We start from the raw sequence: 72,089 nt of genomic DNA on the forward strand, positions 1-72,089 counted from the left end.
GTGAGCAGTGGAGATTCTGCTCTTTTTAAGGCTTTAAAGTTCCCTGCCGTGGATTGAGCCAGTCTGGTCTTCTGACATGGCACAGCTGCCAATCATCACAGTCAGTGCCCTCACTAAGCAAGGCATTTCAGAAGCCGCACGACCCAGCCAGACAAGACACCGAGCAGGGAAAGGCAACAAGTTGCTCAGATCTGCACGGCGTTATTAGGCACAGAGCTGGGAGCCTGCATGCTCTCAGACACAGGCTACTTTTCCCCCTACTCTTCACCTCTGCCTGAAAGGGAATATATCAACAAAGGGAAACTTTAGCAAGAGTTTAATCAAAGCTCCAGGCAAAAGGGCCAGAAGCCTGCCCATGTCTGTTGAAAGGCTGAGAAAACTTTAAGGTCTGCTGTCTGGCAGTGCTGGCACTCATTATACCACCTTCTGGACTCGTTGTTGGGCTAAAATGGAAGGTCCATGTCTCCAAAGTGTAGGACTGGGAAGGAGAAGAGGATCAGGCCCAGTGACCTGCACACACCAGCTGTCCTTGCCTGCCCTTGGCTGTGTCGCTCCCCACACGTATCCCAGTTGCTCTGCTTGCGTCTGGCTCTTTGACAGCAGAGACACAGCACATTTCTCCTTTTTTGTCTGCAAAAGCGATCATCAAAGGAAAGGCAGCGTTCCTCCTGACAGGGTATCTGTAAGGATCAAAGGCAGACAGTTGATTTTCTCGAGCTGGCGTTTGAAGCAGAGAAAAAGCAAACAATCCTCGAGCAAAGTCGCTCTGCCTTCCACTCCTACCCCTCAGCTGGGATGAGGGCTGAGATCAGGGAGGTGAAAGGGCTCCTGGTGCTGAGAAGGCTGCTGTCCTGCTCAGCAGCTGCTTGGCACTTCGTATGCATGGCACGAGAGGCAGAACAGCACAGCAGCTGTTCTGAAGGACCCCGTGTCTATTTAGTGGCAAAAAAAAGTAGGTGGCCGGTCTCTGACCAGCCTGCAGAGAACACCATCCCCAGTCACATCTCACACCGTGGGTTCACCTTCACTGCTCGCATGCTCACCCAGGTAGCACCCACAGGAGATACGGAGTGGTTTCTGATGAGGAAGATTTTTACAGAAGGTATTTTTAAAGGCCTCTTCTTCTCCCATCAGGTCTTGGCAGTCCCAGTGGGGAAGGGAGCAAGAGAGGAACGTGGAAAATGGAGAGGCAGGTAGCTTGAGACGTGCTAAAACTGTAAGCAAGTAACTGTGAGGAAATAAAAGCTCTAACTAAACGGAATTGTCTTGCAGGATTTGATGAGTTCTTGTCTGTGAATCTGACCGAATCTATTTAAAAAATCAACTTCCATCCCAGTATATGAATTTCAGAGTTCGTAGGAGCTACTTCAGTGTACACCATTGGTAAACACAGCTCGTTAGGGCTGTAGGACTGGAAATGCCCAAGCACAGAAGTAATTGCACAGCAACTTTCCTTATAATGAGCAAATCAGGCTCCTTGACGAGATCGATGTCTCTGAGACCACTGGTATCATGAAACCTTCCTTGCCAGTAAATTAAAGAAAGCCATACTTACTCTGCTAGACTTGTGGGAAGCTGTAGGATGGGGTTCTTCGTGTATGGTGTGCACTCTGGTATTCCCTGCAGCCTTGCACTGTAAGAACAGTTCACCACAGCACAAAAGTGAGAGGAAAGCCATCACCACACTCAGGTTGTGTGCTCTGCTAAAAAGTAAGCTAATGAAACATAAAGCTGGCAACAATACCTAACCTCCAGACAAGAGTCCTCTGGAAAAAGATGTGATCAGGTAATTAATGGGTGTATCATAGTGTAAATGGGCAAAAGGGCTAATTACATTTGTAAAACCAACCTCCATTCTGCTATTTTCTGATTGCCGAGTTCTTCAATTTGCAGCCTTTGTAACACCAGTTTAATGTAACTTTTTGTGTACAATAAAGAGCTTTCTTATTACTGTGCCTTGTCTAGTCTCTTACTTGCATGCCTGCCTGGATTGAGTCACAGTACAATGAGTCTCTTGCCTCCTGAAGTCATGTAATTATCTCAGGATCTTAAATTAAAAAATAGGGCTCTTGTAAACCTCTCTGCTCTAAAGAAAATATAAGTAGGCGCAGTCAGTATAACCCATGTATTTGTGTCTTTGGAGAGCCTGGAACAACAGTTTTGAGAGACATCAAACGTCTTGTGTATCCTAATAGAAAACTAATTATTCTGGCAACTCTTTCAACACCACCCCATTAGGGAACTCTGTCATCCCAGCGGATATTTATGGGAGTAAGTACTTGGAGAAATCTTGCTGATGACCCTGCTGTTATTACTTCTGCTTCTCCTAAAGATAAATCTCCCCAGTCTTCCTGGGAGAACAAACGAACCCAATGCTCAGAAGCACTCATGATCCTTGCCTTAATCCCCTGGCACACTCTTCTGGGTCTGGATTTCCAGATACCAGCTGCTAATTTATGCCCTGGCTCCTCTGTCCTTGCTGTAAGCTTTGGGGATACGAAGGGACTGAGGAACTACTTGAGCTCCTGCAGTCGGAGTGTGCCTATTTGTAGAAGATGACACAACTAACTGCAGTGTGCTTGGGTAGCTCCTACCTCCAGGATTGTCCTCTGGAGTGTCAAGTGTGCTCAGCAGCACTGAGAGCAGAGAACCGCACAGAGAGAGGCTGCAGATGAGAGACTTCCAGTTATTTTTAAGCCATCTCTGACACACAGGCAGTTCATGTTTATGGAATATAGCGCAGGAGATAGCTTAAAACCAAAATGCTACTCCAGCTATGCATATCCAGGACAAACCTGAAGTGAATGATACCCTCTAACTTCCTTCCAGGGCCGTTTCAGTGGCAATCAGAGCAAACATTTCCTGCAGAAACAGTTCATATGAAATTTATAAGCCTTCCCTTGGGGAGGAAACATCCATTTCCTCTTCTACCTGTCATTCTTCTTCGTTTATTGAATCAATAAGGCATGAAATTTGGCAGGCTTTAAGTAAAAAATTAGCTGTTCATATCAAAGAGAGCCTGGATGGATTAAAAAAAAAAAAAAAAAAAAAAAAAAAAAAAGCTGCTAGAATCTACATCCAGTTAATAGGAATAAAAATAAATAGAAACAGAATCTAAATGTAAATGAACATTACATCACCACTGGCATTTAAGCTCATTTTCAAATACAGAATTAGAAACAGATTTAATTAGCTGAAACTTGCTGTGTGTTCATACACACAGAGCTGCTTTGGGGGGGACACAGGGCTGAACATTTTGTCTCTAAGTCCTGTTCCCCAAACAACGTGTAAGTGGAAATTCTTACTGGCAAGGAGGAAGAGGGATTATGCAGAAGGAGCAAATCCCTACTTTCTGGTCAAAGGGATAGCTGAGAGGTTAAGAGGATTGTAATGAACAAGCTCTTGTTTCCCTCTTCCTTTGTAAGCTGCTGCAAGATGTCAGCCAGTGTGCCCTAAGTGAGCCTCACTGCTTCTGGATGGAGTCTGACCGTCTGCTGTGCAGCACCTTCTGTGCCTCCAGCCACTAAGAGAGGTTTCTCCACCAGCTCTGACAAGGGAGACCCATTACTGCCATGCATTTGCATGATGAAGCTCCATCTGTTGAGGGCAATTTCCCTGAAATTGGTAGCAGGAGGGCAGTGCCCTTTCTGTGGGGCCATCCTTGTGTAATCAAAGGCAGGCAGGGGGTCTGCAGCTGAGACAAAACCCTCCAGCTCCACAGTGAGGTACTCTTCTGTCTGAAGGGGCAGTTGAGTATCACACCACTGTGTCCTACCCTCAGGGATGACAGCTGAGTCCTTGCTTGGCTTGCCTCTCTGCACCCTGAAAGTTCTTGCCTCTTACCTCTGGAGATCACTGTTCAAATACCTGTGTTTCCCTCCTTCCATAAGGGAAGAAATTGCTGGTAGTTGCTCTAAGCTAATATTATCAGTGGGTCACTGCAGCTTTTCCGAGCATCTTTGAGCTCCAAGGGCATTTTTCAAAGATACCCATCCAGTTCTGTGCTCTAACTGCCAACCTGATGAATATAATTTTCCCCTACTCAAAGATGAGCCATTCTGTTCAACTACAAGCATGGGGTCCATCATTTAGATGAAGATGCAGTGATAATATCTGAGTCTGGTTCTTCTGAGCGTGACTGTGTCCCACACTGCCTATTAAAGAGCAAAGTTTAACGTTACTCTCACTCCCACTAATCCTTTTGTGTAATGTCACATTACGTATTCACTTCTACAGCTATTTTTGTAGTTCAAGGTCTTAAAACTTGCATCTTCCAGCTTCAATTTCCTTTGCAACTGCATCACATTCAGCAGTACAGATTTGTTCTTCTTTACTAACACATAAATACACAGAATTAATTTTTTGTCCCACTGAAATTACAACAACTACACATTTCTTTTCTTGGAGACACATTTAGTTAGAGATCTTTCAAGTTCAGGCAGACATGGCATAACAAGGGGGATATAATTTCTCCCTCCAGTCACTGCTACAGTAATAAGGCTGCAGACAGACCCCATACAGGTCCTAGAACTCTGTGAAGTTCTTTTACTAGCCTTTATTCTGCCTGGTTGATTTTATTAGGATGTTAGCACAGAGTCACGCTGTAATCAGCGGGAAGGTCTTGTTTATTGCTAGCTTGTTTGAAGACAAGCAGAGCATACAGTCCCAATGAGGTAGGATCTAATTACTAAGGTTTTAAAGAAAAACCACAGTGATGAGCTGGGGTATAAGGTACGGAAAACCACACGCAAGAAATCAAGACTTTGCTGGCTGTGCTGTTATTCATACAGAATCGCCGTATTTGGTTGAAATACAGGACTAATTTTAACCTATTTTGTATTCTGATCAATTATCTTTGAAAACCTACAGCTTACTGTGATGACTGGAGAATACCTATTTATGAGTTGTTAATCTCTACTGACACAGAGATTTGTTCCTAGCACTCCACAGCTGCTCTTACCAGTCTTCAAACTCACTCCTGAAGTGTGGGAAATGTATTCAATTGTCAGGTTCACCTCAAATGGCAGATGCACATCGAGAGGCTTCCTACATTTACTGTTAAAACAGGTATGTTTCCTCTGGAGAAGAAGTCTGTTTTGTGTTTGCTAGCTTCAGTTCAATTTACTCGGCATCAAGCAGATTAAAGGTGAAAGCGTATAATTTAATTCTAGCAAAGAAAAAGGTTAAACCTTAATTATTAAATAAGAAAGGAGATTATAAAAAAAAATAAAAATAAACAAAAAAAGTAATTTTAGCATCAAATTTCTTTCCCAGCTGACATCTCAAACCCTTGAGGCATGCACCAGCCATACAAACTCAAGGCACAATTTTGCAAACTGAATATACACCATGAAAACTCTCTCTTAGAGTAAGATCATAAAAGTTCATGCACATGGACACCTCTGCAAAGGAGAAACCTGCTTAATTTCTTCTCCCTTCTCTTGTTAAAAATGGCATTCACACCCATTTACCCTGTCAACCTGGTGCATCTTTCCATTTGCTGGGGCAGAACGGCCCCTCCTGTACAGGATGTTTGGGGTGAAGCTTCTCCTAGTTACCATTCAATGGCTTTCTTCTCATTTAGGCTGATTTCTGCTACCTTAAATGGTCTTTTGGCAGACCACTATATTTTGAAGACTGCAATGATAGAAATCATGAAAAGCACAACTCTGCTAACATTGAACAATTCCACTAATCCCACATGACAATTCTGCCAAAATTGCAGCCCAGCAGGATTTTGATTTCTCAGGAAGACTGCAGGATAAAACACGAATAAGATGGAAGACAAAGCAGGTTTTTCTCCCTCCTTTGGTCACTTTTGGGAGCTCACGCCATCACATTCATCTTTCACAGACCTGGACCTCATGGGTCAAAACCCTTTCCTTACAAAAGGAAAAACCTTTTCCTTACAAAACCCTTTCCTTACCTGGGAAACAAGTCAACTTCATCTGAGGGAAAGCAAGTGTCTAACAGAAAAGGGTGACAGGAAATGATTCACTAAATGAGTTCACAGCTCATCTCCAGTGTTTTGTCCAGATGCTTGTCTCCAGCACCCTGTCTTCAGCAACAGAGCACTGACAGATGCTTCAGAAGTTGAAAAATTTGGAATAATCTGCCTAGGCATTAGTCATTTCACTAAGCCCTAACCAGGAATAATCACCGTGTCCTCCCCAGGAGGAGACTCTTCTCCTGGGACACTGGATGCCTTCCTCTGTGATCATCATTGTCTTTCATCACATCTTTTGATTTCGCTGCCTGACTTAACAGCTGTGTCTCTTTATCACTCCACAGAACAATGCTCAGGACACCGAATCGTTTGGACTTATGGATACTGTGCTCCACAGAGAGGAACACTGCATGTCCCTAAATTCAGATCAGCTTCTACAGATCCTGAGAGTTACACCGTGACTGCAGATCAGCAGCAGGTGTGGTTAAACTGGCTGGATTTCTGGGCAGATAGTAGCTGTGCAGCCCAACAGTGAGGCAAAGGTATGTTGGTGATACATCAGGGGATTAATCAATTATTTTTAAAAGGGCAAGCAATAAAATTGATGTCTATATGGATTTTTATCTTACTTTGCTCTTCCTAATGTCACTACCCTGGATCACCTCGAACTGGAAAGTCAAATCTTGCAGAGCTGGAACTATCCACAGAAACACTTGTGATAACAACTGTACAAATCACTACCTGTTTAAAGTTCCTCCAGTATATTTGGGTACAACCTAATTCGTAACACAGTAATATTAATACAAAACTATTGAATCTATAAAGATCTTAAGGAAAAACTCCTTGTTCCCAAGTTCTTACTGGGGAAAGAGGAATAAATCATCTGATTTCAAGAAAGACTCCTGACAGTTGACAAAAGGCAAATCTACGCAGAGCAGACTTCAGAAAAAAAAATGAGAAAGCCAATAAATGTTTCTTCTCTTTCTATGAAGAGAATTCGGAACAACTATATTTAGATTCGTAACCAGAAAACAACACTCAGTTTTCTGAAAAAGAACCGTGTCCATGAAGACTTCGCTTTGGTCTAATGTAATACAGGGTCAGTGCTGTTATCAGTTATCTCTAATTTCCACCTCTCTGAATAGATCTTTTTTCTGCCCAAGAAGTCCATTAGAAGATCAGTCAAACGCTGCTTTCAGCCTGAAATCATTATCTTGTTGCAAAGGACGTGAGACTTCAAAACCAAAGATTTTCTTCCTTTCTTATATACCCACCCACACGCACAAATGCACACAAATGCACAAGCTACTGCTGGTATCGTAGGAAGCTTTTATCAGTGCTGGGCTTCTCACTTGATTTGAGATCATTCAGTCTTTCCTTCCCTTTGTTTCCCTATGAATTGTCATTTCACCACGGAAATGTGTCCTCGTTGCAAAGGAAAGCCATCCAAGGCACAAGATGGAAGGGAGCAAGCAGGGAAAAAGGTAAAACCTCATTATGGCAAACAGCAACATCTGCATTCAGCCTTCAGTGCACAGTGACACGCAGCAATTTCAATCTCAGCTGTGGAGCCTGCATGTTACATATTTAGCAACACAACAGGCACAGACCACCACCGATGCTGCTGCAAGCAGAGCCAACATCACTACAGGCGGGATTGCACAAGTGGGAGCGCACATTTCTGCAGGCACTCTGGCAGGCAGCGTCACGGCAGGCCCGGCAATCTGCAAAGCAGAAGCAGGCAAAAGCACCAGGGACCTCTGCAAACGCTTCCCAGCGCTGATGTCACACAGACACTTAAAAAAGGCTTTGCCAGCTCCTCTAGACACTGAATTTTGGTGCTTGTCTGCCTTGCCTCTGTATTAAGGCACAAAGAAATGCTTTTCCATCCCCCACTGCTCCATGCAATATATCAGTAAGTGCCTTATCTGGCGTTGCGTTCCAGCTGACCGCCGAGCAGGGTGCCTGTGCAGCTGGCCACCCTGCACCGAGAGCCCTGGGGGCAGATTTATAGTGACACGTCTGGTGAGGAGAAGTCCTGAGTCTCCTGAGGGCTGCGTGCCTGTTTGCTTTTAATGATGAATAACTCGTTCAGGGAAAAACGGGGAAGTTGAGAAGATAGATTTTGTAGGAGCAGCACTCTCTGCAGCACTTGGTAACCCGTGAGATGCTTTGGGGTCGGAAACCAGGCTTCTGCAAGCACAGAAGATGATCTGTCAGATGGTTTTCCCTCTGCAAGGTGCTGGTGCTGGATGTGCTCGCTTCCTGAGGAGTTCTACACGAAGACAGGCAGAGTTATAAGGCCTCTTATTAAACACGGTGCCTCTTACTTTGCATCACTGTAGGTAGTAGTAACTTGAAATTCATTACACAGACTACATGGGTGGCCAAGGGATATTTGAGGCGACTGTCCCTTATTCTTACGTACCTTAGGCATTCAAATTATTTTGTTGGGACTAGGACTGGTACCTAAGCTGCTTGGGTTCTAAACAGAATTATTAGAGGTGGGAAGAAGAGGAGAGAGGGGCCCTTGTCTCTCATTTGCCAGAAGCAAGAATGACAGAGGAAAGGGAAGTTAATTTACTATCTGACTGAAAGAAGGATGGCACACTGAAATTTAATTCTGCCTGACATGGCATACATATTTTTAAAAAAGGAGGGGGGGGAAATCAACATTTCATAACATATGCATTCTCTATGATTATCTGTAAAGCATCATAGAGGTGCTTGGCACTTCACTGACAGAAACATTGGCAGGTCTCTGCCTCAAGGCATCTATAATTAGAGCATAGCAAGGGAAGATGATGGATGAGAGTATAGGGGAGGACAGGGATACAACAGTGAAAGATCATGAAGAGCTTTAGATATACTTCTCCAAGTTGGTTTTTGTTGTTGTTGTTGTTGTTATTGTTGCTGTTCTTTTCATTTAAATGTGATATATTAAAAATCTAGGACTGAAAAATAGAAGTTGAGGACTGAGAAATGACTGAACTTCAGAATTTCTGTTCCGCAGACTTTCTTCTGTCCCAGACTGGAAGAGAAAACTGAAGTTTTGAAGTGTCTCATGCAACAAATACATTCAAAACAGGTGATCTGGAAATGGACTCACTGAACTGCCTTACTTTGCTAAGTGCAGGCATTTCATTCTGGCTTTATCGTTTTCAGAAACATCACCAAGAAGGAAAAACCAGTCTCTAACTGTGCCAGGGTGAAACAGCTGTACCCACAGCACAAGGAATTCAATGTCCGAACGTTGGTTTGTTTGCTACAAAGTTTTGGAGAAGTAGATGTCCCTGTGAAGCAGTTTGGTGCAGCTGAATCAACAGTTTCTAGAGGAGAACAGCTTCTTCGGCAGGAATCTTTCAAAGCCCATGCTTCCATCAGGACGGAGAGTCAAGGAGAAAATCCTGGGCGTAGGACCATGCTTTTCGTTAGAGGAAGAATGAAGAAAAAAGGTGACTCCAGAACAAGTACCCCTTCAGGGAGGACAAGAGCATCAGAGAGCTCCACTTTTTTCCAGGATTTGAAGCCATTTTCATAACTGAAGCAACTCTGTTAGCAGATGAGACAGCAAGGAACTGGCCTGTGGGGTCAGGGGGCTGTGAAAGCAGTTCTATGAGTGCCTTGAAGAGCAAGTATTAACGTGGCACTAAGACCTCAGAAACCCCTCTCTGGGCAAGCACAGCAAGGGATGGCACATCGAACATGTCTGTGGCACTGTTATCGCTGTGGTACTGAGGGAAGCCAGATACTAAGCAGGGGAGCTGGCATTTCATCGCCCCCCTTTAAAACATCAGAGGAGCAGAAATTGCTTGGCTTTGCCTTCAGAGGACGTCCCAAAGCCAAAATGTCCAGCAGACTGCAGTTCTGTGCTGCACTTGGGGATGGTCAGCTCATCCTCTGCTACCAAGAAGCTGAGCCAAAATTCAGAGTCCCAGAATGCCTGAATCCAAGAGCTACACGCAGGATACTTGCATCCAATCTTTCACTAAACGCCCTTCCTGATTTTTAAAACTAGCTAGGGGAGTACATTGAATGCTGCTGCCTTCCTCTGCCTACATGTACAGTACGTTCCCACTTCTCAAATGAGCTGGCCTGTCCTTCCCAGTCCAGAGGGACGAGCATGTGTCATCTCCTCTAAACTGGTCATACGGAGTGACATCTGAAACCCTATCTAGTCAGTCCTGGAAGGAAATAAATAAAAAATAAAAATAAAAATAAAAATAAAAATAAAAATAAAAATAAAAATAAAAATAAAAATAAAAATAAAAATAAAAATAAAAATAAAAATAAAAATAAAAATAAAAATAAAAAAGAGAGGGAGCCACCTTTCTTTCAGATTCTGGCTCTTCTGTGGTTACAAAAGAGTAACAGCGATGAACCCACAGGTCCTCTGGGAGCCAAACAGCTCAGCTACTGACTTCCCAGAGGATACCACCAGGCTGGAGGTATTGCCAACTTCTGGTAACCAGCCACATGTAGGAAAACGGAGCAGACCACACATTCCAGACCTTTTCAATTCCCTTAATACAGCTCCGAAGCATGCAGCTTTCCCTCAGACCCGTAACTGGGACTTGGAAGCCTCTGTCTGTGTCTTGCACATCAGTGAGTCACTCTGTATTTCCCTTCTGCCTAAGAAACAATCTGACACTGCAGGAATGGGAAAGGGAAAACAATTTTTGATCTTGCATCTAGATTCTCAGTCGAATATAACCTAGGTTAAGCATTTACTCGATTTGCACTCACTAGGATAACCCCTTGGGTGGTCCAATGTCACTGCTGGGGAGGGGGAAAGTGCCCAGCTCCAGGCAGCAAAGACAACTGCAGTCACACAAATACCTCCAGTAAATCAGTAAAACATACTCTGCTACAGAAAAATCAAACCCTTCCTAAATGAGATGACAATAACTTCCCCTTGGAGAATAAATACATAATAGTTGTGAGGTATTAATGGGAGAGAATTATAATTGTGCAGTAAATGCAAGAAATTATTTGAGAAAATATGTGGAGAAAGCTGAAGCAAGGGTGTGGAGAAAGGGAGGAAGTGTTTTGGGCAATCGTAATGAGCCCGATCTTTTTATAGAGCCGCGCTCATTCTCTCTGCTCAGTGTGCTAACTCTCTTAAACCTCCCCATTTTCCCTGCTTCCCCCCTGCCCTACGGTTGTCACCGCGGAAGTAGTGGCTGCAGAGGATGCAGAGGAAGGGGCTGTTAACAAGAGGACTGGAGAAGAAGCTGGGAAAGTATTTAGCTCTCTGGCTCTGCATAAAGGTAACAACGACCTCCTAAAGCCCAGAAAAAAAGAAAAACTGAATAAAATACATGTTTCATGCAGTGATCTCAAAGCACTCTGTACACAAAGCAGTGTGCTTTCTGCACATCAACACACTCAGCCTCGTGACACCTCTGTAAAGGCAGGCAAGGCAAGCTAGGAGCAAAGCAGCAAACAGCAGACACCAGCCCTGACACTCTCCCCGTGCTGTAATCAGGGACAGCGCCCCGCGCCCAGCACCACGAACGCTAATGGAGTATCCAGAAATCAGGAAAGTGGCAATGAATTACTCTCAGCAGGGTAAACTGCGTGTCTGCAGAGAAAGAATTGTGTTCTGTGCCATTCATGATACAAACAGTATCGAGTCAAAGGTTAGCAGGTGGCTGTTTCCCTCGGAGCTGTAATTAATATTATCTGAGCAATGCAAAGAGATCCAGAGAGTGCCAGGTGTCTCCTCTCAGCAACCATCTGTGAAAAAGCAGGATACTGGTCCTGGTATTAGAAGCTTTTTCCCATGAAGCAGGAAATAGCAAAGTTAGGAGGATAAGGGAAGCAGAGAATTTGAAGGAGCATCAGTTACTCGTGTGATCCCGTAGCACATCTCCAAGTAGGAAAAGTGTCAGCAAAAGTAACCAACAATCAAACCTGACCTTTCAGCATCTGCTGCCATTCTTTCTGTAGATGGCAGACAGTTGCTGCGGGGATGCAGGGAATGGTTCTCGTGCCACCAAAGAAATTTAATCAGCAGACCTGCCGACTGGGAGGTTGGGGTGTACCATTGTCTCGCATAATTTCCACTAGGACTTCTCATCTGTCCAAGGGCTGATGCATAGAAAGCCACCTGCTTCCTTGACAATTCCTTTATTTCACCCTGCTTCTGCCCAAACACACCAGAGCACCCTTTTATATCTGCTCTTGGAAACAGCCCAGCCTCTGCTGCTGTCGCTGACATGAAGCTGAATGCAAACCACCTACCTGCAGACTTCGGTGGCACCTACGTTACACAGAATAAAGGCGCTTCAGACTGTGTAACAGAGGGGACGGGTAGGAGAGCTTTTCACAACGCTTTTTATATTTGCCTACCTTGGGTGTTCTTTCTGCCCTTCTCTGTTGCCTGTATGGAGAGAAGACCTGGTGCTATAGGACAAGCCGAGATCTGCACCAACCAGCGTAGCAGTGGGGCTAAGCCAGAGGCTTCCCCGCACCAGCGGAAAGCCCCCTTTGATGCACTGACAGCAAAACTGCTTTGCAGAGAGACTGGAAGAATGAGAGGCGAGTATGTTACTGTCTCAGATAAAAGTGAACAGATCAAAAAATGAAAATGTTCTGTGGATCTGACACTACCAAGCTGGAGTTCCTGCTTTGCACTGCTTGAGTAAACAAGCTCCGTATAAAAGTCACATTTTGATCCCATGCTGGTTTCCCCTACAACAAAGTGCTTGAAGGTGAACCAAAAGGCTTTTAACTTACCTCTCAACGTGTCTGCATTGTTTGTGTCTTGCTGCTGCTAACATCTAAAACAGTTCAGGGAGCGATTCTCCTTCCCCTGAAAGCGTTCCTTTCAGTTCCACTTATTTGCTCTGTGGATATGAAGACGTAATCCTGCTAATGGCCAGTTTGCAACGAGGCTCAGCGGAATGCTTTTCTTAGGAACCTTGGAACAGGTTTCACAAGATCAAACTTTTACCATCTCTTCCCTCTGAGCAACCACCTGCCACTGGCTTGACATTTCTGCCTCATTCCCTCGCTCCCCAAGGGGCAATGGATTGTATCAAGGGCTGCAGTGGCACCACTTACGGAACATCAGTCCTGTAACATGGGCTCTGCAGCACTCTGCCCAGAACCACTTACTGTCCTCATCCCACCCGATTCCAGGGATTGCAGCAAAGCTGCAGCTAGAGATGCCAAAGGCCACGTTCCTATTGACAGAAGAAAAATGCTTTTCATATGGGATCAAACTTCAAGGCTCAGGGGAGCAAAAATATTGATCTTGTGAACTATCAGCATTCAGAATAACTGTAGTGAGCAGCGCTCAGCAGCTCTTGAGACCATACTCCACAATTAATCAGCAACAGCAGCAACAAGACTTACCAAACTGAGAATATTGTGCTCAGTTGTCTTGGGAATGGAAGACCCAAGTTCTGCAAATTCCATGGCTGGACTGTGACCGTAAGGAACCTGTTCCTCTCCATTTCTCTTCTGAGTTCTGATTCACTGAACTTGAGCCTCACTCCAGACCAATACAGTTTCTTCTACTATTTCCCTGTTGTCAAGTTCAGATGGCAGAAAATAATGCCAAATTGACAGTATTGTAATTTTATTCTGTTTAAAGAAGAAGAAACCTATTTTAAACAAGTCTGATTTCCCTTTCTCTGTGAAGAGCTGGTATTTGGCAGACCCTGTAAGAGGAAACACTAAGTTAATAAAAAAAATAACTTCATACAGCTTCCCTCTATGCAGCTCCTTTCTTCTGTGCTATTTTCTAGAAGCAAATGAGAAAGGAAAAATGTAAATATTGGTTTACCCACTGCTTCTGCACTTTCCTGCAATCTCCTATAGGTTTTCTAGAGCCCAAGCTGTGTATCCATAGGTATGACGTGCTTATCCTGGGTGCGATCCTAAACTTTCTCAGAGCTCAAAATACTCAGCGAGCAATGACAATATTTTTCAAGGAATGAGTGAATAAAGGGAAACAGCAAGGGTCCTCTTTTCTAGATGGGCCTGCTTGATCTATGGCTCCCCCAGCTGCAATCATACTGGTTCACTCAGAGCTTCCAGTTATACCAGTTCAGGTTTATTCTTTCCACATGCTCCTAGCATCCTTTGGGTGCAGTAGGGGAGCTAGGGTGCACCTTTCCTCACAAGTACCACCACAAAGCCAGCAGCAGCCATTCTGACCGACTGCTGCTGCATCACAACGCTGACTTCAGCTCCTTACCCACCACCATCCCGTGCCACGGTGGCTACGCTTGTCCTGCCAGAGCTAGCATGATGCACAAGCCACAAGGCCCTCAGCCAGTTGTTGAAGGAGGTTTGGTCCCATTAAGATCTTTCTGCAAGTGGTCAAACCCAGCATTGTTTAGCACACACGCAAAAAAAAAAAAAAAACAACAAACTGTGTATAATTTATAACAGATGTGCCTTATTAAAGAACCTGAAGCTCTGCAGTGCAGATTCCTAACGTGCCTGCCTCAGTACTTGTTAAAATCGTTAATTATAACTTTATGCAACAACAAATTATGTAGGACAGCTGTGCTAGCAGTATAGTAATTTGTGTCAACCCCCTATGGTCACATTGCAAAAAGTGTTCTAGGAATGCATATGCCAAAAAAAAAAAAAAAGGCACTGATTTTCTACTGGCACGTCTCACGGAAGGTACCATTAGCATGGCCAATGATTGGTATCATTTGGGTAGAACAAAAGGAGCAGCACTTCTGCTGCCTTTCATTCCTGTTGCCAGGGTTCTGCAATCATATCTCAATAATGTCATTTTGCTGGCGCCATCAGCACTGCTGAAAATGCCCCCCCTGACCTCGTAAGGCACCTCGTATTTAGCCATGTTCTTCAAGGGTACAGCAATGAGAGGAAAATACGCATTACTGCTGATCAGATAATGAGACGCTCCCGGATTATGACTGTCACTCCAGGCTTCAGCAGGTGCCACTTCACCACGTGCTTCTTTCTGTAAGCCAGCTGTTGGGAAGCAGAGGGCACGGACCATTATTGGCAAAACGCACGGTATTTCGGCTCGAGCACAAACCCACGTGTGCTGCACAATCAGGCCTGTAGCAGACACTGCTCTTGCTGCAATCAGGACTGCCTGCTCTTCCACAACCTGCCCAAAATATCACAGAGCCACCCTAGAGGAAAGAGAGTTTCCACTGAAAAAGCAAACGGTGTACTCAGCACCACCATGCAGTTTACACGTGCCACGGAGCCTCTCTGCAGTGTACGACCACGTGCACACTGCAGCAGTTAAAATAATCCAGTCTGCACCTACGTAACCAGTTAGATAATTTCACCAAATAGGCATGAGTAGTTTGGCTTTCCTCACACTTCAGCTGTGTAAATTAGGAGGGACTCTGTAGAACAGGCACTGCTGTAAAAACCCTGTGAAAGGAGAACAAAGGACTGGAATTTTTCTTTACCCACCTGCTGACATCAGGAATCCAGAGCAGCTTGCTCCCAGCAGCTCTTCTTCCCAGGCCAGGCCAAGGGAACAGCTCTGGGTCACTGTTGGTATTTCTGTACTCTGACATGAGAGTCCCTCTCACCTTCTGGCCTGCTGCAATGTGTCTTCAGGTCAACCTGGAGACACCCACAAAAAATGGGGTCACCAGGAATGGGCTGCTTTACCCGACACAGCTAATTAGGAATAACATTCCCACATGGATCATCACAGCTGGGCTCTTACTCTCAGGGTACTCATCCGATACACAGCCTCTAAGGAGTTGTGTAATGTCTGCTTTTCTCTTAAGCACAGATGAAACACTTCCCATGACCCGTAACAACTCCATTTCTACACTACAGATCCCAGAGCGACACCTTTAACGTAACACAGGAAGCCAGACAGAAGCGGATGCTGCAAGTTTACTCCTATCTTAGGGCGCCATATGCCATACGGTAATATTTTGGGCTTTTAGCAAAAGTGTTGGTTTTCTCCTTTTTTTGTGTGTGAGAGGAAGTGTCTACCACCCGGTAAGATTACTCCATTGAGCTAGAAGGAAGAGGCCCAAGTATCCCTGGAGGATGATCGTTTTGGTCAAAATTGGGGTATTGCATCGCTTATTCTACTCCCTTGTGATGCAGGGGGCACCCAGCAGCCAGCTCTGCAACCAGCTGGTGGTACAACATGGAAGATGTGCTGGAGGCAGCCTGATGACTTAAATTCCCCCGTACCCATGCCATGTCCCAAGGTGCAGTGTCCCACGGACAGCAGGACCAATTCGGCTGCACTGCAGAGTGAGACAAAAACGCAAACTCCCTGAAATAGATTTCAGGAAATCGCTCGTTGGAAGGGGGAGCGGAGGAAGGTGGTGATCAGCAGACGTGCAGCTCACCATGGACTCGGTGCTCAGCTGTCACTCACCCACTCATGCACTCCTGGGAACTCGAGGGAGACGCTCCCGTCTCTTAGAGATCGCATCCCTCCACATAACGTGCAAACAGGCATCCGGGAAGGAAACTCTTCTGCTTTGGTGGTCCTGCAAAAGCAGAGGGCTCCTCATCCCTAGCCAGCTGCCTCCAAATCTACCCAGCGTCAGGAGGGATTTCTCCTCATGGTTACAAACCTGAATCCTCACCAAAGATCATGCCAGAATTCAACACAAGGGTGTTGAGCAGTCCGTGAAGAGGACCGTGACATCTGATGATTTTTGCTGGACTTTTTTTTTAAAAACATTTGACTATAACCTACATTTATTTATTCATTTATTACTAAATTTAGTTCTATTGAGAGAACTGTATGCTGGTCTAATTCAAAACATTTATCGCTGTAGTACCAGGGATACACAGACTACACTTATGCTACAGTAATTCAAGCTCATCTCTTTGCCTTGCTTATCTTATATAGTACAGATAAGCAATGGATCATTCCTAAACTAAAAGACAAAAGCTCAGTTTTGCTCTTTTGAGGACTTTTTAAGAGGGCTGTTTGAAATGTTCCAGCTTTATTTCTTTAACACCGACTAAAAAGCCCTGAATTCGAAAGACTTTAGTCTCTCTAGTCTAGATCTGGATTCCTTGTTAAAAAGGAGACCTCAATATATTTTCTCATCTTTGAAATATGCATGTGCACAAAGAAGTATGCAGACACTCTCATGTAATGAGATATATACGAAAGTAACACACATTTGTACAGCATATAAAACAGTTACGTTTCAGTTAAAAGTCTGTACAGAATCTTTCAACGTGGTGTAAAGAGGAGGCCCTGTTTTTAATTACACATTCTCTCTACAGCAGTGATCTACTGACACAGAGATCTCAAGTTCCCTTTCATATTTCCCAATTTTTGACTAATAAGCAGGATGGTACATCTCATCACTAAGAAAGCTCTTGCAGCTAGAGTAAATCAAAGTCTGGAGTGAACTAGCACAACATCTGGGTGCAATGATTGTTGCTGTAAAGTTACCAGATCTGGTGGCTCTAAATCCCAGATGTCACACCCTACGGTATTCCTAACATCCCAGCTCCTTGAATCTGAAAGCAAATTTTAGAAGAAATACCGAAACCATGAACTGAGAATATATTAAAGGCTTAGAAATCATCAAAAAGACACAGGCTTATTTTTGAAAATCTAATGAATTTTAAGTGGGCCTTCAGGTTTGTGAAAGGCTGGCAGTGGCAGGCTGCTATGGTGATACAAGGAGGTGAAGTAAGGTTGCAGGGACTAAGTGCTATTTTTCTTTTTGAAGGGCATGACAGGTGGGGTGATGTCATTCTCACGTTATGCAAAGTGCAGGGAAAATAAACCAGTTTCATACTAAATCTCCTGGCCTAGAGCAGAACAAAACAGCACCAACATGAGAACACTAGAGGGAGCAAGGACAAGAAAGCAGATGAAGAAGAATAAAGGTAGGAAAGGAAAACCCACGCCAGTTTGTGAGACAGCCGTGAAGAGGAGAGGGATGGACAGAAAGGTTTTGTGTGTCTTGTGCCTTGAGCACTGTATCAGATCTACTGAGAAAATAAGAAGAGGATGCTCCTTTCTAAACGCGTAGGACAAAGGAACCAGCTGGATTCTCATTTTGCACATACTGTTAAGGATTTGAGTTGTTCAGGTCAAGCCGAGTCCTCATGCACAGCCAGGCAAACCCGCTGCTGGCAGTGGCTCTGCCCAAGTTCAGCTGCTCTTCGGGAAAGGTCAGATCCAATCTCATTCCCCCGGTGCTGCACCTTGAGGGCAACCAGGCATTTAGAAAAGCACAACACATTTCATTGTCTCTCAGGGAGCTGTGCAGAGAACATAGATCCATCCTAACTGGTTCTTCTCTTTCATCTCTGAACACCTTTAAAGCACACATGCTAGTTTGATGCTTTCTCACTAGTTTCCTCCAGTCAAAATACAAACAGCAATGCGCCCCAACCATGCTCCTCTTTAGATCATCAGAATATGTCAGAGTCAACCTTCCCACAATTTAATTCTCTCTCTTTTAAAGTTATTAGGAGTTATTAGCACTTCAGGACTCATTTTACAGCTTCATGCTTTGATCCCCAGCTTTCCCAAGTCAGTTCCCACTGAGCTGCTTCATAACTTGCTTAATAGCTAATTTGTTTGGACATCATTAAAAGCGTTAAGGCTTCAGGCAGTGAGGACATGCCAATTACTGTGCCAAGCGATTTAATTCAGAGGGGCCAGTAGGAAGCAGCAGTTGAAAGTGCTTAAGGCTCGTACCTCTTGCCACTGAGCAACACGGCGAGAGCCCTAGCTGCTGAGGGAGCCTGCTGCTTTGGGTTCAGAGAGGTGTGCTTCTGGGGCGTTCAGGTTGGGTGCTCAGCAGATGCTGAGGCACAAACTGCGCGTGTGAAATACCAGCCCAAGCAGCTCTGCCATGCCGAAGCCTGCCTTAGCTCTACCACAGCTTTAAGCCACTACAACAGAAGGCTGGAACAACAGCCTTCGGAGAAGAGGCATTCCAACAGGATCTTTTTAAACCACTGACTGTTGTTTGCTGGAGTTTTCCTTGGCAAGGCTTTACTCCAGTGCTACACTTTATTATTTACATTCATTTTTGTGTCGACTCCTACCAGAAATCTTTCCTCAGAACAATGCGATACCTTACATACCGACAGCCAGAACTATTCATTAAACCTCACACCCTTCCAGGGAGGTGATGCTGACAGCAGCCAATTGCATCCTTTGGTGGGGCTCGTAGGGCAATCCCCAGCTGTCCAGGGCTCCTTTTGCTGGTGCTAATTCCACCTCTGGCAGAACTTGGCAGCTTGGCAATATTAAAGAAAGCAAACAGACTCATTCTTCAGGTTCAGATTCAAGTACAAATTCATTTCTCAGGTTTAAATATGCATCCACTAGGGAGCCCTCGTAAGGTCAGGCCCACATTAGCACTACCTCACCGCAGTAGGACTGCGGTCTTCCTCGCTGGCAAAGAGCTCCAAAGCGAATGAAACTACCCCAGGAAAGCTGCACTTTGTACAAATAAAATAAAACTATCTGCTTGAGGAAAACACGCACCACAAAAAGCCTAGGTTTGCTGACACACGGGCTTCTGCATCACACATCTTCTCATGTCTTTGGATTACAAAATTACCAAAAATCTCCTGTGCAGTCCTGATGTAGCTATTCCTGTATAAACCCTGTTGTTCCAGCACAAACGCAACTGCAGTAAGAGCTTCTATTAGCAAAATAAAAAGAAAAAAAAATCATACCATGGAATGACATGGCACACAAATACCACTTTTCAGTTAGCTGCACGTAATAGCTATACAAAAGACTTTGACAGGTTTTGAGTGGAGAGTTCAGACATCCAGAAAATACAGTAGCATCTGGTGTGTGGATCAGCAGGAACAAAGCTTTTCAGAATAAATCAGAAAGGGGGAGAAACGCTAGGGTCTGTGAAATGTAACAAGTGATAGATACGCAAATGAGCCAGCAACACTTTTCACAAGTTACCACCACCAGCATAGGTTTGAAGTTACTTTTTTTTTCCTCATGTCAAGAGGAAATTGTGAATACACAGACTGAGCCACATGCAAACACAAATTCAAAGGCTTATGCAGATATAAGGTATATCTAGCACTTGGCTATAAAAATCCATCAAAGCTCCATACCTAAACAGCTTCAGATCAACTGCTGGGGAAAAAAAAAATAAATACAAAGAAAACAGAAACAGATCAAAAACTCATCACACTTGCTGTGTTCACAGGTAGATAGATACTACTGTCAATTAAAACCTGAATTTCCTGCTGCAGCACACCACACACCATGTAACAGACCTCAACACAACTGGCCACAAATTCGACTTTAACTATGCTCACTTATCACGTAGTAGAAGGAGCGTGGAGGTTCAGAGCTGAGATAAACTAGAGCCCAGGATTCAGACTTCCTCCCCTCTCGCTCCTACAAACAGCGAGGCTTAGTCCAAACATTTTGTATTTGTAGTCCTGTTTCCTTCGGCGATGACATGTCCACCTAGAACTGTCCCACTGATAAGAACTTCTGAAGTCACTGGCCAATTTAAATCCAGTTTCAGAAGGATTCAGAGAAAAATGACATTTCACGAGAACAAGAGGCTAGATAGGGCAAAGAGGCAGTAACTCACCTTATAGCAACCTCTTATAGAAAGGAGCTTCTGGACCAGGAAAGCAAACTCAGTGTTAGCTCATTTGCTCTACACCTAAGGACTGATGGAAGACAGTGATGAAAATGCACCCCTTGTCAAAAAAAATATCAACAGAAATGTGGTGTAAGATTGTATTGTGGCTTAAATGACCTTTAATACAAATATGGCATTGCTAACAGAACCCAATAAAAGCGCAGTATGATCTCACCGGGTACTTTAAATCAGTTTCTAAAGTCCTGTCTGGAGCCCTAACCCAATTCCTCTTCCATGGCGGACAAATTCAACATTAATGCCACGTGTGCCTAGAATAATGCCAAAATTGGGAAAAGATTGTTAAGCACTACTGTGATTGAATGCCACTGGCAGAAGCCATTGAGAAACCTTTTTGGTAACTTATAAATATGCATGATAGTTTCTTTTAAATACCCAGTGAAATGATACTGAGCACTGAATGACATCTCTTCCTACAAAGAGTCACCTTCCTTCTGAAAAATATGCACATATATCATAACGAGATAGCACATGCAATTTGTGACTTTTCAAAAGTTATCTCTAGGGCCATATTTTCTCATCCTTCCAGCTACAATCTGTGCCCCAGCTTATGAGCTCAGAACTAAGTCTTCTGCAGAAATCGAGTATTAACTTCTAGTAATGCAAGACATTCACTCCAGCAAAAGCACAGGAAATGTGTGACATTGGTCAAAGAACACCTTAAAAAGCATTTATGTAGCATTTGTCACACCTAACAGGCTGAGTTTTGTACTGATAACTCAGTTCTCATTCTATTCTAATGAAGACTGTCTCAATGATATCCCCATCGTCACAGCTGGTCTGAAAGCCAGTTATGTTTCTAGGATATGTTATTGCAGATGATGAAACCCATAGCAGAGAAAGGCAAACCTTTTAGGTAGTGCAATGTGCTTGGCAAAACGCTCACTCCTGGTTCTCCCTGCTCCTCGTCAACTTGTATTCCACTCCTAGAAGCAATCCTAAATGAGCTCTTTGAGCACTGCACACAATGAATACCCAACGACCATTAAATGGCAGATCCATTAAAAGAACTAATGTTATTTATGCCTTACTATGGTAATGGATCTACTGGTCTTCCTCAAGGAGTTAGAAATATATTTGCTTTTCTTTTGTGGCAATAGGATGAGAAACAGCAAGAGAAACTGAACATTTATATTTCATGTAACTACAAACACACAAAACTACTGCTGGATTACAATTTCCTTAAGTAACTAAGGAGATGCCTTAAAATGTCTTTTGTAAACAAGTAAAATAAACAAATAAGTAAATGAGGAACCTGTGTTTTTTCTTCTTACTAGACCTGGGCTCTGTAGTCAAACAGGCACCTGCTCACCGTAATGCTCACCATCCACTTTGGGTATTTTGTATTTCTCATGACGGAGCCTGCGCAGCGATCCGAGTGGGAACTGGATTCTGTTCTGGTCCAAACACAACAAACAGAGCAGTTAACCACATTCAGGTTACAGAATCTTTCCTGCTACTAACATTTGAGCCAGCAGAGCTCAGTTTGGCTCTCAGATACCACACTGAGCTTGCAGCTGACTGTTAAGAAGAACCCCAAATTTCTGTTTATGAACCGAGAACACTGGACAGAGAAACCACAACCATGGAACCCCACCAAGCTCCTATTAGGGTTAATCACAGACTATGGACACAAAACACCCCACAGCAAATGTTTACACTTTGCTCCATTAAACACAATGGAGAAAACAGTGGGAGTAATCTAGCAGACCAAAAAAGATGACATCTTCTGTAAATATCTCCCTCCAACCACTCAGTTCCTAACCTTGCAGGATTTCAAAGTCCATAACTTCTTTTAGCACACCAGCTGCTTCTCCTTTAGAAATGGTGACAGCAGGCAGTGTGAAAAATGACATGCCTTGGAGACAAACCAGTTTTATTTAAAAACAACATTTATATATATTACACACAATATTCCAAGTTAAGAGAGCATTATAGAGAATGCTAAGTCAAATAGACAAAAGTTAAGAAATTGCAGAATTAAAATTGCCAACACAACCTTCATTTGAATCTCTTGCGTTATGCAGTGCGCTGCTGCCTTCACTTACATGACCACATTATTTTTTCCACGGGACCCTTGCCTCGTTCAGTGTGAAGGGTGGATGATTCTCAGTTAATGAGCAGCTTTTCAGAATTTGTTTTCTTCTTGTTGTTTAGCGTGTAGCCCATTTCTGATGGCTTGCCTCCACAGGGGGTTACTCAGAAACAGTTGAACAGCTCCCTGATTGAATGCTTTATTATAGAACAAGATCATTTCATCTCTGCTTAGTTTAACCCACTTTGTTTCACCAAACTCCAACTCTACTCTGAGAGCACATGATAAATGTATTAATGGCTTTTCTAAAGGTACACATTAGTAATACATTTTTGATTAATTTATTGTCCCAACGCTTCCATTTGATCTGGATACACTGTTGAAAAAGCGATTAGAAAGTTTCTGTGTTGTAAAAGCATTCATTAATGTGGATATCCAATTTGGAAAATGAGAGCATTCTTTTTGTAGCATGCTTAACATTATATGGTGCTTTAAATGCAGAAACCTCAGTTCCAGCTGAAGACCTAAGTATGCAGATCTGCTGCAAATCAGATATCACCTTAAATTGAGTATCCGGAAAATGGGGAACACGCAGCTAATGAACACTTCACAAAGATCTCATTTTCAGCATCTTGGCATTAGAATCTCAGTAGTAAAGGCGGAAATTAAATCAAGTTTTCCAAGACTGCATTTAACTGTGTTAACAGTGAGACTCAGCGACGTGGTTATGAAGAGAATAAGCAGTGCAGATGAAAGCTGTCCACAAGGGCAGGCTGTACGCAAGGCTTCTACATTGCTCTAGAAAACCGAGTTTCCTGACCTTCCTGTTGCTGCCTACAGAGAGAGCTGGTTCCTCTATGGTCAATTCAGAGTGACTAAACCAGGCTTCTCCCTGCAGCTGCCCTCGGAAGGAGGCTGTTTGCCATAAGATGTAGGACACCAGCCTATTGATCCTCACAGGCTAGCGATAACTTTTTAGAACAACTCACTGTCTGCACTGTGCTAGTGTGTGTAACTTGGCCAAACATGCATAAATTTTAATAGAGGGGGAAAAAAAAATGTTGACAAACGTTACCACTGTCAGCTTTCAGTTCCACCCTTCAGGACTAGAAGCACTAATACCTTAGAAGGAAAGACCAAAAAAGCTGGAGACATGGACAGCTGACAGCGTTACGTTTGGCAAACTGTTACCGACCAATTGCAACTGAAAAGCAGAGCTGAAGCAAAAAGCTTGAGGAAAGCTCAGGAACAGAAGAGTTAACCGATAATTAGTCAAGTGCTAAGGGAAGGCATACAGATTGCTTGGCATGGGAAGGGAGGACAGAGACGGATGCACAGGAAGCAGAAAACACAGAGTTTCTGTTTGCAGACTGCCCCCGAAGCATAAGAGAAAATGTGTTGGGAGGGTGGCATGGGTTGCTGTGGGTAGAAGCAAATAGCAGGTACAGCTAGTTCAGCCTTCAAAAGAAATGATGCAAGGAACACCAGAATACAAACACACAGCTGCTCTCCAGAAGCAGAGGAGAATTAAAGTGGTTTGAGCATTCTTGGTGCCCTAACTCCGGGCTCCTCTCAAGCTGGTGCCATCAGAACAACCACTGAACCCAGCAGTGCACAGCTCCTTCCTCTAGAGACTGTCCCAGAGATACAACAAGCTCCTCCTCTGTTAATTAAGACAAAACGTTTCCAAATAGATGGGTGGGTAGAAGCAAGATAAAGAGACGGAGATGTGGAGTTGACCAAACTCCCTTTTCCTGCAGTCCCGCAGAAGAGCTGGGCCACAACGCCTCCCGGCTGGGCTTCCAGGCAACGTCAGTGGGGGGCAGCTGCTGCTGGTCTCCTACTGAAAGAGAAGGAAAAAGACTGTTAGCCTCGGTCTGCCCAGTGCTGAGCACGGCCTTCTCATACTCTGAAAGCTTCTCTATTTCCATTTTAAAAGAGAGGCGGAGCTGGAGAAGAAACAAAACACGGGAGGGATATGTATAGCACACAGAAGTCCACTGACGAGAGCAAGCCTCTACTTCACGACTGGGAGGTATTGTCCAGAGACACGGCTGGTGGTTAAATTTAACCGGCACTCCACAGGAGGCAAGGCAGGCAACAAAAGAAAATCCAAGAAGTGACAAGTTAGAGATCTATTCTGGGATTTCTCCAAGTCATTTCAAAGATCACGACAGCTTCTTTAACAGTTCTGACCTTTGCAGTACAGCAGAGGGAGAAAAGATGTACCTATCCTGCGTGCATCAGAGTGTGCTTATTGTATTGCACACTTCCAGAACAGTCCTATGTGATTCAAGCCGTTTGCAGGAGAGTTTTGATCCTGTAGAAGAAATGTGTTGGCTCTTTACCTGCTAGGCCAGGACTATATGCAGGAGCTGACCTCACTGGCAAATCCTAGATTTATATTGCTGTTGCCAAACCCAAAGTTATTCCTCACCTAGTAGACATGAAATGTGAGGACAGTCCAGAACTGCTTCACGGTAAGAAAACTAAAATCACAGCACAGATCAAACGTGTCTGTGTAGCCCAGTGTCCTGACACTGGTTGGTTCCAGATGCTTTTAAAAATGCTTTCACGCTTACAGAGAAAAGCCAGAACAGGAAACCTGCACAAAAGGGACTTTGCTCTTTCCAGTTGCAAAGCAGCGTGCACCTTACAAATGGAGGCCACAACAAAAATTCCTGTAATTATGGATGCTCTCATTACCACGTTACCATTGACACTTTCACTGAAATCCTTTGAGGCTTTCAACCTTAGTGGAAGTTTGCACCAACCAGTTCTACAGAACAACATGCTACACACAGAATCATTTCCTTCCGATAATACCATCTGCGATGCCTTCCAATGTCACTGCATTTCTCCCTACCCTCCAAAAATGGTACCGATTAATTAGGAATTCCTAATTTACTTCCTCAGCTTTACCGTGGTATGCCATTTTTACGTTACGTGCTCATCCAGGAAACAGCCTGTTAACTGAGGTTTTAAATAAATTTTTATCTCTCCTCATAAAATCAAACTTCCAAGTTTGGACTGATGAAAAGAAAGCACTGGATACAAGCACCGAGACTTTTTGCATAATGCAGATTCATTTCATTACGTTTGGCAATAAATTTTGCTCTTTGCTCTTCCACTACAGTCAATGTTTATAACTTGATCAGATGAAGAGGAATTTGATGGCCTGGCTACAATGAGAAATTTTGCTTGTAATAATATACATATAATAAATATAAAAATTTTAAATGTCTGCCTGCTCAGCTCTAAATCCGTTCTCACTGCATCAAGGTGAAACGGTGACCTATTACATGTAATGGTCTTATTTCAATCTCTCCACAATGAGATCTTTGACAACAATATAAGCATTGGAGGTAGGAAGAGAGAAAACATTACCTTGGGAGTAATCTCTTTGTATCAGGTACCTACATTATGTTGGTATCTGATGTGCTTCAATTTATCACTGTAGTTTAAATTTCTAAGAGAAAGGACAATCCGGAAGCATGAAAAATTACTAATTATAACATTTAAAATAGAAGCAGCGACGGAGATGTCAACAATCCGACTGGGCCATCAGAGACTTTGCAGTGATGAATAAGAAGCGTTGCACTGCAGACTGGGGGAGAAGCTTTGGGCCATTTTTCAAAGCTTGAAGAAGTTCTCAAGGAGTTACAAATGTTCATTTCGTTCCTATCCCTTCAATTACCATCAGAGCATTTTGTGGCCTTTCTGATGGCTCCACTGAACCTCCAATAGCATTTACTGTCAAGAGATACACAAGCTCAGAGATACTTTGGCCTAACTCAGCGGGAGCTGGGTGTTTATATGTCACTACTGACTTGGATCTGTGGGCCTAACCATGACATGAAGCATCTACTGAACCACTGATTTCCTGGAAAATGTGTTTTCCTGGAGGAGACAGAGCTATACCACATAAATACTGGTCTTGTACTTGGTCAATAACCCTCTGACAGAGCTACAGCCTTCATAATGTCTGATACAGCTTCTGACCAGTTCCACGCCTTGAAGCAGAAGAGATTCAGGAAGTGCTAAATCTGACAGTGAGAGAAATTTCAGTTTATGAGACATACAGGATTAAGGACCAGTAGCTGAAAAAAAGACCCGATATAGCATTAAAATATATTGGACCATTTTCAGACATTCCATACTGGGTTACTTACGAGTTCCTAGGCAAAAATATTGGGGAAAGTTAAACATAAATAAAAATAGAGGAAAAAGATACCTTTGCACTAATACAAAGTGGTAGAAATTTGTATTGCCTGGGCTTTGCATATATATATCTATATATATATATATTGATTGACTGTGCATGCATATATATGTATATGTGAGAGAGAGAAAGCTCTGTGTACGTTTACATACACATTTTATATATAGCTTTCCCAGCTGACATAAGATATTCGCTAAGAAGCTGTGTGTAAAAAAGAAATAAAAAAGGAAGCTTTCTAAAACACATGAGAGAAAACTTCAGTCAGTAAGAAAAAAATAACTGGGGGGATGAAAATATAAATAAGGACTAACCAGACCTGTAGAAGCCTGTTAGGCATGTTTTCTTATTTTTCATTGCTATCTGGCAAAACAGAGAAATTATTAAAGGATAAAACCAAAGGAAATATCTCTAGCTACCCTTAGAGAATGGATGACAACTCTGTTGAAAAGCAATTGTCTGTCCACCTGAAATGAAAATTATACACAGAGGTCAATCTCCAGGTAATAAAACCCAGGTTCTCTGCAAGACTAGCTCAGAAATACACCATTTTTGAATTTAAAGCACAGGGACAGTTTCAAGCTGCGTTTTCAGTACATCTATATCGTAGTAAAGATGTAAAGTGCTTTTTCCTCCACTCCATTGATTTGCCCTATAAAGGAACCAACTGCAATTCTTCTCTCCTCCACTCTCAGCAGCTGCACTCCCCCAATTCCTTTAGGAGACCCCCAGTAAGCAGGCAGGGCACGGGAAATGGGAGCAAGGAGCCTCAGCTGCACCCTAAGGCTAACACAGCAGGGAACCGCGCTGCACACCACAGAATTCAGAGCTCCATAGTTTGATTTATGCCGACACGAGGCTGCTTTTCTTGGTGTGGTATCCTGACGGATATCACCTCCAGTCCAGAGGCTCCTACGGGCTGCACTGAGCCCTTCATTACCTTGCCAGGAATCAACATTTTGCCTGTTTCAGCCTTTAAATGCCAAAGCTGGCTGATTTTTTTTTCTGCAGACTGGAGGAAGGATACCTACTCTGTAGGCAGGTGCCACTCGTTAGATGACAGTCATTTCTGGGTGCGCAGCAGACCAGCTCTCCTGTAGCTCTATGGTAAGTGGACACGTTGGGCGTCGTGCCTTCACAGGGGCAACCCACCTGGCTACTGCTTTTTCCTTTGTCTGGTATCACACGTCTGGCTTCTTTTGGGCAGGATGCTTCTGCAAGCAAAGAACAAGGCAGCCTACTTTCCCAAGTTAACGCCTTTTAAAAAGCGTGGACAACGAGGAAGGTGGCAGAGGGTGGGATGTGACGTAAAGGCAGATGGGAATGCAGAAGAACAGTTGCTTAGCACCTATAAAAGTCAGGCCCACTTCTTCACAAGATAGAGACGTCTTTCCGTAACCACAGTTAGGAACCCACGTTTGAGTTTTGGCCTCTAAATAACCTGAATCCATCACGGGCTTTTTGAATGCACAACTGATAATTAGAGAAACAAAGGTACTGAAAGTCGCATGATTCTTCCTGCTGCAGTCCTGGCAGCGAGCAGCAATTCGGCACCGGGGGACAGCTTTTGTTTTACCTCTGCTCCTGTCGGGAGCTTTGCCATCTATTAATGAATGACAGGCAGATCAGAAAAAGGCGCTGCAGAAACTTCATTCTCAGCCAGTGGGACAATATGGGATCAGGCAGCAGCCTTCCTGCCTTTGTCTGAGCTAGAGATAGAAAATAAAGCTTGGAGTCAGAAATCATTATCCAACCCTAGGTTGTTTTATGTGGGCACGAGGGTGTTTTGGAATGGGTCCGTAGCATCTATTTATCAGGACTAAATCGATACAGCACAGCAGGGTAGAGACAAACCAAGCATTTGAGGTATTAAAAAAAAAAAAAAAAGCCTGTGAAAACACCAGATTGACAGCCAAGAGGAACGTGCTCAAAATCATTTGGAAGCCAAAAGATTTCTTTTATATTCTGCTCTATTTCTTACTCAATTAGGAAAACTCACCTGATAAAAGGACCAAGAGATTACCCTGCTTAATGACACAGAGAAGCGAGCAAAACAGAAGCGTTTAAATCCCATAAGCACCTCTCGTCTTTGTCTCAGCCTGCTTTTTCTGCCTGGATTATGCTAACACTATTAATCTTTGTGCCTGTGACTAACTCCCGGGTTTTTATGCGAGTGACCTGATTCTGCACCGCCACGCTCCTCCCAGCTCGGTGAGCCTCCCCATGTGATCCTTTCTTCCCCCTAAATAAAGTTGAAAAATTTGGCTGGGAGCAGCGAGTGCTGCTGAGGCAGCGGGTGCGCGGAGCCGTCCCACCCTCCCCACATCTGCAGCACAACCCAGGCGCCCACTCGGCACCGGCTGCCTTCAGGACGGAGGGCGATGAGGCTGGCCACTTAGCCGGGGTGCGGGCTACCTCCATGCCAGCCTTCAGCAGGGGCTCCCAGCCTTGCCAGCCCCTGCTCACTCCCCCTTTTTTGAGAGGAGCCCAGCGGGCCGAGGACGATGTGGCCGGAGAAGGTGAGTGCTGCATGGCTGTGATGAATCCTTTGTGCGGAACCGGAGCCTCGTCGGGAGGAGGAGGAGGGAGGGAGAGGGCAGCAGTTGCAATTTTTTTTTTTATTTATTTTTAATGGACACAGTCAAAAGCCTCCTTTCCTTCCCTGTTATGCCGAAGGCGTGAGCCTCTTGCTGAGGGAATCCACCTAACGAGCTGCCTTCCCGATGAAGCTGCTTTTCCCAGCACGGGGCGCAAAGCGCAGCAGCAAAAAAAAATAATTAAAAAAAAAAGCCCCAGCATCTGAAGGCGCCTGCTGCAGACCTGCCCTCTGCCTTGCTGGGCATGCAGGTGCCTCACTGGGCACAGCTCATCCTGCTCCAGCCCTCCGCAGCCTCCCACCGGGCACAGCACAGCACCCGCTGGGTGCCCGGCGCGGTGCCCAGGACCACGCCACCCATCTGGCTGTCCCCGAAGCCAGGAGCCCCAGCCTGGCCGGGGGCCACTCGTGCAGCTCTCCCCTGCTCCCAGCAGCTGTCTGAGCAGGAGGCAGCACGTGTCACTCCCCACAGGGCCACCAAAGGTGCTCGCTTGGGCACCCCAGCTCCCCTATGCACGCACTCCTCTCGCTGTGCATCTTCCTCCCCGTCCCTCGGGGGGCTGCAGGTAGCCCTCAGCCTTTCCCATTCATCGCCTCCCACTCCCCTGCACGCACACCAAGCCTCCCCCTCAGCCACCCATGGCACTCGGCCCCCTGGTGCACAAACAGGAGCTCCCTGCCCTCTCCGTGCTCCTACCTGGTGGGTGCAGCTCACCCTGGGGTGCCCCTCCGCGCCCCCGCGTCCCCTTCCAGCCACGGCTCAAGCCGTGCACCCACTGCTCTCTGGTGCATTAACTCCTCTCAGCTGCATTTCACACAACTTCTCCCCTGTCTGGGTTGTGATTTCAAGCTGAAAGGAAAGTCAGTCCTCACTAGTAAGTGCTGAATGACCGAAGAAAAGTCTCCCTTCCCTTCTCCCCCCCTGCTCCTCTAGCCTCAGTGCAGGGACCAGCTCACTGCACACCGGCTCGTTACCCCCAGAGGTCCCCGTGCTTTAATTCTGTCAGAGTGGAGAAGAGGGCAGGGAGCAGGAGGGGTGCTCACTGCTTACCTGCAACTCCCAGATTTGACAAACGCTGTCCCAGTCCATGCTGGGGGGAAATAAATGGGATCTTAGTCCAGAACCGTACAAAGTAGCTGCATCTAAAATGACATTCATCACTCCACTGTCCATCCCTCTCTGCTCCCTCCCACCTTTTAACTTCGTATTTTTCTTGCACAATTTTAAAGATGAAATTCCCTGCGTACTGAAGGTATTGTAGTCCTAGACTGTGACTATTCATCAAGAACAGACATACTGGCTGGAAGGAGAAGAGTTTCCTTTTTAAATGAGTTGGACGAGCACTTAAATGTTCAGGCAATCTTCTGCTCCTTGACATGTTAAAAAAAAAAAAAAAAAAAAGCAAGCTGTCCCTGTGGGAGTTTCAATCTTGGCAGATTTCAGATCCAAGACAAAGGCTGCTAAGCGTCCCATCCATAATTACATCCCTTACTAGCAGTAGGGAAAGAGAAAAAAGAAGAAAGATTAAAAAAGGAGGTGGGAGGGGGATAAAAAAGCAGACGTCTTTTGTTCATCCCCCTTTTATAGCCAATTAGCCCAGAATCAGAACCTCCCTTCACCTGCAAAGCAAATGAGAATGTAATGAAAGAGCCACTGATTGTCTTAAAATCTTATTTTATGAAGCTTCTTAGGATTTTGTTCTGTTCATTTTAATTCAGCTCTAAACTGCTTTCAAGTTTTCATTTACCCTGTAACTCAAGAGAACAATTAAACAATCCACTTGGACCTTGACTGGTGAGTACTTGTGACCCCAAAAATGTAATGCAGAGCATTATGACAAAGTGGCCCTGGAAACAGACAAAAATTAAAAAACACTGAGTGAACTTAAGTACCAGTGGAGGCTAGGGAATTGTTTGTACCTCGGGATTTGTGTTTTCCCAGAGTAACATTTAAAATATAGACTAATGGAAGAATTTACAGCCTGCCTCTGCAATCACAGGCTGTAATTGCCCCTGATTTTGAAAGGAGTGTGGGAAGAGCAGGGGAAAATGTTGTGCGAAAGAAATGAACATGAACTAAATTAGCAAAAAAGTTAACCATGAAATAAATTTCAAATGGAAAAGAAGAATCCCTATTTTATAGGATACACTTTTCAGCTGCTGCTGTAAGATTGCCTCCTCTATTAGGAAAAACAAAGGGTGGCTTGTCTGCAAAATCCATCCTCTGAAAAGAGGTATATTGAGTGCTGCTTTGAAAAAAAAAAATTCAACATAGGCTTCACTGCATTTTAAAAAACTGTTTCTAAGTGAACCTCACGAAGGAACAGATCTGTTCAACTGTTTAGAGAACAGCCCCATGATACAACAAGCACTGTTTCCCAAATTCAAGAGGGAAAAAAACAGAACTCCAACCCCTTCCCCAGCTACACGCACCTGAAAGAAGTAAGACCCTGCATCTCTTCCCAATGTGTTTTATTACAGCATTCTTAAGCCTCAGCCAGCACGTCCATTGGGACCATTTAATGCACAGTTTCAAAGCTACCCTAAAAACGGTATGCTAGGATTTCATTGATCATGATGATAAACTTTCTTTACACCACTATATAGACGCAGCAGCTAAAATATGTATCACAGGTACATTTTGCCAGCATTGATTTGAGGAGAGAATTTGTCAAGCATTCAGTCTACAAGATTTACTTGCAGTTTCTTCCTGGTAACAGGTATCAGCAGCATCTGGAAGGATTTGGACTTTGCACACACAAAACCCAGTGCTTACCAAAACATGCAGTTTTAAGAAGGCTGCAATCAAACCTGAAAAACTGCTGGCATTTATCAAATCACAGCTATACCAAATGAGCATCTTACACTATCACGAGAAGGCACCAATAAAATCAGTGGGATAAATATCAGTTTCAGAGAGTTTAAGTCTACAACACAACAGGTTTGTTGCTGCAATTACCCTACACTTCAGCAATGACTTAATTAAAATTAAAACCTTGAGAAAAAGGAAAAAAAAACACACACCAGAAGTAGCTCCATATAGCTTCATATAGGCCCAGGCAAATAGTATGTAAATAATGAATATAAATTCAGTCCCAGCCCACATTAAGCAGAGACACCTGCCCACAGCAGTTATTCTGAAATAACTGAAAAGCAAACGTCCTGAGTAGTGCTCACAGCCTGCAACTTCCACCTGGATCCATGGAGGCTGTTTGCTCAGCATCCCTCAGTGCAGAGGTAAGGGGGTATCAGGATCTGGCCTAAAGTCACTTCTTTTGTCATGCCCAGTCTGTCCCTCAAAGTTATCCGAGACTATCACTGCTTTAAGGACAATCAGGATCCCAACAGATATTGTTCCTTAATTAAATCTTCTGTTGACTTACAGATCTGATCAATGCTGGAATGAGGTTTTGCAAGCGCTTCCAAAACTTGCAGCCTTTCCCTCCTCCTGAATCAGGGAGGGGGAAACCTCAAAACAAAGCCATCAGACAGTCAGGAACACTCACATTGTATTTCCAGAGGATAATGCAGACAGAACAGGCTGAACAACTAAAAGCAGAGGTTTTTTTTGCTCACCAGGATATAAATAGGGTAAAGCATTTTGAGAGACTAGGGCAGAATTTTACAGCCTTAATTAAAAGACTAATTGACTTGCTTAAATCCGCATTTAAGTTGCCTGTTATATCATAGCAAGGGTATTATGCAAATTAAGTTTCTAAGGAATGATTAAGTATAACATTTAGTCTAGATCAGTTTTGGATTTTGGTTTTAGAGTAAGAAGGAAGACAAAGCCAGAAGCTGGGTCCTTTCATTTTAGGATCTCTCCAATAACTCTATGGTGTTTAACACCTACGAATCTGGTTACACATTACAACCATACCCACAGTGGGCTGCTGTGCTTTACCGACCCAAGGTTTATTCTTTAAGCCCATACCCTCAAGGACACAGAACCTACTGGGAAGTACGAAGCCTAGCTGGCTCTCAGCTGAAAGCTGAGCAGCACTTTGCAGACTTGAAAGCTCAGGATTTCCAAACGTGTTTTGAGCACCCAGAGATAGACAGATGTGTACCAGTATACATAGGCGTTTTGAAAATGGCTATGGTGGACTTACATACATATTTAAAACACCCATAAAATCTGGCCCTTGGTTTTTACACAAGAGTTTCTAGAAGATGCAGTAAAGAAACAGTGAGATATTTCAGACTTGCTACTTGTGTGCTTCTTGAAGTCCTTCCTCCCTTCTATCCTTCTCCCGTTCCTCCCTCCCTCCTTGTCCCCACTTTCATTTGCTCTCACTCCCACTCTGACTTTCATCTCCAATTTTGTGCACAAGTGTATTAGTAGATGTCTTGCTACACTAGCTCTGGAGGAAGAGAAAAGAATCATTTACATATCAGGTTTAGAACATGATACATTTCATACAAATGTTTTCACATCAAAAAGATGCAAATCGGGAGAAAAGAGGCACATTCTTCTGTAATGCAATAAAAAACAGAAAACACACTTTGAAAGGCAGCAGAAAAATTTACAAGCAAGCTGAAGGCAGAAAGAAAGAAAGCCTGAAACTACATTAGAAAGCCAATACATATTAAAGATGATATAAACGCTAGAAGGAATTCAGCATTTGATTTGAAAATGCAGTGTGTGTGTATGCATGAGTACTTGAAAGAGATACACACAAGACAGCAACCAAAGATTCTCCTACTGGAATCAGAGATTTTTAATATTAATTCACAAGGAACAGGTTTATAGTTTTATGCCAGGGATCTTTAAAAAGATGTTTTTATGTTCATTTGAGAACAGTATCATAAAATTTCCTTGCTCACTACTGGTTTAGATGTGCTTGTCAACCTTTCTCCCTCAAGGAAAGAAACCAGAAAGTCACAGACAAGAAGTCTGAGTTAACCTAAAGGTTAGGTATGTACAATCGGCTTCCTATTAAAACACCAAAACCACAGCACCTCACCTGTAATTTCTGGCCCTCATCCTTCCAACAAAGCTGAAGATTTTGGACGTTCACAGAGCTCAGTCCTTCCTTCAGCTGCAACAAAGAATCAGAAAACAGTTATCCTAACAGAAAAAAGCACTGGCAACTAAAACTCCACATAAGCCTGGCTTTCCAACCCAGTATCTTGATTTTATTTAAGGATTCAATATAAGTTGTCAGTATTCTTTTTTATATAACACAAATAGTAGTATTATTAATTACTAAGTCGCTATCAAACAGAGACAAGTTTTGCCCATGTAAAATGGTAGGAGGCTCAGTGAAATCAAAAAAGGCTGTTGATCCATATTCATCTCTCTTTTCAGCAATTCAGCATTTGATAGCCAATAACCGGAATTAATCTTTGAGATTAATTTGTCCCTGTAATTTCCTTTGTTTCTCTCATGTAAATTGCATGAAACTTTCAGAGATCAAACTTGGAAAACAAGGGGAAAGACAACGGCCATCGCAAGAACATTACAAAACAAGGAGCGGATTTTGGCCTTCACAGCTTATGCCAAGTGGTACTTCACTTTCCATACTTAGTACTTCACTTTACATATTTTACACTTCACTTTACATATTAGCTTGCTATACCAGAAAGGTATGAAAATACGAGCCATGGTAGCAAAGTCCATCTCTAGGTAAGGGCACATACCATGCACTCAGCTTGCAGATATTTTAATACACTTTCATGATAAGTTTCTTCCAGGACAAAAAGCTTTTTTTTTTTTTTTTTGGAAATACCTGAATCATTCTAATATGTTATTAAATGTTAATGGGAATTAAATATGCACATTCCTGAGATATTAGTTTGCATGTTCTTAATGCTCAGACAAAATACACTGAAGACTTGTGACTCACACATAAAAACAACCCAATAATGTAAGAATAATTTACGATCTATTTGAATTAAATTAGGGCACAGCTATTGAAGAACATTTGTTTTTTTTTAATGGAAAGTTTCCTCACGAGAACGTGTTGACACTGTGGATGGAAACTTGAAACGTGCACTCTGTGTACGTGTGTGTAAATACAGTGATTAAGGATAATAGGAGGTCTTCTCTAGACTGAAGCACGGTACCAGAGGTCCACCTCTGTCTCAGAAACTGAGATCTCAGGAGGACATTGCAATCTGAGTTATGCTATTACATTTACCACTACCATGGTCTCTCCAGAGCTGTGTAGAAGTGACTAACCACCTCCCCAGCCTGCTGAGGATGCTCCTCCTGATGCAGCCCATGGTGCCCCTGACCTTTACAAAAGCTCCCTGCTGGCTCTCGTTCAACTCGGCGTCCACCTGGTCCCCCAGGGCCTTTTCTGCAAAGCTGCTTTCCAGCTGGGTGGCCCCCAACACACATTTGGGCGCAAGGTTCAGCTGTTTGTTTAAACATTCCCTAACTCAGTACTCCCATACCAAAGTTAAGTCCTCTCCGTGCCACACTTTCCCGCTGGTCCCAGGGGGCTGGGATGGCAGAGGGTGACTCTTCCCCACACAGACTGAAGCACAGAAGTCACTGAGTGCCTCTTCATTGCTCACCAGGCCCCCTGGCCCATTCAGCAGGAACAGGTCCACATCTGTCCTAGCCTCTCTCCTGCAGAAGAGGCATTGCCATTTACATTCTTTTCAAGACTCATCTTGTGATGAGTTTTGACTTTCCTAACCCGACCCTTGCGTGCTCAGACAGTCGCCTCTCTGCTTTTACCACTTGCATGCCCCCTTTTCTGGTCCAGCTTTGTCAGGAGCTCCTCACTCATCCACACAGGCCTCCCGTGTCTTCGCTTTATTCCTTGCACTTTGGGATGGGCTGTTTCTGAGTCTGGAAGAAATGATCCTGGCAAGTCAGCCAGCTCTCCTGGACTTCTCTCTTAAAGACCATCTTCCATCAGAATCTTCCGAGCAAGTCCCCGAACAGGCCAAAGTCTGCTCTCCTGAAGACCAAGGCCGTGATCGTGCAATTTGCCTTGCTTCCTCCTCTCAGGGTACTGAAACTCCATCACCTCATCGCCACCACAGCAAAGGCTGCCCCCAGCCTTACCACCCCCAATCAGTTCTTCCTTGTCCGCAAGTATGAGGTCCAGCAGAGCCTCACTGGCTCCTGCATCACCCGTGTCAGGCAGTTATCATGAGCACAGCCCCAAAATCTCCTGGACTGCTTGTGGCTTGCTGTGTTGCTCCTCCAGCAGATACCCAGGGTGCTTAAAGTCCCCCATAAAGACACATGCCTTTCAACAAAATTAATCTTCCACCTGCACGAGGAAGTCCTCTGCAAGAGCTTCTTCCCTGTCAGGCAGTTTGTAGCAGGCACCCACAACAGATACAGCAGACACAACGCCACCCCTGGTGATCTGCCTTCTAATCCTGACCCACAAGCTCTCCACTGCCTCCTTACCCATGCTCAGCCACAGCTCCGGGGGCTCCAGCTTTAGGATTCCTAGTATTTAGGAAGACCTTACCAGCATTTAACATTCCTGAGGGCCTCATATCCATCCATGGCAGCACCCTGGTCATGTAAGCCATCTCTGAACGCACTGAGCTCGTCGTCTTGTAACTTCACAAAGACCTCAGTCCTCACATTTCTTCTCCATGCTGTATGCACAAGCACCCAGACCCTCTGGATCAGCACCCAGTCATGCTCATTTCCCAGAAAAGCTGAAAGCCTCTCCCATAAAGCTTTCCTGGCACTTGCTCCCTGTGTGCAGACACCCAAGAAGATCCCCTTTTCAGTCTCTGGCCCACATCACCCTGCACCCTTTGCTCACCAACCTGGCCTGCTATCACTTGCCTGGGGGTCACCATCTCACTTCCATCTCGTTCCTAGTTTCAAGTTCTCCCCCCAGGCTAGCCAGTGTTATGGCAAAGATGCTTTGGCCCCACTTGGTTAGGTGGCTCCCAGCTCTCCCTAGCAGCCTTCAGTCCTCAGATGGGGTTCCCATGGTAGTAATAACCAAATCTTTGCTGTTGGCACGTATTTGTGCAAGCAGCTGTTGATTCACAAATTCTGTCAACTTCTCCTCAAGCCCTTGTGGTCCTTGCATGTGCGATACAAAGTGCAACGTGGATTAGAAAGCTCAGCTTTTCTTCCTTCTGCTGTTCCGTTTCAAATATAGCACGCCACACCATTACTGCAGAGTCTGAGGCTCTGGATGATACCATAGCCCTCACTGGATAAGAATGCAGTAATATCAGGACTGGGTGAAGCATTCTTTGCCCTCAAGAGGTTTAAAAGTAAAACATACTAAAAAGTAGTGGTAACAGATACTGATTGTGGCTCTGCTGTAGACTACAGCCAAACCAAACTGAACCCTCAGTCAATCTGTTTTGAAGCCCATCAAAGCAGCCTCCTTCTTCCCAAATGCAGCTAAGTACAAGCAACACTTGGCAGATTTAGATTTTAAAAGCATTTTTGTTGCTATCTGAAAAATGTGTACCTGAGCTGAGAGTGAAATTGAGTTACAAATAACATCCACTCGCGTTTTTGGAACAGTGCTGTCCAGTACCAGATGCCTAACGATTTTACATTTTCCCTGTAGGAATCTGATAGCTGTGGATACAGATGAGATGAGATACAGGTTCAGGCAAGTATGACGAGATCTGAATTTCATTAGTGCTGAGACATTTCACCCTCCTGGACTTTCATGTGGGTGGTGGACACTTAGCTACTCCATAAACCACAAGGGCATTTACTCAGTTTCTTCAACTCATTTCTTGAAGTTTCTTTCTTCAGGCTACCTGACAAAGCTGCTGCAATACATAACAAACTAACTAAGTAGTACTAAAATATTCTATTGCCCATAACCTCCTGATATACCCCTTGCCAGTAATACAATATGTAGACATTCATTAAAGGTATGGTTTGTTGCACTTGTTTTCTTACATGAAAAACTTTCCATCAGCTTTACAAACACTTTTTTTTTTTTTCTTTGTCTTAAACTACAGTAAAATCTGGCTTTTAAACTTTCTTTAAAACCAACATTTATTTTTGACTATGTGAACATATTGTTCCAAACTGGCAAGAACTGCTCATTTACATCTTTTAACATCAACAGAATGCTAATTTATAGTAAACAGTCTTTATTACAAACAAGAATGTGCTGCTGAAAATGCTGCTAATTAGTAAAAGAGACCTTAGCCTGAGTGGGATGAACCACAGATTTCTATAAAGAGGATGAATTACAATTGCATCCTATCAAACAGAGCATCTCCGAACAAACAGTTATGCTGCAAGATCTTTGAAACCTAATTTTGGCCTCAAAGCATTTGGGAGTAGGGTGGAGGGGGTTTAGAGCAATCTGTTATTTGAAATAAATAGCTTTGAAAGTGCTTACAGCTCCTCCAATTAAAATAACCCGAGGCCAAATCCTACTGTCCTGAGTGGAAGCAGAAACCAGTAAGAACAGGCCAGCTGTATTCCTCGCTGGGTTTTAATCTAAGACAAGACCTGCAACGTGGGGCACAGGGCAGATAATGCAAACCCAGCTCTTTTAGCTCCCGAGCTGCTCATATGAGTAATTTTTTTAGAATTCGTCACACACAGCGTGTATCAAAGCCAACTGACTTAAATGTGTTTGAAATGCTGTCAGAATTATTACAGCTCGCTGCCTTTAGGGGAGCTTACCTCTTAAGTAACACTATGCCATTTTTTACCCAGGTCATTTTTCCAGGTTCCAGCTTTGCAATCAGTGAGGACATCTCCTAAACTCCAGTATAACAAGGACAAAACACCCCAAACCAAAATCCTCTCTGGACAAGCCAAGTCCGAGGGCAAATAACAAAGAAGTGGGAAAAATTAAAAAAAATCATTAACATGAGAGCTCCTGTTTCGTAGCTGATTTTGTTAATGCCTATGATGTTAGCAAAACCAAGCCTGCCCCTCAGCAAAAAAATCTGCCTTTGATTTCACACTCTTTGGGGAATATCTGGGGGAAGAAAAAGCCTCTTACTGAATGAATTCGTAAGACATAAACTACGCTTGTTGCAGAGCTTGTTTTTCTTTTAAGCCTGAGGATAAGCCCTGCCACCACAATGTTACTGGAAAATTGATGTGATTTTCTTTAATTATCTGCTCAAGAAAACAAAGAATCGCAAACTGGCAGTCAACCAAGCAGCCTCTCCCCCAAACACCTCTCAGCAAAGCAGCCAACAGTGCACGTAAGCGTCTGGCTTCCACGACTCTGGCTGTAGATGACCTGTGCTGGGCGCTCGGCGACACGTGCTGCCGTTCCTACACTGCCTGGCTTCAAAGGCAAACAAAACTTGTGAGCCTCATCGATGTCTGGAAAACCCGAGGAGAAAACTGCCTTCCGAATGCCACAGGTGACGAGGGAATCATAGCTCTTGCTTCTTCAGGAATTCTGACCGAGTGAGAACAACCACTGAATCCCAATGAGGCCGAAGTTCAAAGCAGCTCCTGTACCCACGCTTCTGGCCTCAACAGAGTATGAGAACTTTGCTAAACTAAACACAACAAGAGACACTGAAACTAAGCAGCTAGAGGGGTCCCTCTCATCCACTATTGCACTGATAATAGTGCTGGTTATTATTTTCTCTTTGGTAATGACATCCCTAGTGACCTACTGTTTTCACAAGTGGAAACTGAGAGGTAAAAAACTGCAGAGAGCACAAGAGGAGTACCAGAAAGACCACGAAAAAAGCATTTTTCAAAGCACGCCTGGACTTGTTTCATAAAAAAAAAAAAAATCCAACACAACATATTCTTGCATTACCTGAAAATAATAAAAAGAATGGCAACTATGACATTTCCAAGCAACTATATCCTTGTTTTATCTCATTTCTAAGAGTTGTTAGCAGTTTGGAGATTTCCTACAGCTTTATTATATATATTTATATATTTAGTCTCATTTGTGCAAAGCAAAACCAACACAATCATGGATTTTTAACCTCTATTGTGTTACTAAAACCATAAATTAAAATCTAGTACTCCCATCCTTTCGAAAACCCAGAGGCCTGTGGAAGGCAAAGGGTCAGATTTTGGTTAATGCTGCCAACACAGCTGCTAAAAATCACTGATGTTGTGTTGCCTTGCACTGATCCAATCATCTGGCTGCAGATTCGGAAACCCAGTTGTAGTCTTTAGTAAATCAGATTCACAGATGTTCAGCGAGTAGCAGCCTGGTGCTGAAGGTCTGTGGCTGAAGAGCTCTCCGTGTCTTCAGCAAGGGGTACGTGCAGACAGCGTGCAGGATCGAGCCCTAAATTTGCTAGCAGGCAGGCAGTCAGGCTTTCTTTCACTGAACGTTCAGTGCTGAGAGGTGCTAGTGGCATTCCAACCACAAGTGGATTAAAGACATCCAACGTTAGTGGAACCTATCTTACCAAGAGCAAGCCTAACGCACTTTTTTTAACTAGGCTTGTAATTATTTTTAAAGCAACCATACAATGGTGTGTTTCTATTTTCATAGCCTGTAATATGTCACAGAAAAATGACAGCTCTATTGTGAGTAGCATATATAAGTAATATTTTCTAACAAAGTGATGGATGTAACACTAATATATGTAATCGTTTTAAAAAGTACAAAACATGTAAAATTACAAAAACCCTGCTCAAGTATACAGCTTGCTTGCAATTACCATTGATGCTCTATGTATTTTTAAACAAGCTATAATACTGTGATGATGCTGTAAACTTACTTCTGTAGGCAAAAAATGTTTTATTTAAAAATGTCAAGATGAAGGATGTAAATGTTCTTAAAGTGCTATCAACTAAAAATATGAGTTTTCACAGAATATTCTGAAGGATTCTGTTACATGCTACAGATATATTTTACAACGTATTTATGGATCATACACACTAGTCTATGTGAGAACAAACGGTACTATTTTACTACAAAATAAATAAATGTATAAATAAGCAATGAATATCCATGCCTAGATGCTGGATAATGTTTTTTTAAGGTACCCTGCCCAATTCTATAGACACTTTGAACGAGAGAGGAGCTCCTACCTTACCAACAGCAGGGAAAGGCCCCCCCATGTCCCAGCCTCCCCCACAGATCACATTGCTGGTGGTGCAGACGAAGATCTCTCAGTTGCCCAGCAAAAAGGAACAGTTAGCTAGCTGCATGAAAACAATGCAAACTTGGTATTCACAGGATTAATGGATGTATTTCCCACACCCTTATTTTTTTTTTTAAACAGGGGCATTCAAAACACAAGTCTGTTGCATGCAGTAGCAATTTGCATTTATTATAGCTAGCATCTAGGTTAGTTCTCATTGAACAGAGACAATAAAAAGTAGTTTACTGAAAATCATACTGAATATTAATAAAATCACAATCTAAAGAACACAAGTATATTTCCAAATGTCTTAAAAATACATAGCTGAAAGCACTCTTCCCCATACCCACATACATAAATTTAGAATAGTCACATGAAAGCGACAATTCAGATTTTTAGTGAAGAAGAATCTGGGTGCTGTGTCAGCTAACAGCTTCACAGAGAGACATGATCCCTTCCAGCAGCAAAACCTCATCCTCAAGGCCACCAGTTCAGTTTTTGTCAAGCTCCCAGTACGAATAAAAGGGTTCAGATCCTCCTCTTGGAAGCTGATCAAATTGGCTGTGCTTAAAAAATTCTCGCTACGCAACAGAATTATGACAAGGAGATGGATTTATGAAAAGGCAGTGGCTCCAAGGGAGCCTGAAGCATTGCAGTTTCTAGTATAGCTTCAAAGAAAAGTTTCAAGATTAATGGAAGGATTACTGGGCCAGTGGGACCAGGGCCCACCTGCTCTGCATAACCCTGCTCAAGCAGTGGGTGGATACGGTGCCCTTCCAAGCTCAAGCATTCGGTGACTACGTATTTCACAGGTAACTGGAAATCTCTGTTTCTCCCCCAGAATCTCACTCAAAATAGGTTACTAGAGAAACAAGTACACAGTCCTGTGCCCCAACAGATGGTTGGGAACAAGACTAAGGAATGTCTGAGCCTAGAAGCCAGGTTCAGTTTTTCCTCAGAGAAACCTGGGGCAAGCAAAAGTGGAAATTACATTGCCAAAGCACACAAGAAACTGGCTCTAACAGTAATTTGAGGAACACAACTTTATCCAAAGGGACAGCAATAAAGAATAGTATAATAAAAACCAGTTATCAGCATATATAATATCAACATATACATGAAAAACCCTTCCACGTCTGTGCAAAGTTCACACGCTGTACCACGTCACAAATCATTCAGATTAACTAATGCCAACACGTGTAGCATGAAAGCTAGGAGGCAAAAGCTGCAAAAGGACTTCTTACAATAGGCAGATTAATTTCTGTCAGTACTTCAGCTGCTTAACATACGAATCACCCTTGATCCACCTCACTCCTTCTATGTCCCAGTAAGCACCAACAAGGGAGCATATTAATAAATATTTCTTGATCTGAAATATTTACAGCTTTACAGTGTTTCTTTGGATCAAACCAAAAACCCACTGCTGAGGAAGGTACAGGAGGGGGAACCTCCTGTGAGCAGAAAAAGAAGCGACATGATCTACTTCCCCCAGCATCCTGCACATCAGAATTTTGGGATTTCTAGTCTCAAGCACTTCAGGATTATGAAATAAATTATTTAGAGTCCCAGATCATTCATTTTGTTCTACGTCCTTAATAGCCGCTACAAGAAGACAAACACTCAGATCTGAGTCACTCTCGATTTAAAAAAACGGTGAAAGAACCATAGTGAGCAGTAGGAAAAGGCACACAAAGACATGAGCAAAATACGCTTTGACTTTTTCAGAGGAGCTACCTGAGATGCCTTTCTGACATTTATGCAAACGAACAAGAACTGTATAGCCTCTGTGCAGTGGGAGTATGAATACTATTTTACATACACAAATGTTGTCAGACACTAGTCCAAATAACTCATACTTCAACGTATTTACAAAAAGGTTTGACAAAAGAGTTGGAAATAAATATTTCAGTATTTCCAGTAAGGAACTACGTACTGAAAGCAAAATATCATAATGTCTTTTTTCCTATAAAATGAATCAATTTATCTTTAGAGTCTCAGAATTTACTATTGATGTTTTTTTGTTTTGTTTTCTTGTTTTGTTTGTTTGTTTGTTTTCTAAAGGGGTGAAAAATGTGTTCATTGGCAATAACAACAAAATTACATTTTCAAAGAATCCAGCTCCCAGTTACCACTTCCATATGTGACAGCCCTCATGAGGATTCACTGGGAGTGCTGGGGGTCTTTAACCTAGTGTTAAGCACATCACAAGAGACTTTGGAAGATTCAAGAGAAACAGGGAGTGTAGTCCAAAGTTACCTAAGGAGCAGAGATGGAGAATATAAAAAGAATAGGCTTAAAATATTGGAAGGGAGGAGATTTAAGGGATTCAACCATTTCTAATCATCAGAGAGTAACGAGAAGAACCAGGCAGGAGCTTTCTCATTATATAAGCAGCTATGCAACCTGTGGTGATAAATTAAAAATTAAAGCCAAGCTTTGGGGAATATTCAGTGGACTACTAAACCCACCAGCTTACAAGAAAACAATCACCTGCAAAGGAAGCAATGACAACCAGCTTTGTGAAGCACCAGGCTGCATTGTTTTCACATTGGGCCTGACCTGCTCAGGATGAACCCATTCAGGACAGGTTTTTAAGCACCAAAAAGCAGGTATCTGCTATGACGCAGGTGGCCTATTTGTACATCCCAACATTTCTTTTTAGGTTTTCCATTTGTTTGTGTGAAGGGAAAATAAGAGGCTAAACATCCCCCTAGCACTCTTAGAACAATATGAGACTATACAAGAAAATGATTAAAAGGATATAAAATACAAAACCAACTTCAACAGTACATATTCTTGCCTAAAAAAAAAAAAAAAAGTTTTTAAAATGTTTTTATCCTATTTTTCATAGAAAAAAATAATTGAGGTATTAAGCAGTGAAATCCTTTATTCACACGGTTCATAGATGAGGATATTCTTCAAGATTTCCACAGCCATCAAGAGGTCTAAATTCACAGAAACCAGGAAGCTGAAAACTGATGAAAGCCACTACCTGTGACTCGTGCAAGTCCAGCGGCCACAAGGTCACTGCACGAACAAGGCACTGAGCTCTTGCTGTCAGCAATGGTCAGAAAGGTGGGGTGCATTTGTGCCCACAGCACAGCAAGTATCTTTTGAGGCTACAATGCAGATAATGATTCTGTTCCTTAGCCCATTGAGCTCCCCAGCATAAAGCCATTTTATTTGGATGTGCACTGAATACTTAAACTTTCATCTGGATATACTATTTGAAAGACAGTCTTTGCCATTTTGAAAATAGCATAAAATAACAAATACCAAATTATATTAAAGATCTGCCAAAAATATTACTTGTCACCTCATGCCATTTTTAATCTATATTGTTTTTTCTCCTTGTAGACAGCTATCCCAGACAGGTTCTAAGATTAATTTATTACCTTTTCATGTCCTGTTGGCATCCTCGCTATTGCAGATTAATTTCTGTTACAGTCTCATTATTTCAGTTCTATAAATACCCTGTTTCATTTTACTTTTTTCTACTGTTACTTTGCAACCTTCTTCTCCTTCACCTGGGACTCTCACTTTCAATTTGACATGATACAGTGGGCAAAGATTGAGCTGAAACACAGTAATTACAGCTCCCTGCCCCAGAAAACAGAATCATTTATTTTTCTTACGGATGGAAGCTGCTCTGAAATCCCACAAGCACAGCCCCCCCCCCAGTAAATTACTTGTCAGACTAATAATAGAAAATGCAGGCTTTCATAATTTGAAAAACATATTTAGTTGGATTACAAAGAATTGCAACATTTGTATCTGGGGTTGAGTAAAAAGTTGAATCTTAACCCAGACTCCAGCACACTGGGCATATCTGGTTCCACCTGCAAGAATATTAAACTGTCACTCCATTTATCACTGACAGAACAAGTTATACCCACAATAGCTGGCAATCAGCACGTATCTGCCCACAGAAGACTCTCCCACCACTTTATGTCCTTGACTTATGTTTATTATTTTCAGGCCTTCAGGTTTTCTGACCTTTGTCTTTCAGCCTTTGCCATAAGTTCCTGGGATCCTCTGAAAGTTTGGGAAAGCTTCTGAGTGTTTCTCCTATAAGCGTAAGCGCATCCTGAAATAAAAAGGAAACAAAAATTATTTGGATTTGGGTTCCTGCCATTTGACACGGCCAGTGTCACGGGTCTGCCACCAGCAGCTATATCCAGTCCCTCAAGAGCAACTAGGTAGGCTGTTCCCATCAGAATAATTTTGCTGGGTTTTTAAAACATCTTGTTTAAAAACTTTGTTGAACAGCGTGGCCGGTGATCTGTCCCATACAGCAGGCGAGCAGAAAGCTATGCTGGTCACTAGAGACCAGATGTCATCCCTGCCTTCTGTGGATGGCTGCCAAGAGAGATGACGGAGAGCTCAATAATGCCATGCAGCTCATACACTGCACTGGCTACTGACCAAGGGTTTCTTCCCCAGGGAGGGGAAGGAAAAGGCCTTTTCAGAGAAGCTAGGAGAATCAAAAAAAAAAAAAAAAAAAGAAAAAAAAAAAGGAAAAAAGAAAAATGAGGCCTTACTAAACTATTCCTGAAGAACCAACAGAAAACTTGCTGCAAAGCCACATTTTCTCTCCTCCTCTGTAATTCCTCACAAATGTTTAACTGGGCCTGACTTTCCTCTGCCCTATTCAGCAGGGAAGAAGTGACAAGCGCCTGGCAAAATTTTAAACCAATTTAGAGGGGGGGGTGGAGAAAGCACACACCACTAGAAAAAAAAGCCCACATGCACAAATACGTACAAAGCAAAAGCTCTAAAACTGATGTCACTGCCCCTCAGAGCAATAAAGTCTTAGGAATTCAAAGTGAGTGTATTGTGCATCCTCTACTTGTACCGTGACAGGAAAACTTTGGCATTCAACTGCATAACCAGTAACAACATACTGCCTTTACAAATGATCAGATCTTCTACCAGAAGCCACCTTTGCAGCTTGCTCGCATTCAAGCGACAAAGATCACATCACTGTCGTGCTTAAGAAACAACCTTAGAAATTGTCTCCAAGCAGTAAGCTTGAGCCTGAGCCTCCACAACTTGTTGCATCACCTTATTCTGCAACTCTTAAGCCAGAGGACTGGGAGGAAGACTGGTACAGACACGCCTACTGTGGCATGGTTTTGTTATTTACTATTTTGTCTTGGACAGCCCATCAAAATTAAACTGTGGAGAACTAATCAAGATGTACCCAAAACAGTTTCAGGACATCATGAAAAAGACCTTCAGCTGCTATAAATCAGGCAAGCTCAAATTACTTGATCAGCATGCTAGTCCCATGTCTCCATAACGACATGGAGCCAAATTCTATTTTGAATTGTTCTGCATTCAGATCAATCTGATTGCATTACCATAAATTAGGAGAAAATCTGGCTTACAAATTCTTTAGATACAGTAAATATAAAATGTATCAGAACACTTTTTTTTTAAATAACATTTGCTTACTCTGGAATAAATTTGTTCTTCCAATTTTTCCTGGAGTAAAGCTCTTTCCACTAGTGCCTTCTTTTGTCTGAGAAAGGTGATCTCGGCTAGCTCTGCCTTCTTCTTCTTACAGTCAGGGCACTGTGAAGATCGGTGCACTTGAGCTTCTGTCACCTGAAGGATGAGACTTTGATGTAATGAGCAATGTCTGTCCCAGCAAGATGACCACTCCATTAAAAATAATCAATAAAGATACAGATAGAGTTTCTAAAGACAAAGGCTTGCTTTTGCAGGCAGCTGCAAATTATTTCATAATTTTTGTCACTGTATCACTTCAATGAGCCTGTCTGAATGTCTTCACACTAAAAATATTTGCTTTTTCCGATGTATTGCCTCCTCCAGCACTGATAGGTGATTTTAATTGAAATGAACTTATCTGTATCTCAGACCCATTGCACTGAGCTGTAACAGACTGCTGCTTCTTGTAATAGGCAAGCTTTCCCTGACACTTGAAGCTGTGTGCACACTACCAATTTCTTCTACAGTAACTAATGGTCAAAAAAAAAAGTACTTGATTGCTACCAACACATAAGCAACCAAAGCCAATATTGAAGATGGTTTTAATGGGGGGGAAAAGTAACTCATTTGATGTGGGTGGATGCTCAGTATAAATTGGTTTTATCAGTGTAAATCTATACAAGCTTTGCTAGTATCAAATACATCAGGAGCACCACCAGTCGTTAGTTCCTCTTGCTTAGTAAGCAGTTGATGCTCTGGAATGCCAGTCCGTGTGTGCTAACCAGCCTTCCACGACAGCTAATACACTCATTCCTGAAGGCTTGATTAAGTGAAACGAAGATGCTTTATTTCACGTTCCCAACAAGCTAAGAGAGTACAAATACTTGATCATCACAACTCTGTAACAGCAATTGTTTATGAGCAATAATTCCACCATATATAACTGCCTGTCTGTAATGAGGCTGTCATCAAGTTCCTACACTGACAATCTATGTAAGGCCTTAGGTACAAACCATGAAGGTTATGATATCTTCACAAATTTTAAGAGGAAAATGAACTCTGAAGCATTTGGTTCAAATATCTATATGCATCTCAAAGACAGAATACAAAGTTCAACAAGCAGCTGACTTTGTTAAACAAAATACACTTATTAATTCCTCATTTACCTACCATGACACTTTGACTATACTTAATAACATTACACAAAACCCTGTATGCTTATTTACAAATTATCAATAATTTTAATCTGATTTAATTTACACAGATTCCATCTTGTTATATAGACCTAATAAGAGCAGTGGAATCAATCCTAGAAAGCCATGTCTCAAGCCTCTGTCATCTTACTCCTTCATTTCTTCTCCTCTGCATAGGAGTATTAAGTGGTGGTGAACACAAAAATGAATAGATGTAGCAGTCAAAGTCACTTTTCTTAAAAAAAGGTATTACCACACTAATACAAATAAAGAGGCAGTAAGAATTCTACAGAATGGTGGATTGGTTTATGCTAATAAAATAACAGAATGTAGATTGCCGAAGTTGCAAAACAAATTAAATAGGCAGGAAGCCTGAAAGAATCATTATGCCAGGACTGACTTTAAAGTATTTTTCCCTGCTCACCTGGCACAGGCTTAACAGAGGAATATGTTAACAGTCACTTTCACTATGTTATATGGCCATAGATTAAAGCCAGCATACATGATGGAGAGAAAGTAAAATAAATGACTGTAATTACTATTCAAAGGTGGTTTTTTTTGCTTTATCAGAAATGCTTTCCCAGATGCAGACATTCTGTACCAATTCCAAACAAAGCAAAGGCATTTGCCAAGGCCCAGATTTATGGGTAAAGGCATCTGTAGGTGATGACTGCTATAACTACATATTCAAATCCTTCTACAAGCACAAAGCAAGAATGCAAGTATCGCTGGCCAAAACACCAGACTTGACACTCTTGACAGACTGCAGGCCCCCTCGTTCTGGGGCTTACTGTGGGCTGCAGTTACTGCCCATCCCAGCCTTGCTCAATAACAGAAATCGTTACCATTTTAATCACCACACAGTACCTGTTTAATGGTCTCCCTGATGTTCTTCAGGCGGATTCTATTCATTAACCGACCAGGAACCGTGCAGTTCAAGTCACTTGTCTCTGATTTCTTTGACGTGAATCCATGCTGCAGCTTCCTTGACCTGACACCATTTGCCTGCTTAGAGATCAGCCCCTGATGCATCCTTCTGATCTTATCAGTGCAAAAGGTCCGGAGAGCATCCAGTTCTTCATCTGGTAACTCAGTAACTTCTGTTAGCCACACATCAACAAAGCAAGTGTCAATTACTATAGCAGGGGAAGAGAAGAATTACTGGTCTTCTATCTGTGCAGCCTCATATTAACTATTTAATAAAAAACAAAGCCAATGTCAAGCCCAGAAGCAATGACAGTAATAACAGAAATACACAATTTAAATCAGAGCATGGATAACAACTACAGGAACGTGCACAACAAATACCTCTTTGAATAGTCCCCAAAGAAGAGAGGGGATAAAAACCCTAAAGAATCAGACAACTTAATGATACAACACAGATGTATTTGTAAATCTGTTTCTCCAATCCTATGAGTATTGAATCAGAGGCAGTGGCTCTTGTAGTATCTCTGGAAAACACCTATAAATTTGTAGGTTGGTTTTGTTTTATTCGGTGTGTTTTTGGGGAGGGTGGTGGGTTTTTTTGGAGGAAGGGTAATTATACTAGAAAATATTTTCCTCTAAAGTGTCAATGATTATTTAAGGAATTAATAAATGAGCTTGTTTAAACCAGGTATTTATTTCACCCTTTCACCTCCTTCCTTCCTAGTGACACCTAATAATAAAACCAAACAGACTACACTTCAGATGGGCACGTATGGATGGATTGAAAAGTTTAGTCAATGCTCAGAGGAAGATTTTCCACTGACTTAAACAGAGCCAATCAATACAGACAGCTAACACAACTCAGTTTTTTGTGTTACTATTTCATTATTGCATGAGCTTAACTGTATAACAATGTTGTGCTGTTCTGCATGGTCTTATGAAATACCACTGTTTTCAACTATTTAAACAGGAGACAATACCTCTCTACCTTTATTATACTAATTTTGCTTTAATGCAACTACTGAAGCCCAAACGCTTAAATGTGCACAATTAAACAAGAAGCGAGGAGGAGACAAAACATTCCAGTAAGCATTACTGGAAGCCCTTTACACATCTTTGCATATAGCTCATGCTAACACAGTACTCCCCTCTCAGGGCTCCACTCTGACTGCCAAAAAAAAATGTCAGACAATAATGACTGCACAGGTATGGTATGGTGAGGTTTTTTCCACTCAAAGTACTCAGTTGGAGAGCATGATTATATCACTTAAACTGTCCTTTCCTTATTACCTGCTTCACTCATTTTCAATGGCTTCCCTTGAATGAAATTTTATTTTTCTAGAGAGGCACTGCATATTTCAGGGTGCTTCTGTGACAACCTGTGCATTGTCATTCGGGTCCTGTGGGGTACCTCGACATAACCACTACGCTGATCTTTAACACGCTGAATGATATAAATGTAAACCATCTCCTAAATATGCCGTGATTAATTTAATCTGAAGCAGGCAAGCCTCTGCTGTGGAATTTTGTAAGGAAACCAGGCATGTCTTCAGAAATGCAGTCAATCCTTATAAAGATTAAGTGGATCTACAGTTAAGACTAAGCAAAGTAGAAGTCGGTGAGCTTTGCCTTACGGACAAAGAAAATGGGTGATTGAAGTGCAACTGCCACAGTTCAGAATCAATCATCGTACTGCAATTTATTCCTCCTTACAAGCTGCTGTATCAAATTCACCAAAAACAAAGACGCGGTGATACTTTATAGGCAGATGAGTAAGAATTATCAATACTTGAAAATGCAATTTAAACTTTTTTTTTCTTGGGTAGGATCACAAACATTTGCATGGATAAGCTCCATCAGGTCGTTTTCCTTGCAAGTGTAATACACAGCCCCTGCAAAACAGCTTAAATCATGTGCCAGAATTGGGTTTAATTGCACTGATAAAATGGATGCAGATGCATCTATGCTGCACATAGATTGAATAAAAGCATTAAAAAGCTACTGTTGTAGAAAAAAAAAAAAGAATCAGAACAAAGCAATTAAACACCCAAACCTGAGTACTCAAATGCACAAGTAAATACATGGGGTCTGCTGAATGTTTTGTCACAATTTAGTGCCAGCCTAATTCATTCACTGAAGTTTCTTCTGACATATAGAAGCACAATTGAATTTAGAATTGGTTTCTAATAATGCACACATGAATTGTGTGCTGCCAGACACCCACCCACTGGCACATACGCACCCACAGCCATTAGAAGAGACGCTAGCAAAGAAAAACAGAAAATTTTAACCTTCAAGTTTAACAGTAAATAAGCTCAGAAAGAGTAAAGGTGTTCATGGATCTAGACTATAATTTAACTAAATAAGAACTAAAAGTGACAAGAAAAGTCAGTGCACAGTTAAATTCAGAAAAAAGTCATTTAACTGCACAATGATTATTTATACTTCAGATTTTCTTCTAGGTATAGAAGTTTTGCTGGTCCTTCAGCTGGAAGTAAAGAGATGCATACAACAGGATCCTTGGTGGTGTTAGTTTCATTTTTTGTCTTTTACTTATTCTTTCCATCTTTGGATTCACATTACATGCTCAAATGCTCAATCTCCATTTGTGGTGGCAGATTTAAATGTCACTGCATGTCTGTCTACAGAGAATCCCTGCCAGTGCCAATTATTGTTCCAGAAGCATGCCTCGTTGATGCTTGGTTGCCTTGAGTCGTGCTTTCCCACACCTTTTTTCGAGAAGAATAAGGCAGGGACAGGTGACAAGAAGAACAAAACTAGACACTGGAACAGACATGAAATCAGAACCCTTTATCCAACAACAACAGGGCTACAGAGTGTTTAGAAAATAAAGCACAAACTGAAAAAAAAAAAAAAAAAGACGCTTCTTTTATTATAGAAGTAGTCAATGTGCACCGTTGGAGATAAACTAATCTCCACATCTACATTATAAATCTTGCTGCATGGCTGATAACTAAATGACCTACATAGATTTTGGATTCTGTATGCAACTACATCCTAATTTGTAAGATTTTAAATCTATACAAGTGAGGGGAGGAAAAGAAAATCTACTCCTTTCTTGGGTTTCCTTTTCCATTGATGTCTAACTGATTAAATAGAAAAGACTTGGCAGGCGTTTTGCTATTACTAGGCTCTATCTTCTATTTTAAGAAGAAAAATTGTGAAATGAGTGAAGGAGGGAATTATAAAAGGCAATAACTGATAACTACTCTTCAGAAAGATTAACTCCGCATCTCAAGACAACGTTCTCATAATTCTCTAAATTGCATTGTACAACTGAGCGCAGCAGTTCAGGTTAACACGCTGATGGCCCAATCAGCGAACGTAGCTTTTGTAAGGGTTGTGCAGATTGCTTGTATCAGTTCTGGGCTATTTCATAGAAATATGCATTCAAAGCCAGTAAAGTTCGTGCAGCGTGGTGCAGGATAACCTCAGTTTCCAATAAACTACGATTAGAAGAGACAACAGTAAGGGTCTGGCAGAATCTGTGTCTTCCAGAAGAAACTCATTCTTTCTCAGTTCTGTAAAGACTTTAATAACCAAGGTGCTCTTCACTAGCAGGAGTTTCCATGTGGATGCTGCTGGTTGAGACTTCTCATCTATATCAATGCTGTTTCACTATGGAATAGTAAAGTTTTCTAGTAGACTGGCAGGAAACAAACTAAAAGAGAACTCTGGAATCACAGGGTTTAAGCCTGCGTGAATTCCACACCTTGTACATTTTACCAAGCAGTAAGTTTAAGTGCTGACAAGTTCAGGAATAAGAAAGAGCCAGCACAGACTACCGGATACCTGCTCCCTTCTGCAAACAGAATGTTTAAGTGATATCTCAATTCTTATAGACATCTACTATTATTTTTAGTACATACTTTTAGCAAATCACTATTTGCTGAACCAATAATTAAATGCTTAGACATGAAGAAATTTGTTCACACCTTACAAACACCTTGCAAACAAAGGTGAGTTTAATTCTGAATACAGCAAAATCAGAGCTGAAGTTTTTCAGAACTGAAAAGGCCCACTTGAACTTTCAGCTACCTCTGAGCTGAGCAACTGTGGCTTCCTGTAGTACATTTTAAAAATGACTAACACTCTTTGGAATAATTGACAGGGAGTTAAAGAATAGTGGGGTTGTGTGTGTGTGTGTTTGGTTTGTGTTTTCTGTTGTCTTTTGGTTTGTTTTCTTTTTTCTGTGATGCATTTGTCTAACAACAGCTAGTTGCTACAAAAGTGAGGTGGAGGTCCAAGGAAGAGACCAAGAAGCAATTATGATAAAAATTTCTCACTTTTCCTGAGGTCAACATCTCGGCTTTTCTTCTTTCAGACCATAAATAAAACTATGAAAAACAAGAATCATTTTCCAGGGCATTCCTATGGGCAAATCTGGATTTATTTTTCCTTATTTAACAGTATCAGTAGTAAGATATGTAAAAACCCTCTTACTTTATTAGCTGCAGATGAATTCAAAAGTAACATGCACGCACCATTCATTTTGCTAAACTTACAGAAGGGACCAACTGTGCAGCAGCCTTGCTCTAGGTGAGCTCATCTTCTATTGTGTTTAAAAAGTTTCCAAGCTGATAAAATAATAATGGGCTCAGTGTCCACCGAGCGATGAACTATTAAGTCAAAGAGAAGACATTTATGGATGTCAGCATATGAAAATTGCTGTGCTTTTGTTGGATGTATGTCAATAGCCTGCTGTAAGAAAAAAAAGTGAGTAATACACTCAAAACTAAGTACAACTGATGCTGATGAATTTGGGGATGTCCATCACTAGACTGTGTTCTATGTTTGCATGAAAGCAGCTTAAGCAAGAAGCTTCTTATTGATAGTGGTTGGAAGCACAGTAACAATGGATGTGCCTGAAAAGTGCTTTGCTGCTACGATGACAAGAGACAGGACAGGTAGAAAATATTGCATCATTTCATACATCACCATAAGCTAAGGAAACAGAACTGGCTTTTCAAGACTCAGTGACCAGTCTGACTCTTCCCATCCAAATTCCATAAACCAAAAGCAGAATGTTTGTTTGTACGGCAGTACAGAAATACAAATTTCAGGAGGAAGTCTGCCCAACCAACTCTCAAAGAAAACCCTACAAAGAAGGAAAACCTCCTTAACTCTACACTGCTCTTTTGTATTCATTAAATGAATCCAAATTCATCAGGTCCTCTTCAGTTTCTCTGCATATCAAACGGTCACAAGATTCAGATGTATTTTAGGAAGACAACTGCAGAGGAGCTGGTCAGAAGAAGCCTCACTACTACAGATGAGATAATCTACTTTAGCTGCCTCTTCACTTGACTACGTGAAGTCTTAGAAACCCAGTAACAGGAAGATAAATGCTGAAGATGAGTCAGGAACTCATAACACTGACTCACCACTGTTGTGAATGAGCTATGCAATTAAGAAGAGCCTAAAAATAATCTCAGGTCATGTTCTCCTGCAGTACATGGAGTTTCAGGATGTTTGGATGTGAGTGCAATGCCACAAAGCACCTGGGCAATAGGACCTACTTGATTAATTAGTCTTAGAAGGGCTCTATAAAACTTCTGAATTTCTTCATTTTTCATACACATGAAGGAACATGAGCAAAAAAATAATTGAATCAGAAGAGGAATCTTCCTCAACTACAGCTTTCTTGCTCTTTTTTAATTAAAAATAGTATCTCTGACCCACTTTTCAGAAAGACTTGAGCAGGACTTCCATCCCACCATCTGCTCTCACAGCTCCTTGTATAATCAGTGCACGCGAATAGCATCCTTCTTCCCTCCCAACCCCTCTCCTCCTCCATGCACTACATCATTGTGTTGGTTAAAGCTGTTCCATTGTTCTTGTCAAAGTTGGTGCCCTGCTGCCTCCTGCAGCTTGGGAAAGGAACTAGAACATGGCAAACATAATTCAGTAATTAACAGAAATGATCAACAGGGGGGAAACATTTCACACATTCTGAAAGCAGGTTGATTTTGGAGGAAAAAACACAACCCTCGTACCTGTACAGCTATAGAGAAAAGTGAGAAAAAATAAATAGACCAGTAAAATTTGAGGTTTTCAGTTAAATTTAAGATGTAAAAACATTTTTATGTAGATTTATCCAAACCTTGTGGTAATGCATCACTAATATAATGTCTCTGTGTCAGGAGCAGCAAAGCCATGTGTTACAGTTGACAAACTGTTTTTCCAAGAAGGCATAAAAGAGAATCTTCATACTTAATTACATGGCTAATTAAGTCAGGTTAATTACCTGGCTTAACTTAATAGCTTATACATAAAATTTTAGTCGTTAAAAATTCACATCCACTTTGTCAAAACAATAAGAATTATAAATTCTACTAAAGTTAGTGAACTCACCAGAATGAGTTTTGAGGACAGAGTTGCCTTGCTTAATGACAGCTTCCTTATTTTTTAGAACATCCATCCATTTTCTCATGAAATATCTTTCCACAGCCACAGAACCAACTACTTCAGACTGCTCATCTACAATGGAAAAAAAAAAAAAAAGGTAGCTTTGGACATACATTGTAAAGAAATCAGGAATGAGAAAAAACTAATCAGGAGGCAATCACACTTGAATTTGATTGAGTTTCCCCTGGTGAGGGAAAAGAAGCCCCAAACCATCGGGGCCTTTACAGATGACATCAGAGTTTCAGGCTGAAATACAGAGCAAGCTTCTGTCGCTCCACTGAAAGACTAGAGGATGAGCTGAGAAAAAGAGACTCACACATTCTGTTTTGTCTGCAATGCTAACAACCTCAATCAACTCCCCCCATCGCTTACTTTCAGCCCTACGCAGGCTCTTCTCTCATGGCAATACAAGTACTCACGGGAGCTTTGGTGAACTCTATCAAGGTACTGATCCAAGTGAAAAAAATAATGGGGAGGGAAGGCAGGACGAGAATGAAAATCTATATAAATTCCCTGTTCTTCAACTTGTTCCAGTACAATTCCAGTTCTGCAGTAACTAAGGATCCAGCAAAGATGTGAAAGCGAAGAGCTGGGTGAAGAAGAGACTTAAGAGGTCTGACAAGCCAGTGCCACTGACAGGAAGATACATGGTTCCAGTTCAAAATACTGAGCACATCGAGCAAGCACCTGACTTCTCTACTCTGTTTTCAGGATACTAATAGCAAAATTGAGAGGGCTTACAGAATGAAATAATGTGTCCCTATGGAGATACCAGCATGACAAGTCTTCTGTAGTTCTTATTATTTATATATGCTGCTCTCTGTAAGATATATACTGCAGAGAGATATCAACTTCCCAAAATATTTCCTGTGAATTATTCCCTGGTTTCCTCACTTAACTAGCAGCATTCAGAAGACTCCATAATTTTATGAAATATTAACCTTATAAAGATAATAAGTGTTAACACTTATTAAAAGCACCTCTATACACACAAGGTTTCCTCCTAGCACATGCTTCTGGATACCAACAAAATAGATCTTAATGGTAAGACATGGAATAATTTCTAAAAGTTGCTATATATCAAGAAAAAAAAAAAAAGGTTTATTAATACCTAGTCTTTGTAAAAACTATAAATTCTGAGCCAAACTGTTAAATCTAATCCATTAGACACTGCTCAATTACATAAATGTAGCATGAATAAGACATCAAGGCGATGATAATCTCTTTATTCAGATTTTTGAAGCACTGATCTCTAAGGCTATACTCTGTGCTGTGACAAATAGGGGTTACATACACGTATCTATATTTGACAACAAGTTTTGGCCTGCTTTGTTGAGATTTCATGCCTCAATGTTATTTTAAAAGGACTCCTAAAAAAATTGTGCTGGTTATTATTGCAGAGGTGAGGAGGGATTAAAAATAAATAAATAAATAAGGCAGTAAAGCAGTAAGGTGCTGGCTGGGTGAGGAACAGAAAGAACATCTCTACTGGGCTTGTCTACAGTAAGAACAAACAGGTTGTCATTTTTAAGTATAGACAAAGTTAATTATACATTGGTATACAGCAGCTGATCAAATTGGACAAAGAATCAGATTACAGCAATGCCAGCTAACAGACATTATATATCTCAAGTCCACACTGTTTTTAAAAAACATATTAAGTGCCTTAGTTTTAAAAATTATACTGTTTATACATACTGACAAGCTCCCAAACTAAGAACAGATTTTTAAAAATCATGTCTTCAAGTACTCACAATATTTCTCAGACCAGATTTGAAGAAAAGGAAGAAGAATGACAGAACCCCACAGACACAAGGGAAAAAAGAACTAACAAACAAGAAAGACATTGAGACAGTTAGCTTATTTCCTGCTGTCTGCTTCTTTATCACTCCGATGCAGCTTTAAGGTGCTATCCAGCCCTCTTACGTACACCCTTGGAAGAATTACTACACAGTCCAGATGCTTCTCATACGTGGTTATAAAGTCATAGTATCTTGCAGAAATTTGGAACACACCAATAGAATTTAAGCATCACAAGATTACTACGGAAGGGTTTTCATGGCCAATTCATAACCCCCCTACATGTAGTCATCAGTGAATCCTGAGAAACCAAGACACAGATCTGAGCATACTGAGGTTCTGTTGCTTTGTACAGTGGGCACATGGCAAAAATAAAAACTTAAAAAATTGCATGCAAAGTCAAATCTCCACTGCACAGATCTAAAGCTGTGCAAGACAGGTCTCAAGCATGGTAAGCTCTGCATACCTGTGTGATTTTGGCCTGCCAGACATGACATGCTTTCCAACCCATCCGACACGGCAGAAGACTCTACATCCTCTCCAGAACAACACAGTTCAGGTGGTTTGCTCTCATGCTGGCAGCAGGCTGCTTCCTCCTCGCTGAAGGACTCAAAGGTATCTTCTGAGTAGTCAAAAACAGAGCTCCTGGAACTCTGGCTCAACTCCACCTGCCCCTTTTCATAGCTACCAGAACTATCTGCTGAGGTAGTAGCCATGGTGCAGCACTACAAATTAAAACAAAAGAAAACCATTAACAGTTTCAGTTATACAGGATAAATGACTGCATTACTTACAGCTATAGCAGGCATACAGAGGAATATCACAGCTCAGCTCAAACCCAGTTTAGGTGGCTGAAGTAACTACTTAATGTGCTACATCAAGGCAACACCCGCCAAAGCACTACTGCTGATTAAAGCGATGCATCATTAAGATCTGCTGGGTAAGTCTACAATAACAATTACCACTGAGCATTTACAATGAATTTTGATCAGCACTCCTTTCAACTTCGTTGTGAATTACAGGTAATACTTGGACAAAGTCATTTATGAAAACAAAAGGTGCTTTAAAATGAAATTATTTCTTTTGCCTTAAACCTCTCACATCTCAGAAAAGGAAAGCCTCCTTGTTCTGCTTAGATTTTGTCCAGAAAATTAGAAGGAAACACGACAAGTATCAGCCAGATGATGCTCTCAAAATGATGGTCATGCTCTCAGCATGAAAAAAATAATAAAACTCGCCAGAACCAAATTCCAGGAATAAAACAGGCCTTGGATAGGTACCTATAATGTAATGCGGATATACTTTAAAGCTTTGTGTGTGTGATTTTTCTTTGCTCCCCCCCCCCCTTTTTTTTTTTTTTTTTTTTTTTTAAGTTAGAATGATGTACTTTCCCTTCTTCCTTTGAATCTAAGGAGGTAAACAACTTTGTCCTAAACAATGTTGCCCTTTTTTTTTTTTTTTCCTCTACTCTAATAAGATAAGAAGGATAAATGTGCAGGTGATATCCCTTTGGAAAGATACCTGCAGCACTGATAACTGTGGTTCCTCCATCAGAAAAAAGGGAACCAAATAAGTAAACAAAAACACTTTCTCTCATGCTAGAAGTTCACCTATACCACTCTGCTTTGGTGTTTGTTAACAGTTTTTTGATAACTTTGTTTTAAAGGTGCTGACTTTAGCCATTTCTGTACTAAACACACTATGCTGCCTATTGTACGTGCCATGTTACTGCTGAGGTCCATCTGTGCACTAAGAACCCTGAGCCCCTAACACAAATTCAGGCCTTCCTTCCCAAGACTAGGCTCCAAAAGCAATCTGTAGCGCCAAATTTCTAGGCCTGTAAGTTTAATTTTTTGTTTTAACATGTGCCCAAAAGTCAAAAATAGTGCTTATTAATATTTACAGGTTACATCAGAACTAAACAATTTTTTATTCACCGTACCAACCCTGAACAGGCTGGAGACTGGTTAATAAGATCAGATCTCCTGGAGAAAACCAGTAGGAAATGCAAACAGAGGCAATTAGTGCTGCAGCCCGCAGCTGGCCTGAGGAGCTGAGGCTGCACAAGCAGCAGGGGGAGAGAGGTGGAGTGGGGCGAGGACACTCAGGTAACGAGGGAGCAATATTTCAGATATGTGTGATAGCTCATTTTCACAGCGAAAATGAGGTATTTGCTCCAAAATGAGCACAAAAGATAACTTAGAGTGTGTAAATATACTTGTAAATAATAAATAAAACACATTTACAGACTGCTTCCAAGCGGCACCCAGCGTCCTGCAGCTTGTACTCCTCACGAGGCCCAGTCGGTACCTCACAGGGTGCAGTGAGGGCTCTGAGAGCTGCTCCTCCAGCAGCCCCCGGCCACAGCCCGGCAGGGGGGGGCTTCAGGTGAGGAAAAGGAAGGAAAAGGGCAGCGTGTCTGGAGAGAGCCTGAGGGAGAGAAGCTCCATCTCCTCCTAGGGGGCAGAAATGGGAAAAACAATGTTACCACCCGAAACGTGAAATTACCAAGGGACAACATTACCGTAAGAAATGTGAAGTTATCGCCAAGTAACAACTAACAGCCCCCTTCTAACTCACAACCCAGCAGCCCCTCTGCGTCCCTCTTCTCCCCAACACCCCACGGCAGCAGGCGTGGCGCCTCCCTCACGTCACACATCGAGTATGTTTTTACGATCCTTCCTTTCCTTCAAGTTACGGACAGAATATCTTTTTTACGATCCTTCCTTTCCAGGACAAAACCACTTCCTCCAGCCTTTCACGGCCAAACCCCCTCGCAGCGAGCCGGGGCCCAGCTCCTTACCCGCGGCTGGCCCCCAGCCGCCCGCTCCGCGCTGCTCCCAGCCGGCCGAGGCCGCGGGCCCGGCCCCCAGCGGGGAGGGAGCCGGGGCTCCGGGGGAGGGCCCGCCCACCCAGCCGCCGTTTCTGTCGTGCTCTGCCTGCGATATGGTGTCGCGACAGCGGGATCTGGCGGGGGAGAGGCCGGCGTTGCTGCTGAGGCAGCCAGGCCGAGGGAACAGCAGGCAGAGGCAGGGCGCTCTGGGAGTGCGTCGTGATGTGAAGTTAGCTGGTGTGCTCTGCCTGCTGGATCCTGCTTTAATATTGCGGTTGGAAGGTAGCTGATAGCCCTGTATTTTCTTCTAGGGAAGTCATTGATCAATAAATACATACACTTCACTTGCAGGATGCGTAGTGTTTTCTCTATCACATAGGATTCGCTGAGGTGTTTTACCACAGTAAGCACCTCACGCTGGATTTCGGGTGGCCTGCCCAAGGTCTTCGCTTGATTTTCAGATCTTGCCTTCTCTCGTGTTTCATCAAGAGCAGCACATGGTTTTTGCAGCTCAAGCAGTCTTTCTCTTGAAAGAGAGATGGCTGTGTGTTGCTCTTATAAAGAAACAGTTTGGGCAGGGTGAGGAGGGGAATGCACGCTTGCAGAAGGGTAAATGATTGCATTGATGCAAAGTGTAAGGCTCAGAGGAATAAGCAGTTCATATTGTTCTGATGTTTTAACATCCAGTGCTTCTTTGCTTTCTGTAGAGTGGACTGCTAGCTGCTGGCCTTTTTGTTTTCATTTGGCTAGCTACAACGTACTAAAATAATGTACACATGATGAGTATTTCTTGTATATTCCCCACCGATACAAGTCAGCAGTAATAAGAGAGGTATGCAGCTGTGAACAGAAGGGGCATTTATCCATCCTACAGAAGTGGGAGTAGGCTGAATACCAGTCAGAGCAGAGATCTGTATAAAACTTCCTTTACTTTAAGCTGTCAACATTATGAAAGGAGGAAAATGTAATTAAGAAAATACCTGCCGTTTAGATGAGCAAAATCTGCATTGCGTACTAAACCTCACCAACCTAAAGATTCACCTCTCATTGATTGCTTTGTTTTATTTTTCTTCTCAGGAAAATAATGTTGGAAACAAGCTAGCAAGTACCCAAACTGAATAAAAACACAGCCTGGAAGAATCTTAAGAGGTAGGCTGACAGTTCTCATGCTCTGGGTTATAAATGATTGTGGAGTTGGGTAGGGAGAAGCATTACCTTTTCTTTAAAATTCTAATCAAGATACACAGTAAGTAAGAATAACACAGATCCTCACAGGTCCCGCTAAATACCTACCTGGCAGCTTGATACTTCATTATTTATCATTGTCCATTTTTTATGGTAACAGTTGACATTAGATTATTACTGACCTGGTTGGTATTTGAATTTATTCCCCTGAGGTTAAAGACTTTGTAGTTTCGTGTTCTCAGTCCTTTTTAAAATTCATAATTTTAGAGCATGGAAAATATATTGTTCTATCAAGTTTATTTCTCTGACATTTATTCAGTGGAAAGTGTGATCCTAATATTAAAGGCATTTGATTTGAAGCCCAGGATACAAATAATTCTTTTTAACCGATCTTCCCTAAAACAAGTCATTTCATTGCTGCAGTTCCTCTCATTGGTGTCTTGGAAGCTAATATGTTGAACAGCATAATTATTTGAACCAGTATTTGTTTTTGAAGGATTTGTGGGTGATAATAGATGGATCAACCCAGTTGTGTCAGAAGGTATTAAGATTTCTGACCGCTAATGTTGTGGTGTTGGTCCTACACAGAGCCATAAATAATATTGTGTGAGAAGCGGTGACAGGCTTTTACTCCAGCTCTTCTCTTTATCATGTTATATTAAATTTAAACATAATTGTCAAATTTCTTTGTGTGGGTAAATTCTTTTTTGATGCCTCCTTCTATTAAAGTTGTAATATTCCTTTTAACTAGAGGGCTGCGTAAGAATTCATACTTGCTAGGTGTGTTTCTCACATAATCGTAATCTCATTAATGTTGCTAGCAGAACTAATTGAGCTGTCACAATGAGGTTCGGTACCCAGTTGGAGAAGGATGGTGCGAGGCCGATGGAATTAAGCATATTCTGATGATGGGTAAAGCTGATGTGACTCATTAGTGAAGTGCTCCTAAAGCGTTATTCTCCGTGAAAATGCAGGTGTTTAGACTCTGTAAATATGAAGGTCAAATGCAAGAACTCTTTTGAAATTTCAGAAGCAAGTTGTTGACGGTTCAAGATACAATAAAAGTTTTCTCCTTTATCAGCACTGACATTGAAAGTACTGCCAAGTAGCACCTAGACACCATAAATCATTGATGAGAGTGGATAGTTTGAAAATATTACAAAGGAAATGCTCTAGGGAACAGGGCATGTAAAGAAGTCATTGTCTAGGGCCTGCCTTATTTAAAATGGTCATTCCAGTTCCCATTAATTCACATCTCTAATTAGGAAATGGATTGATCTCTTGCTTAAAGTTGCTAGTGACTGGCTGGTGTCCATGGCACATCAAAAGCATGCATACAAATGCAATGTTAGAAGCCACCACTGTCATATAAGTTTAACTATATATAAATTGAATGAAAGCTGGGGGCTGAGTTTCACAGGAAGAAACAAAATATATTTCAGACCTATAGTTTGTACATGGGCTCTTGTTGCTTATGCCCTGGTTTGTGGTAGCAAACCACAATCAGCTGCATTTTCAGTAGGCTTCCTTGTGAAGAAAAGAGAACTAAAAAATGTTTTGGAAAAACAAAAGATGACTCCCTCATCCTTGGTCACAACAGTATCTCTGCAGGCAGGTATAATTTCATCTGTGTCAGACCCAGTAACCATCCTGGGGAGAAATATCTAATAAAGAACCAGGTTGTGAAGCGTGTGGCAAGTGTCTTTGTAGGGCAATTTTTGTGCACAGTGGTTCACTGAGTTGCTAGTTAGCATTGTATTCCAGGGGAAGTTTGTCCTTAGGATGAGACATAAACAATAATTAACACTTGTGCCTGTGAAGGAGCCACAGCTGCATTTCCAAGGGTTGGTATTAGTGCATAGGCTGGATTCCAATTAGCATAATTACACTCTGTCTTCCTAATTTTGCTTTGTACTTTAAGATGGGTAATTATTCTTAATCACTGTGCGTCCTAATGTGCTGTTAAATACCAATGTCCACCTTCCCACGTTTGGGTGCATTTCAATGCAAACTGCATACGTAGTTTGCAGACTGTCTTGTGAGTCTTTTCTCATTATAATTGCAACAACTACAATAAATTGCAATAACCTTAAGAGAAAACATCTCAAAATGCAACAAAGTTCCATTGGCCAGCGTTCTAAAATGTGTATTCGTGTGTGTGTGTGTGTGTGTATAGAGAGATGGATAGACCCATCCAAACTCCTCAGCAGAGACACAAAGGCCTGTGGAGAAGAGTTAGAATGAGATCCACTTGTGATACCTTGAAATAATTCACTTGAATTTTCTTTCCTATTTTCTTTCCTGAATCCGTTTCTTGATAGTCTCAATCTTTTTTTTTTCTGCATAAATTCAGTGCTGCATACAGCAGCAGCTTGAGCACAAGAAAGTTCCCATGTGTGATCGTTCGCATTTTAAGACACGCCAAGGTGTTGTTTGTTCTCTTAGTCTGCACCCTTATCTACTTAGTGCATCAGTTCATTTTAATTTTTCACCATGCAAAGTTATTGTAGGTGCCTTCAAGGAGACGCTTTAAATAGCTGGGAATTTCAGACAAGTGCTTTAACAATGTCATTCTGAGGAATAATGCATTCCCTTGGATGGACAGGTTGGGGTTGTTTCTGAACATGGCATTAAGTCATGCGAAAGAAGTGAACTGAGAAACTCTTACAGTAAATGTTTGAGATTTTCTTCATTTTGTTTTCCCTTTTTATTATGTTTGCTTAATGATTTCCATGTGGACCATCCTGAGAAATTGCTAGTGTTTTGGTGTGGGAAGAAATTTCCAAGGGAAAGGCAGACTCATCATGCACTTTCAATAGATCGATACTAGACTTATTAATCAGTTTTCTTCGGTAATAGGTTGACTCTTTTGGGAATCTTTCAGAATATATTTCAAACTGATGAGTCATTTTGACATTTCAGAAAATGCCTTCATTTAGAAATTACAGCTTTTCACATTCTATTTAACCCATCGTGTATCCATCTGTTGTAAAAGCACAGTATCTATTCATTTTTTGGCTAGATTTTGTGATGCTAATTGTGTTACTGAAGTGTCCTGCAGGTGTTGTAACTTGTCTTAGCAAGGTTCTTTCTGTTTTTCTTCTTTTAATTTTTCTTTGCTAAAGTATTAGTTCTACTGGTAGAGGTGGGGTGATTTTGTGGGTTGCGGACAGTGTTTTGAGATGTTAGTAATCTCCTCTGAAGATGAGTTTATTTCTGAGAAATCTCATGCTCCTGGAAGAAGAAATACTGGTGTTGCTGCTGAGCTTTTCCTGCTGGTAGGGAATGAGTTGTTTCAGGTGATTGTATTTATGGAGAAAGATCTTTTGTCTCATTTTTTGGGGGCTGTTTGAGATCTCAGCAAACTGACACTCATTTTAAGTTTGGCAACCAGTTAGTGCTGTGTGTGTGTGCAGATGTTTGAGAACTTTATTATCCTAGTCTGAGGCAGATTTTCTCAATAAACACAGGCTTTATAAACTCAAATAGTGATTTTCATTGTATTGGTAAAGCTGTTGTTCTTCTAACAGCATGCATATGCCTAAATTGTCATTAAAAACTTAAAATTACACATATGGGAGCATATTTTGCACTGACTCATATAATTTCAAAGTTCATTCAATACATTATTTGCTTCTAAAAGACACGTAAAATAAGTACTAGTGCTGCTACCCCATAGATAAGAAAACAAATGCAGAAAGAATAAATGACTCCTTTCAGGTCAGACAAAATGGCACTCACGGTTCCTGGATTCTTATCCTGGCGCTTCTTGCTGTGATATATCAGATGTATAAGATATATATATATCCTGATATATCAGGATATGTAAGATATATCCTCTTACTCATCATCTCTTTTATTCTCATCCTCTTATAATGGAAAGTTGTCTGGTTGGTGAAGTTCTTGTTTGGAGCGAATCGTCACGTCATGGCATTCTCAAGTACGTACAAGATCAGGACTTCAGTCTTTCACACTCTTTTCCCAAGTTGAGTGAGCTCACTGATGGGTGTTTATGAAATAATTACGCACCTTTTCTGTTGCTGAACCAGCTGCAGGGCGAGGAGATAGACGGTAGGAAGGTGACATTGAGGTTGGCAGACAGGTTCAATGATGACGTGCACAGGGGATTTCCAGCCTCAGTATGAAAGAGGATTTCCAGAATAACTAGAGTATCTCACAACTACTGGCAAATGCAGCTAATGTCTCGGTATGTCAGCCAGGGAGATTTATTCTCTCTCTGTTACAGAAACTGAGTGTAGGCGGACCATAATCCTCTCCATTTGGTATTGTATTGATCTTTGCTATCAGAGTTTGGGGATAGAGGGCACTCTATAATGAAAAAGGGGGGGAAAAGCAGAGATTGTATCTTTGTGTCTGATCCACTCATCTGGAGGCTCTGTGTCTGCTTGGATTATGGAGGAAAATTAGAGTCTGATTCTTTCTGCCTCCATACGTGGGCATAAGCCAGAGTTCTCTCGGTGGGAGTTGCTAGCCCATCTCTAGCTACCAGAAGCAGTGCCCGTGAACCTTCTGCCACTACCAAGCTTCTTCCAGGCAGCTTCAATATCAGAAGAATTCAAAGACTACAGACTAGGCTCAGCCCTGATAGGTACTCTTGGGTAAATCATTCTATGCCATGCCAGTAGACCAAGTCCCCAGCAGAAAATGAACCTGTTGCTGTGATTCTAATTAAGTTATCGATTTAATGGCAGTAATTTTATTTTCATGGTGGCAGTCATTGTCCCAGCTAGCTAGAATAATATAATTGTTTTTTCTTAAAGCCTCATTTATGATGTATCCTCTGTTGAATCTTAAGCAACAAAAAGAAGAAGAAGCCTATAGCTATTTCAAAATTATGGTGTTTGTATGATTAAAAATGTCAGGATATCTTGCTTGAGACTAGTGACTGGGAATTGCTAGTAGAAGAAAATGAACACTCATAAACTTAAAATACATTCTGAATCGATTCCTCTTCATTCCGAGAGGGTCTTCTCTTTTTTAATTGTTGGTTTAAACACCTGGAAGTTAAAGTTCTCATGAAATTAAAAACAGGTAAACAGAATCTTTAAGGAAATTAAGCAGCTTGGGATGTGATATGTTTAATTACACCAGTATAAAGCCAGAACAACTCCACAGAAGATAATTAAAAGCAACTGAAACAAACTGACTGATCTCCTTAATAACCTAACGGGCTGTGTCGTTAAAGTATTCTTTCAGTTACCTCAATTTCATATGCTTTTGAAAATTATCCTTAAGCTGGAGAGCTATAAAAACATCTAGCCTTAGTTACTTTCCCTTTCAACTTCTAAGGGTTTAGCTCTCCACAGCTAGACCAGAACTGGGTTAGGTATCCTCACACCGCAGTGCGTGTTGTGTTGTAGACTTGAGAGCCTGGCAGTCTTTATTTGCAAATCCCGTCCTGCTAGCAAATGAATCTCCTGAATGGTTATAAGCCACAGTTCGTTATAAAAATGTTGGTGAAGGAAAAGAGTGGTGCTGCCTGGCAGGTCCGTGGTACAGGGCAGATGTATGGAAAGGAATTCGGGGTATATCAGGTGTGAATAGGTACGTTGGGAGGCATGTTGAACTTGATTCCATGGAAGGCAATTTTTTGTGTCCCCCTGTTACCTGCACGGCTCATAGATGGATTCAAATGGGGAAAGTTACTTATCCAGCAGAACTGAGGGGTTTGGATGGTCTGTCAGCTTCTTGCCAGGTTTTAGTCCCTTTTGTCCTTCTTTGGTTCTGCATTAACTGGAAGTATCCACTATTGTTCCCTGCACCTGTATACCTCTAGGAATCCTTTGAAATAAGGGACCAGTACGAAGTTATGAGGCCCTGAGCTTTCAAATCCTTTATTCATTGAACATCGGCTGACTCCTGTGATAGCTCAACTTAAAAACTCTGTTAGATTGACCCTGAATTTTGGAAAGAAATGTGTATTTATAGTCCCCTCATAGTTATGAATAATAATTTAGACTGACCTGCTGTGTACTTCTTCATGTATTAAGCATATGTAGTCCCTTGAGGAGCATTTAGGAAATAAGGGTTACATTCATCCAGTGTTGTCTTTTGTGTATCAAGCATGAAATATTTAAAGTAAAATAACTGTAAGGATGGAGGATGCATTTTGAACGGAGATTGCGATGAAAATACGTGAAGCGGGAAAAGCATTACACTGCAACGTGCTGCTGGCTTTAATAATAATAAAATAAATAAATAAATGTAAAGAAGCATATTCTGTTAGGAATTTGCACTCATGTTCTGAAAGGTTTCCAAGTTCTGGACATGTTTAGATCATGTACGCTCATATCCATAATTTGTATGGATAGCAGTGAAGAGATTTTCAGTTTGCAGTGCTCTGTTATAACCAGCTGAAAGTGTCTCCAACAATGTATTGCCCTGAAGTGCAGTTCAGAAAAACAACAAAGAACAAATCATAGTCAGAACAGAGACCAAGATATTAAAGTCATAATTCAGCTACAAAGTTGACAGAGTAAGATGAGAGAGTGAAACTGTGGCACCATTAGCATGTAACAGGAGCCCTTATGTGTGTTTGAATGTACTCTGCTGAAAAGAATTGCCTGTCCTTACAGCAGTGTCTTATTATCCTTTTGGTCCTCTGCAGCGTCAGGGAGCATTAAACAAAAGAGCAGGTTTGGGTATCCAAAAAAATAAAAATAAAAAAATAAAGTGGCTTTGATCCAGGCTGATACAGTGCCGGGAGCTCTAGGGGTCTTTTTTAAAAGTTCAAAGCTCCTTAAACCTTATTTTCTGCCCTCACAAATAAATGAAATATTGACAAAATCCCTTGAGCTGGCTGCTGTGAGGTGCTGGCTGAAGAAGCTGATCTATATCCCAGGATCTATACCCCAGGCTGCCTTCCTGGCAGAGCCCAAGCCTCTGATGGATCTGCTCGCCCAGTTCCCCATCGGTGGGCAGGGCTCGCAGAAGGACGGGCCTAGAGCTGCTTCCCACCTGAACTGCTCTGCTGTTTGCCTTTAGGTGTCCTGATCTTCCTGACAGCTCCTTAGCAAAATTTCAGTTATCTCCTACAAATTGCTTCTGCTACTGGACTGGTTGAAGGAAATCCCCATTTCCAGGTTAGAATTATAAGGGCTGAGGGGTGCTCCCTGATTCCTGCCTTGCCACAGCAGCTCTTTCTGCAGCACGAAGGGCCAGTGGAACACACTTTGGGGTTGTATAGCCCTTCTGGTTTGGTTGCTGGTTCAGCTCCTGTTCATAACAGCATCAATTTAAAATCCTTCTAATGCAATAGTGTCTCAGCAGAAGCAGCTAAACAAGTGGGCAGTGTGAGTGCAGTGCCCAGCAGACGGATACACACACTGCATTCAACCCATGAATTAGGAAACCACCGCGATGGCAAGACTGTCCCTATTGGCCTGATAGCTACAGCAAGAGATGGGACAGCTCGAAACTGGCCATGAAGAACAACCTCATACTGCAACAGAGCATGCTGCGGGGTTTGTGCTGCAGACAGCCACTAACTGCCTTCCTGGTGGGGGATTTCTGCCAGGGAACTGCAGCGAGGCAGGGCTGGTTTGCTACCTCCAGGCAAAGGGTAGCGGAGGGGTTAAAGAGCAGTGGTAGAAGATTGCAGGTAGCGAGGGCTGGCACAGCTGCTTCCCGCTCGGTGCTGGTGTTGATGGCAAGTGCAGAATTTGCTGGCTCTCTCCAGCGATGCCAACGATTTCCAGCACTAACTCAACCTTCCCTTTTTGTTTTAAAAATGGTATTTTTGCCAAGTTGCTGTGGATGCTTTCTACTTGGCGTACAGCTGGAAATAATTCAAGAGCTGGAAAAGATCTTTATCTTTTTCAGTACTGGGATCTTTGCCCAGAAGTAACATTGAAAGTTTGACCGGGGAACCTTTCTTATTGCAATTACAGCTATTACTTCGGAGCGCGGTGTCCATGTGAGATGTGCCATTTCTCTGGCTTCCCCTGCTGACTGACAGGTTTGGACAGATGTTTCTGCAGACACCACTGCTGCTGCTGGCAATTATGATCTTTTCAGCTGCCTCTGAAACACTTTCCTCTAATTCATGCCTTACCTGTGTGAGCCTATCAGACCTGATATTCCTCCCACGCCTCTTGCCACTGCTACCGTCATGTAGTCAGTGTTGCTACTACAAACACATTTCAGTGTCTTTTAGTTATAAATGTAAAGACGTTGCCTGAGTCACAGCACATTACAAATTAAGTGATGCTTCTGGATGGAGATTCCAGTGGCTTCAGGTGCCCATTAATAATTAAGTTTGCGGTTTTATTATTCTGCTGTTCTACGGGCAGGGCTTTCTTATATATGGCCAGTAATATATTTGTTGTCAGAGGCTGAAAATAATAAAATCTGTCCTTGGAATGGCAATTTCCTCTTCGTTCGCATCTGATCTCACCTCATTTTAAAGGTTCTGGGTAGACAGGAAAATAATTTATTCAGTGATTGTCATGGAAGGATAGTGAGTAATCCTGTTGATTGTAAATTAATGGTCGTATTATTTGTGAGGACAATTTGACAATTGTTTGCTCGTTTTTATTACAGAACTTCCATAGTATCTTACAACTTTTTTCTTAGACATCTGTGCTTGCAGGTGCATGTTTGGGTATTAAGAGTGCTGTAGCTTATATGCCTCCAGTACTGGCCTGATGGGACTCTGCAGCATGTCCCAGCCAAATAAAATGTCCACGTGTGGGTTGGTGTTCATTAGCTGTGTGGTACCAAAACTGACATGGCCATACATTAGATATAAAGGGGTAGGTGTTGGCTGTCCTCTCTCAGTACAGACTGAGCACAGGCTAGATTCTTGGAATTTACCTAATGTTGGATAGAGAAGGGTGTTAAATTTCCAGGTAACATTCGAGCAACATCTTCAAAAGAGTGTTTGGCAACTTTTGCAAGAGCAGGAGAAGGAATTACCCCCATAATTTAAGTCCCTATTTCCTCCATAGATGGTGGAACATGAGCTCCCATTGGCTTTGAATGCCACTGGTAATGAACAAAACGTAAGGGTGACGATCAATTCAAGTATTTGGAGATTGGAGAGCATCCTTCTGTGCTGTGTTGACATGCAACTCTCTTGGGACTTGTCAGTAACTTGGCTGAAGTTTTCAACTCCTTCAGATTTTACCTGGATAGCGGCAGTGACAGGTGACTTTATCAAAGGGCCGTAATTCAAGACCTTGTTTAGCTGCAGATAGAGTTCCTCAGGCTCTGTCTTAGGTTCCTGTGCTCCTACGTGTCAAATTATCTGTCAGCTTGGAATAAATTTCCGTTTTTATGCTGGCCAATCTCAGATAAGTTTTTCCACCCTTTTAGTAGTTTTTCTCAGCTCTCCACAAAGTCATCTCTTCACAGCAGTAAATAGAAGCGACAGCAGTATTTCTTGGTGTTATGACATTGCACATATCCTGGGCTAAACAGGAGGAGAATGAGATAGGGAAGTCGTAGTACAGGTGTATAGATACAAAACCTATTTTGGGTTGTATTATTAATCTCCTAAAGCAATTCACCATTCCTTCATGATACCTGTCTACGTTGTAATCAGATAGCACTTGTGCTTTAAGATAATGAGTATCAGATACCGGCCAATAACAAAATGAAAGTATAGTAAAAAGGAAAATAAAACTGTCAGGAGATATTCTAGTTTAAAATGAAAATGCCAAATATCGGTGATGAAAGGCAAAGTAAGTATTATAAATTCTGTGGGCTCAGTCCTATCAGGTGCTCTGTGAACTTGGGCGTTGTTTTAGAACAGATTAATCATGATGATACTCCTTTAAACACTGGCAACAACAGTCCTCCATCACATCCCATTGTCTGTGCTGCCTTCCAGACGTGGTTTCAGGTGAAAATACACAGCAGAGGTTTCAGCTAACTACTGCGGGTACTAATTGCAAAGCAGGTGCGGGAGCAAAGGCTGTACCGGACTACAGGAGCCGGTCTTAGGGCTAAAAAAGGCAAATGAATTAGGTCTTAGGGCAGGCAGGAGCCTAAGCAGATTAATGTAGCAGTGCAAGCTCTTGAGCAGCAGCACATCCAAAGTGACCTGATTTACAGAGCCGTGGATGGTGCTGGGGAGATTAAACGAGTTCTCCTACATCCATAAATGCCAGTAACAGACCGGGATTTACAGCCCTGCCACTGTGCTCCTCGTCCTGTCCTCTGCTGCCAGAACATCCCTGCATCTCGGGTAATTTCTCTCCGTATACATACGACATTCCATGTTTTAGGGTGCTTGAAAGCCAGAATCATTCTGATCAGACTTCTTCAACGTGTTAAAGGAAAACTCCACATCTGAGCTACCCCATATTCTGACATATCCAAATTTTAACGCTGTGACTTGAATGTATGTGTTTTTATTAAGTCCAACGTATCAACAACATTAATTGTACGTATCCCTTTACTGTTGATGCATTCCTAGTGTGAAAAAAAAAAACAACAACAAAAAAGAAAAAGAAAAAAACCAACAAACAACAGGGAAACTGCTTTGCAATCCAAGTTAACTATTTTCCTGTCCAAGTCTGCTTAATCCTGGGCAAATTGCAGAAGAAGTGGTAGGGCTGATGAGTGCAATTTATCAAAAAGCTAACAATGCTGTAAGTACGGAGCTGGCCCATTGACCTGTGAGTGTGGCAACTTCAACCTCTGATGGAAAAAGGGAAGTGCTTGGGATCAGGGTTAAACGCCAGCTGCCTTGGTGAGGTAATCCAGTCTACGTTAAGCGTTCATTTTGGGCCAGCTCAGTGTGTGCTCGGTGGCACAGCAGGGGGAAAGCAGTGTCCTGACAGCGCCCTTCCCCATGTGTTTGTCACCCCCTCTAAATCAAA

At 42.2% G+C, this 72,089-nt stretch overlaps 1 protein-coding gene across 5 annotated transcripts; it reads right to left on the minus strand.

Annotated features, from left to right (window-relative positions):
- Positions 1-22,433: 22,433 nt before the first annotated feature.
- Positions 22,434-60,124, minus strand: LOC309882953 (uncharacterized protein C8orf48). Of its 5 annotated transcripts, none has more exons than XM_082770498.1 (9): positions 60,028-60,124; positions 59,471-59,680; positions 57,691-57,949; positions 55,371-55,496; positions 48,936-49,168; positions 46,879-47,031; positions 45,418-45,508; positions 34,386-34,460; positions 22,434-24,446 (listed from the first exon to the last, which is right to left on the minus strand). In XM_082770498.1, the coding sequence occupies exons 3-8, from the start codon at positions 57,938-57,940 to the stop codon at positions 34,402-34,404; spliced, it is 912 nt and encodes a 303-aa protein (XP_082626624.1). In that variant the 5' UTR covers positions 57,941-57,949; positions 59,471-59,680; positions 60,028-60,124; the 3' UTR covers positions 22,434-24,446; positions 34,386-34,401. The 5 variants fall into 5 exon arrangements, with proteins under 5 accessions (XP_082626624.1, XP_082626623.1, XP_082626621.1 ...); XM_082770497.1 differs by having other exon boundaries at positions 22,434-24,443; positions 48,936-49,204; XM_082770495.1 differs by having other exon boundaries at positions 48,936-49,204.
- Between the last annotated feature and the right edge of the window lie 11,965 nt (positions 60,125-72,089).

This window comes from Aythya marila (assembly GCF_965140915.1).
Source record: "Aythya marila genome assembly, chromosome: 13".
Taxonomy (NCBI): Eukaryota; Metazoa; Chordata; class Aves; order Anseriformes; family Anatidae; genus Aythya; species Aythya marila.

What these genes read in the sequence shown, in the direction of transcription:
- LOC309882953 (XM_082770497.1), bottom strand. Translation starts at nt 57,940, where the DNA reads ATGGCTACTACCTCAGCAGATAGTTCTGGTAGCTATGAAAAGGGGCAG. An exon ending in TGTCCTCAAAACTCATTCTG is followed by an intron (nt 49,205 to 55,370) that starts GTGAGTTCACTA and finishes CCCCTGCTATAG; the next exon opens with TAATTGACACTTGCTTTGTT. An exon ending in AAGAACAAATTTATTCCAGA is followed by an intron (nt 45,509 to 46,878) that starts GTAAGCAAATGT and finishes TTTTTATTTCAG; the next exon opens with GATGCGCTTACGCTTATAGG.